The sequence below is a fragment of the Vigna angularis genome, chromosome 8 (assembly GCF_016808095.1).
Source record: "Vigna angularis cultivar LongXiaoDou No.4 chromosome 8, ASM1680809v1, whole genome shotgun sequence".
NCBI lineage: Eukaryota > Viridiplantae > Streptophyta > Magnoliopsida > Fabales > Fabaceae > Vigna > Vigna angularis.
In genome coordinates this window covers 16,884,685-16,951,613 of record NC_068977.1, presented here as the reverse complement: position 1 = coordinate 16,951,613, position 66,929 = coordinate 16,884,685, and the positions used below count along the sequence as shown (strand labels likewise).

General features: G+C 33.4%; 2 protein-coding genes across 4 annotated transcripts; both read left to right on the top strand.

Moving 5' to 3' along the window:
- Positions 1-31,181: 31,181 nt before the first annotated feature.
- LOC128193343 (uncharacterized) lies at positions 31,182-32,134 on the top strand. Of its 2 annotated transcripts, XR_001833773.2 has the most exons (4): positions 31,182-31,490; positions 31,586-31,685; positions 31,878-32,008; positions 32,105-32,134. XR_001833773.2 is itself a non-coding variant. In XM_052867444.1 (3 exons), the coding sequence occupies exons 1-3, from the start codon at positions 31,304-31,306 to the stop codon at positions 31,918-31,920; spliced, it is 330 nt and encodes a 109-aa protein (XP_052723404.1). In that variant the 5' UTR covers positions 31,182-31,303; the 3' UTR covers positions 31,921-32,078. The 2 variants fall into 2 exon arrangements, 1 of the variants encoding a protein (XP_052723404.1); XM_052867444.1 differs by lacking the exon at positions 32,105-32,134 and having other exon boundaries at positions 31,878-32,078.
- Positions 32,135-35,402: 3,268 nt separating this feature from the next.
- On the top strand, positions 35,403-44,022 carry LOC108346104 (uncharacterized). 2 transcript variants are annotated; one of them, XM_052867513.1, is made up of 16 exons: positions 35,403-35,638; positions 37,780-37,863; positions 38,400-38,483; positions 39,587-39,783; positions 39,947-40,044; positions 40,790-40,876; positions 40,965-41,103; positions 41,294-41,539; positions 41,913-42,052; positions 42,152-42,349; positions 42,497-42,587; positions 42,680-42,818; positions 43,087-43,197; positions 43,293-43,392; positions 43,585-43,715; positions 43,813-44,022. In XM_052867513.1, the coding sequence occupies exons 4-15, from the start codon at positions 39,685-39,687 to the stop codon at positions 43,625-43,627; spliced, it is 1,491 nt and encodes a 496-aa protein (XP_052723473.1). In that variant the 5' UTR covers positions 35,403-35,638; positions 37,780-37,863; positions 38,400-38,483; positions 39,587-39,684; the 3' UTR covers positions 43,628-43,715; positions 43,813-44,022. The 2 variants fall into 2 exon arrangements, with proteins under 2 accessions (XP_052723473.1, XP_052723472.1); XM_052867512.1 differs by having other exon boundaries at positions 35,404-35,638; positions 42,680-42,827.
- The last annotated feature ends 22,907 nt before the right edge of the window (positions 44,023-66,929 follow it).

The following is a 66,929-nucleotide window of genomic DNA, read 5'->3' as shown; positions in this document are numbered from 1 at the left end:
TTAAGAATATGAAAAGAAAATTAAAAAGACAAGAAAAGAAAAGAAAAAGCAAAGCTCAATGCAAAAGAAAGTTGGGAAAAATAAGAATAATTGTGTTGTTATGATTCTCTTAACTCAAGGATTTTGTGATCCAGAAAAACCAATTTTCTTGTTAGCCCAGCCACGTTATAAGCCATTGAAAAGTCCTTGTGATGATGCATGCTTGTTAATGTTTTTGATTGTGGTTAAATGAAAGGCAAAGTCAATTCATGTGACACTGTGATAGTAGAATGAATGAGTGATTACCTCTTATACACTTGAGTGTGAGTGAAACACGTTACCTGGTGAGGAAGTATTCCATGAGCACATGAACATCCATGCTTAATTGATTGATCATTAATGAAAAATAGCATTTGTTGGATATTAAATAACTTTGTGAACACTAAAGCATGTGCACATCTTGATTGAAATATTGATCATAATTTTGATTGAAGTCTTTACTTATCTTGAAAAGTAGATTTTTGAATGAGTGAACCATCATATGAATTGGTAGAAGATTGAGTTACATCTTGTTTGCTTGAGGACAAGCAAAGTTCTAAGTTTGGGGTTGTGATAACAGTTGAAAAACTGTTATTTTTATGCTTGAAATTGATACTAAAAGCAACCTTTAACCCTTAGAAACTAGCTTGGAATCATGCTTTTGTTCATATTTTCCGAAATAAGAGAGCTGGACAAGTTTATGCTTGATTTCAGTGTTTTTGTGTAGGTTTTAAGGTGAATTTGGTGAAAGAAGTGAAGAAGGAGAGAGATGGAATCAGAAAAGACATCAAAAAGTGCAAAAAGAGAAGCCGCAACTGTCGCTCAACGACAGTTTACCGCTGAGCGGCACTCAGGAGGTCACGGGGGATCCGCTGAGGGGCAAAATGGCCGTTGAGGGGAAGAAACCAACTCACGCACTTACCGCTGAGCGGTACTTTACCGCTGAGCAGCACACTTATGGGCTTGGGTCTAAATTTTCTGTAATTTTAGAATAGTATATAAGCTTTAGGACGTCCTAGGGTTAGTATCTTTGGCATAAACGAAGCAAACACTCTCTCTTCCACCCCTTTGAAGGAGGATCTTGGATGCTCAGGCTACCTCTTCACCTTTCTAGGGTTTTATCTTTCATTCTTTCATTATTATTCATCTAGTTTCACCATGAATACGGTGAACTAAACCTTGTATTATTGTTGGGAGATCAATGTAGTCTTGCGAAACTCTCATATATGGAATTTGTTTTTACATCTTATATTTAAGACCTATGCTTTCTTTCATCATTAGTTAGGGTTTTTCCTCTTTGCTCAATGCTTGCTTTGTTTAACTCATTCAATGCATGATTATTGATTTTGTCGATACGGGAACGTACGGGGAAGTCTAGATCCGGGGAATTTCTCCCAATAGTATATTGGTTGCCGTTAAGCTCCTGCACTAAAAGAACTAATTATTAGGAATGCTAGGAATCGTATGAACTCGTAATTAGGGATAAACCTTCTTGCAAGGTAATTTAGAGAGTGGCATTAACAATGATGAAAAGAATGTTGAATTCCTAAAGTATATGAGAGTGGATAAGATGAAATTGATAACCCCAACAACATACTCATCCATATATTCCATTGAAGTGTTTGTATTTTGTTTTAGCCATTGATCAAATTCATGCATACATGTTTATTTTCTGTTTTGCATATTAAACTCCACTTATTTCGTTCTTAAGTCTTAAATAATCAACGAATCACATAACTAAACTAGGCCGTGAGTCCTTTGGGAGAACAATACTTGGTCTTACCGAGTTTATTACTTGAAATGATTCGGTCACACTTGCCGATTGTAAAACAAGTTTGTGGCGCCGTATTTCGGTGTTCATAAATTTGTCATCACCCGTTGTGAGACACTACGAGGAAAGGAACTACGAGTATGCTTCCCTAACTGACAAGACTCACACGACAAACTTGATAATGCGGACAACTACGGGACAAGTTGTTGTAGTTTGGCAAGACTAGGATGACCGAACTGAGCATGAAGAAAGGATGGTGACTCCATGACTACGCCAACATATGGAGAAGGGCGGAGATGATAAAGGCCATGAGACTCACATCCTGTGCCAATCATGTGTTTTAAACTCCGGTCCTGCAACCAAACAGAATCTTTAGTAAAGGAAATAACACAATTAAGAGTACGAGTTAAACGACTAATGGACAATAAGTTGAAGGGAGACCTAGGGACATAAAGTACATGATCAATGGATATGGATGGAAAAATATTAACAGTACCAATACCATGAGATGAGACTCTAGACCCATCAGCCATTGTTACTGAGGGTAAACTATCCGGACATGACAAGGAAGAAAACAAGGACTTGTTACTAGTGATATGATCGGTGGCGCCTGAGTCAAGGACCCAAGGTCCAAGGGAGTGACTTAGACCAACAAAAGGTGTACCTGTACGTGCAACAGATGCAGATGTAGTGGAACCAGAATGCTGATGATCCTCATACCATCTGAGAAATTCGTTAAAGATTGTAGGTTTGTCTACGATATTAGATGAAGTAGGATGGTCTGCAGACGGTGATCGGAGAGGTGGATCAGAATTTGCCATTGCTACAGGTCGAGGAGGACGTCCATGGAGAGCATAACATCTATCAATCTTGTGGCCTAACTTGCCACAATGGTCACATTTCGGACGTCCTTTACTCGGCTTGCGAGACCGACTTCGATCATCACGTTGAGCAGCCATAACAGAGGAATCATCAGGACGAGGGGATGTCTCAATGACGGGTTTGCTCGGTATACGTAAAAGAGCAGAACAAGTAGAAGTAAAGTTGGGTATGACAGGAGAACCCAAAATCTGATCACGGACATGAGAAACATCATCAGAGAGTCCGTATAATGCCAACAACATGAAGAACTTTGATCGTTGTTCCAATTCTTCAGCAAGAGTGGAAGCAGGAGGTAATATATCATTAAAGTCATGAAGAAGGGCATGAATTTTACCCAAATATTCTGCTCTGGGACCAGGATTGCGCGAACCAATAACAGTTAATAGGTCCTGACAAACACCATAAAGACGCTGAGTGTCATTTGTGTATAACAACTTCGCTTGTGCCCATACTTCTGAACATGTCTCATAGGATCGAAACATTTGTTTCAGTGAGGAGTGAATGGTGGACTTTATAACAATGCATAACTGAGCATCAATTTTCATCCAGCGGGAAGTGTCATCTATGAGAGCAGTAGTCACATTTTGAGTAAGATGATCTAAGTACCCCTGACTCTTCAACCAAAGTTTGATGTCGGACGCCCAGGTTGCATAATTTGTGCCATCTAACTTGTCAATGGACAAGTGTATATTCACATAATTAGTATATATTGAGGGATCAGAAGATGAGCCACCAATATAGGTGTTTGTAGACGAGGAAGACGCCATGGAGAGGGAGAAACCCTAAAAAAATCAAAGTGCTCCAATTGACGCAACGACCACAGATCCAAAAAGAGGGCGAGGAGGCGATCACGGCGGTGTTGATCGGCGGCGGACAGCTCCGGCGACGCGCCGACACGCGCGGCGGCAGCGGTGACTCGTGCGGTGGCGCGTGGGTGGTCCGTTCGCCGCGATCTTCGTACCACGGTGGTCGCCCGGTCGAGACGATTCCGATGGTGTAGTCGACGGTCGATTCTGGAACTCCGGTGGTGGTAGCGATGGCGGCGACAGCGGCAGCGACTAACAGCGGCAACGACTAACAGCGGCAGTGATAGGTGCCGGACACCGTGGAGTTGACTGGAACTATTCCTGTGCTCTAGATACCATATGAGAAATAGAGAAGATTGGGAGAAAATATCCCTTGTGTATTTAGACTACACATAGGGTAGTTTATTTATATTGTAAGATATGGGCCAATGCCCTTAATACATAATAGACTAAGCCCAAATAACAGAAACACACATCTTAACATCTAACATGCTTCATCAGCTGTTATTTCTTTGATTGTCTTAGAATGTTCTCTTCACAATGACTTTTTGTGCATATAAGTAAGAGATCACCTCATATGTGTTGTTTAGTACGTATAGATGTGCTTGCAACAATTCATCGCGATCTTTGGTTACCACATTTACACCTCAAAAGCACTTACTTATAGAACACCTTTCAACCATGATCTAGAAGGAACTCCTATCATATTTACTTTTGCATGTAATTTGAACAAAACTCAATACTTGTATTAGCAATAAAACTCTCAATTATCGAAGCTTTTGAGTGATATTGATTTTTCAAGTACCATTTCAAAATCTTCATATAAAGTTCAATATGATACATCCATCTTGGGTGACAAAGGAATTTGAGTAGATGAAGGGGTATTGTAGGGTTCTATGTGATGAAAGGTAAAGAAAAATGAGAGTGATTTTTATGTGATTGATAATGTGGGAGCAGATGATGAAACATCCTGATTACACAAGAAGAAAATTGTAAATATGAAAAAATGGTGTATGTTTTTGTTGAAGTTGAATGAATAAAAAAGGGGAAATCCAAAAATTAGAGAAGAGGATGGAGTGGTTGTGTCTTCTATGTTGTATGAAAATTGAAGGGGTTGATAATGGAGTTGAAAAATAGAGGAGTTGTGATGATTGTTTCTAGGTGATTAATGAGAAAAGATATCAATGACAATAGAAGTGGGAAATCTTGGAGTTGAGACATGGAGGAAAAAGAATAATACTTTTATCATTTTTTTAATTTAATTAAAAAAATTAGCATGTAGCAAACTCATGTAATCAGACGTGGAACAAAATTTATCACAAAGCATAAAACTTAATGTCGTTTGAAATTAGGGACCAAAACCATTGTTTCTCAAAGTAAAGGAACCAAACAATATCAAAACTTTTAGCATGAACTATTTATAACTTTTTGGCTTAATACCTATTTTGATCCCTATATTAGTTAGTTTTGTTCAAAATGGTCTCACCTTTTTGAGATGTTCAAAGTAGTTCTTTCTTTTGTAAAAATTGTTCAATATTGTCCTTTTTGCTAACGATGTTTAAATCGATAATGTTGTAATGTCTACGTTAGCCAATATTCAATGAGTTGTTCAGTTTTAAAATACATGGTAATATCAGCCCAAGTGTTGTGACAATGTTAAAAGTGAAATAGTTTTTATAAAAGGAAATTACAATTAGTTCCAAAGGGATTTGCGATTAGAGTGAAATTGGGTTGAAGAAACTAGTGAAATTGGTGTTCAATTTGGGTTAATGGTTCATTGAAATTGCAATTGGAAGAGCTTAGGTCAGGGAAGTGTTTGTAACCTCATGTTGTGTTTGTTGGATTTTGGTGTTAGGGTTTAATTGTGCGTTGAATCTGTTAATTTGGTTAAATGTAATTTTTGTTTGATTGGGCATGGGTATCGTGGTTAAAATTTTGTAATTATTTGTAATTGTGTAGTGAAAGCTTGTTGGTTTGGGTGTAATTATGTTGAATGTAATTCGTTGTGGGTTTGTGTTTAATTATGGTTAAAATTGTCACGTTTTGGGGGTTTTTTATTGGTCCTATAGGTGTTACTTTAAGATTATTTAATGGTCCTGGTTTCCATTTGTAGGGTTGGATTTGGGATGTCTAACCAAAGGTTTGAAGTAGTGGTTCACTATGGTGCGATCTTGATAAAAGAGATGCCCTTTAAGTATATAGATAAGGGGATAACTTATTGGGACGTTGACCCCAACAAATGAAGTTATTTTGAAATACTAGGTGCCCTTAAGGATTTTGGGTACGTTGAAATAAATGAGTTATTTTATAGTATACAAACTATGTTATATAAGTTATATGATGATAGAGGTGAAATAAATAAGATCAACGTGACAAAATATTTTGGGCAAGTTAACTTGTTTGTTGTACATGGAATGGACAAGCCAAAGGTTGTGGAAAATGATGTGAATGAAGATCTTTATCTTTGTGGAAGACCTTTAGAGAATGGTTAGGGTAGTGATGTTGGTCATTTAGCAAATGTTGAGGATGGTGATAAAGGATTTGTGGAGGGTGAAGTTGAAGTAGAAAATGAGGATGAAGAAGTATTAATTTAGTGTGCTCAAGTGGGGGTGCACACATAGGCTGAGGTAGAGGTGCAAAATGAGGCTAAGTTGTTGATTGAGGCTGATATTTAGCTGCACACAAAAGTTGGAGTGGAGGTAGACAATGAGGATGAAGTGCAGGTGCATATAGAGGCTGGAGTAGAGGTAGACAGTAAGGATGAAGTGCAGGTGCACGGACATGCTGAAGTGAAGGTGTATAGTGAGGATGAAGTACAAGTGAACAATGAGGATGAAGTATATATGGAACATCTTAGTTCAAGTGAGATTAATGAGGACGTGGAGGAGGCAGAAGATGTTTGTATTGGTTTGAAGGTACAAGGTGATGAAAATGCAGAAGATAGTGATGAAGAAGATAAAGGTGAAGAAAGTGATATTAAACGAAAAGCACATGCTAAGGGGTTGTCGGATGATGAATGAGATACCATGTTGCAATTTCTAAAGCACATAGGGCAAAGTTAATGGCATCAAGTCAACTTGAAGGTGATTTTAAAGAACATTTTAGAAGGATTTATGACTATGCGCATAGGTTGTTAAGGTGTAACCCATGATCAATAAATAAAGTTAAAGTACACACTGATAATAGTGACCCAATGTTCCACAGATTTTATGTTTGTCTGAAAGCTTGTAAGGATAGTTTTGTGTTGTAGACCCATTACCGGTTTAGATGAGTATTTTTTGAAAGGTCAATTTAAAGGAGAGTTGCTTACTACTGTTGCTAGGGATCCAAATGACTAGATGTTACCACTAGTGTATGCAGTAGTTGAAGTGAAGAACAAAGACACATGAATGTGGTTTTTAGAGTTATTTGTAGAAGACCTTGGAGTTAATGAAGTTTGTGAGTCATGCATGCGGATGTTTGACTAGCAAAACGTATGTGTATTACTTAGATTAATTTTACTTTATTTTTTGTAATTGATGTAGGACTGATTAGGAAATTGATGTGGACAGGAATTGTTACCAACTATCCAAAAACTTTTTCTTGGAGTAGAACAAAGATTATGCATGAGACACTTGTGTGCAAACTTCAAAAAAAGGTGTTTTGGAAAAATATTGAAGAATCTAATGTGAAGGGCTGCCACAAGCACGTACCCCCAAGCTTGTGAGAGAAAAATGCTAAATATTAAAGAAGTGAATGTAGAAGCATATAAATACCTTATAGCTATTTTCCCGAAGTACACTTTTTTCCTTACATGCATATTAACAAAGCTTTCAAATACCTTATAAATACCTTTTATTATTTTTGTGCAATACGTATTGGTAAAGTCTCGGTTCACAAGTAAAGCAATGTCTGAGATAACAACATGAGTGAAGCTTTCAAAGTGTTATTGTTCATGCTAGAGGAAAACCAATTATCACCATGCTAGAAGAGCTTAGACTTTATCTCATGAAACGATAGGCCCCCAACATCTATGGAATTTTCTATCTGCCCAAAGATTAAAAAAGACTTGTCAAGGAATTTAATTTATCAAGATATTAGATCCCAAGGTAATAATCTATTGATACTCTTCATTTATGTTCGTGTTCATTTATGTATGTTCATATTTAGATTATTTTTCATTTATTTCTTAAAATCGGTCTGCACAAAAGATGTTTGAAATTAAACATGTTTGTGTCGTTAGGAATAAGTTCACAGTGGACCTGGACAACGAAGAATGTAGCTACAGGAAGTGGTTGATAAGTGGGATCCCTTGTTGTCATGCTATTGTAGCAATGAACTTCTAAAATGTAGACCTAGAAAAATATATTCCAAGTTGGTTCAGAAGATCCACGTGTGAAGAGACATATGCCTCCATCATTTATCTTGTGAATGGGCACCTACTATGGGAAACAACAAGCTTCCCATATGTACTCCCACCAATTAACAGAAAGTTTCCTGGGAGGCTAAAGAAAAAACGAAGGTTGGAGCAATGGGAGCTAACGAGATATGAGACCCAAATGAGTCAAGGTGGCCATAGACAAAAAATGTAGCATCTGTCGTAAAGTTGGGCACAACAAAAATCATTGACCCTTACGTCCTAACGTAACAAAACCATCACAACCACCAATAACAGTAAGTCTTCAATCCCCTCTACCATCATACCCACCAATAAAGACAAGTCCCCATCCCCATTACCAACACAAGCACTACAACCAACTCCCCATCCCCTCTACCATCACAGCTACTAATAGCACCAACTCTTCCATCCCCTCAACCATCACATGAAGCACCCCATCCAATGTAAGAATCCATACCATAGTTAACTCAACCAATGAAAAAGGAAAATTAGATGTTAGGATAAAAGTTGTTTAGTAGTAATTTCATGTACTTTGATTGGGAACATTATTAGGAAAATTTTGATGTAATTTAATTTTGTACTTTGATTTTGTACTTTAATTTTGTACTTTGATTATGTAATTTGTAACATTTGACTGAGAATTAACTCATTAATGTTATTATATTATAATGTTATTAAGTGAATTATATTACTACTTCTGTTACTATATTCTCTCAAGTATCCTTGGTATGTATCATGTTGATATACATTAAGGAGCACATTGCGATTTTTTTAAATAAAAGGGGGTAAATTGAACAATCCATAACCCAAATCAAATTTCTTTGATTCTTCATTTCTACTTATTAAAACAGACACTGATACATCATGCACTACATCAACCTAAAAACATCACTCTAAACACATGAACCTAAACATTAATCTTAACATTACATCAACAAAAAAATACAACCAAATTGCCCACCTAAACCCATCAACCTAAGCACAACCACAATATTAAAATGTTCAGCATACTACCAACACACACAACTCCAACTAAAAATTTTATCCTTTTATTCAAAACTTGCACTAAATTTTTCAGATCATAAATCCCTTTCCTTTGCCTGGTAATTGTAGCATCTCTTTCATCAACGTTTTCTTTATAACACCACTTGAAAAAGTTACAAGACATTCCATTTGAAGATCCACCTTGTTACTCACCAAAATAACTTCAATATTAATTATCAACACATAAATCCAATAGATATAACGTGAAAAGGGGTATTCATAAAACGTTGTAGTGACGACATCTCCAAAATTGTCTCTCAGCATTCTTTGCAGTTTTGGCCATTTTTGTTACATCAATATCACCACACTTACAAATAGGGATTATCCCACCTCTCCTCCAACCACCACCATGTGAAGAATGAGAAACTCCTTGCCCCATGTATTGGAACAAGAAGAAGAACATCGAGAAGAAGTCATACGTCTTTCGACACAAGGACTTTGCTCAATTGAGGACAAAAATACAATGAACTCTAACCCTCTTCATATACGAACCCTAACAGTCCTCAGCTAAACTTTAACTTTTAACATTGTCACGTTACTTGGGTTGATCTTGCCACGTATTTTACAACTAGACAATTTATTGAATATTGGTGAAGGTGGACATTACGCTGTTAGCGATTTAAACGTCGTCAGCGAAAAGGATCAAATTGAATAATTTTACAAAATAAGAGACCACTTTGAACATCTAAAAAAAGGTGAGGACCATCTTGAACAAAACTAACTAATACAGAGACCAAAATAGATATTAAGTCTAATTTTTTTTGATAAATTATGGACCAAAAACATATTCAACTCATTCTAATTTCATATATAAGCTAAGGAATTAAAAATATATTTAACAAAAACAAAATTACAAACTTTTTCTTATTTTCATGACGATAGATTGAATTTTCTAAATTCACCTACATATAAAGGGAACACTTTCTCCACCTGCAATATTGTCTATCTTGCTCACCTAAGATTCGGCGACACTTGTCGTCAAACAACGTAGTCCTTGCTACATCAACTATTTCATGATATTTTTACGAGGATGAAGATTGTAAGTATGGAAAAATGGTCTATGTTTTTGTTGAAGTTGAATGAAAAAAGAAGGAAAAATCCAAAAAAATAGAGAAGATGATGGAGTGGTTGTGTATTCTCTATTGTATGAAAAATTGATAGGTTGATAATTGAGTTGAAAACTAAGGAGTTGTGATGATTGTGCCTAAGTGATTGATGAGAAAAAATATCAATGATAATAGAATATGGAGGAAGAAGAATAATACTTTTTTATATATATTTAATTTAATTCTAAGTTCAACATCATCTATTCAAAAATTGAAATTTTATAAATGACCCATAATTTCCATTATTTTTTATATCTATCATCAACCAAATTGAGATGGGCCATTTCTTCTTGTACCTCCCTTGTTTTTCTTCATGGAGACCTATAAAACTCATAAATTTCTAAAATATCTTTCATTACATTGAGTTTCTATTGTTCCCCGCGCACCTCCACATTCCAGTTTTTTCTTTCCCATCTCACATTCAAGTTTTCTTATTCCCTTCTCACTAGAAATGCAACACTCCAACTTCTCATCCTTTCACCTGTTGAGGGATGCTTTTATTGTTTAACCTCAGAGAAGGTTTTGTGCAGATTTTTATTAATTTAAATTATACATTTCTAAATATATACTCAGATTCAAAAATATATTTTAGATGGTATAATATTACTCAATATATATTATTTACAACTTTCTGAATTTCATAATTTAAAATATATTTTTAAATTTGGAAATTTATCCTAAATTGTATAATTCGGTATTATTATTATTATTATTATTATTATTATTATTATTATATTACGATGATTTTTATTATTAGTATTCATATTATTATATTATTGTTAATGACAATAATATAATATCTTTACTAATACATATTAATATTTTTTGTTTGTTGTCTAAGTTTATTATATTTATTAATAAAAATTATTTAAAATAATTTAAATATCTTAATGACAATATCATAATTCACTTATTAAACATACATCAATGTCAATTTTTTATTTATTATCTAGATTCATCGAATTATATTTATTAGTGAAGATACTTCTTTAATGTTATTAAGAGTAATTTAAATATAATGTATTTTATATAATACCTTCCGGACTAGATGATCAAGAATGTGTTTTCGGATTCAAAAATATATTCCGAATTATAAAGTCCAAAACACAATAAGAAAAACATACTGTAAATTATATAATCTGTAGTATCTTTCTAAATCTATATAAATATATGTTAGGTTGTATAATCTTAAATATATATTTATTACTATTTTTAAATTGTATAATCTGAAATATATTTTCTTGATCTTAAAATAGATTTTAGACTGTGAAATATAGAAAGAATCACTTTTAGTGAGAGTAATTTTGGATTATAATGTTTTGAGGTTGTAAGTAGAAAAAAAAGGAGGTGCAAGAAAGAAAACATTGTCTTGAAAATGATATAACGACTTGGGCGAATAAAGTCCTTATTTACTTTTATGAATAAATTTATCAAAATTTCAATATAAATTTTTGAATTTTAAATATTTAATTTTAATAGTAGAGAAACATAGAAAGTATTTTAGTTTCTATAAAAATATCTACAACAAGAAATCAATATCAAGGTTAATAAAACCCAAATCTCGAAAATCACAAAAAAACACTCACAAATTCTACCTTACACTTTTCATCCTTATAGGCTAAAAAAGTAACCTTTATTATAAATATTTCATTAATTTTTATTTTTAGGTTTAATATTCTATTTTGTCCCCAGTTTCGCTCGAAAATATCAAATTAGTCTATCCTTTAAAAAGTGCGTCAATTACGTCCTTACTTAATTTTCGTTGCGTTGATTTGAACCGATTAAAAATCGTTTTCGTTGCGTTTTGGTGCAGTTTCTTAAGTGTTCTTGGGCGACGTTTTTGACTGTTTTTGGCCAACGTTTTTGGCCAACGTTTTAGGCCGTGCCCTCCTCGATTTCCCTCCCTTTCATTTGGAATCTGCTTTTCAAGTTAGCTTGTTCGTTGATAAGGTTTTTTGTATGCATGTTATTGGGTTTTGCGTATGCATGTTTTTGACTCTAAGGTATGCATGTGTTATTGGCTTTTGAATATGCATGTATTAGTTGTGTTATTATAATTGTGATGTTAGAATATAAGTATCAAATCATTGAGTGACACTTAGTTCCCGTTTGAAATTTAACACAAACGATTAATCTTTTAATCGTTTGTGTTAAATTTTGAATTGTCCGATTTGGACAGTTTGAGAAAATTAATTTTCATAATTTGCAATAACATGTCAATTGGAGTTTATGGATAAGATTGATAAAATTTTGGTTCAGTATTTGTGTTGTTCTCCGGATGCATATTTGATTGTGGTCATCGTTGACTACTCTAATTTCATGTATTTCGGAGACCAATGCGAAATGCTACCGAAATCTTATCAATTTTATGATGTAGACTTCTTTGCACGTGTCTTAACAAATTATGAAAATTAATTTTTTTGAATGGGTAGGGCCTAACCTTGTGAGAGTTAAAAAACTTATACTGATGATTTTACGAACATAGTATGGATCGAAGCTGGATGAATGAACGTCGCATCAATGAAGAATATGATAAGGGTGTTTCATAGTTCTTACAATACGTTGAACAAAATGCTAAGTCTGTGAACGAGACATATTTTTGTCCTTGTGTTCGTTGTCTTAATCAAATACGGCAAGACTTAGGCAATGTGCGAGACCATCTATTCATGTACGACATAATGAGGAACGAATTATGTGGAAGAATGGATGAGTGACCATTTAGAGGACATGATACGTGATGTCAGTAAAGATAATTTTGGAAGAGCTAATTTGTATGATTCTCTTATCAATGATTCAGAGCAACCGTTGTTCCCAGGATGCTCAAACTTTACACGTCTGTCTGCAACTTTAAAGTTGTTTAGTTTAAAAGCAAGGAATGGATGGACCGATAAAAGTTTCACCGAGTTGTTGGAGTTGTTGATGGAGATGCTTCCAGAAAATAATACTCTACCTATTCGTAATTATGTGGCAAAATTTTTTTTATGTCCAATGGGTCTTGAATATCAAAAGATACATGCTTGTCCTAATGATTGTGTTTTGTACACAAAGGAGTTTGTTTCGCTAAAGTATTGTCCAACATGTGGTTTATCCCGTTTTAAAAAGAAATCTGACAGAATCACTGCTAATGAAGGTAATGATGGTGCACCTGCTAAGGTGATGTGGTATTTGCCTATAATACCTAGGTTCAAACGTATGTTCTCTGTTAAAGAAGATGCAAAGAACCTTAAATGGCACTCTGACGAAAGAAAGTGCGATAATCTTCTTCGACACCTTGTTGATTCACCACAATGGAAAAATATTGATGACAAATTCCCAGAATTTGGTGCAGATCCAAGAAACTTAAGGCTTGCACTTGCAACTAATGGTATGAATCCTTATGGAAGCTTAAGTAGCAAACACAGTTTGTGGCCAGTTATGTTAATGATTTACAATCTTTCTCCTTTGTTGTGCATGAAGAGAAAATATGTGATGTTGTCCATGATGATATCAGGTCCTAGACAACCTGGAAATGACCTTGATGTTTACTTAAAACTTTTAATTGATGATTTGAAATTGTTGTGGGAAGAAGGGGTCGACGTGTTTGATTCACATGTTGAGAAACAGTTCCGTTTGCATGCAATGTTGTTTTGCACTATAAATGATTTCCCAGCGTATGGAAACTTGAGCGGTTATAGTGTTAAAGGTCATTTTGCATGTCCCATATGTGAAGAAAACACTAGTTACCTTCAATTGAAGCATGGTCAGAAGACGGTATATACAAGACATCGAAAATTCCTTCCTCGTAGTCATCCTTATCGTAGATTGAAAAAAGCATTTAATGGAAGTGCTGAGGATGAGGTTGTGTGCAGACCCCGGAATGGTGAAGAGGTGTACAACGAAGTCAAAAACATTGACATTGTGTTTGGAAAACATCATAAAAGTACCTCTGCAAAAAACATTTGGAAGAAACGATTAATATTTTTTAAGCTTCCATATTGGTGTGAACTTGATGTTAGACATTGTATTGATGTGATGCACGTTGAAAAAAATGTTTGTAACTGTTTAAGAAGTGTGAAGGTTCCACAAGGTTATTCTTCAAATATTAGTAACCTTGTGTTTATGCAAGACTTAAAGTTAGTTGGTTTAAAGTCTTACGATTGTCATGTATTGATGTAACAATTGTTACCTGTTGTTATTCGAGGCATATTACCTCCTTTTGTTAGGGGTATTCTGACACGTCTGAGTTTGTTCTTTAATGCCATTTGCGAGAAAGTTGTTGACCCTCGAGGTTTAGATGAATTGGAAAATGAAGGAATAAGACTACTATGTCAATTGGAGATGTATTTTCCACCATCCTTTTTTGACATCATGGTACATTTGATTGTTCATCTAGTCAGAGAAATTCGAATCTGTGGGCCGGTCTTCTTAAGGTGGATGTACCCAGTTGAAAGATACATGAAGATCTTAAAGGGATATGTCAAGAATCAGTATAGATCAGAAGCTTCAATCATAGAGCGATACGTTGCAGAAGAAGCCATTGAATTTTGTTCAAGTTATATGCCATCTTGTGAACCCGTGGGTCTTCTCAAGAGCAGACATGAAGGAAAATGTGAAGGTAAGGGTGTTCGAGGTGTGAGAATTCAAAGTGTTAGCAGAAAAGAAATTGACCAAGCTCATTTGTACGTCTTAAACAACATTGTTGATGTGATTCCTTACATTTCTGACTACATTAATGAAATAAAGGCAGCAAACCCAAGAATGAGTGAAAAATGGCATCTTAATGAACATGTGAAAACCTTCTTACAATGGTTTAAGAAAAAGATTTATGCGACTCCAGATGTTTCTGAAACTTTATTAAGGTTATCTCGTGGGCCGAACACAGATGTCATTACATATGGTGGGTACTATATAAATAATATTTCTTTTCAGACAAAGGTAGAAGATGACAAAAGTAGAGTTCAAAATAGTGGCATCACACTACAAGCTGAGGCTATGCACTTTGCTAGTTCTAAAGACAAAAATCCAATCACAGCATCCATGAGTGTTGAGACTTTGGCAAGTGTACCAAATCGTTCAAGTAATAAAACCGGTAAGACCGGATATCGTTTCCCAAGAGACTCGTGTCCTAGACAATCGTATAATAACTAACTAATTTAGATTAAAGAATGATTCCATGTTTTTGTGGTTTTCATGCAATTAAATTAAAGATAAAACATAAAGTCTAAAAGTGATCTTTGATAATGCAAACACTTAAGAAATGAAAGATTAGAAATGATATGGAATGGTGTTGTTGGGGGTATGATTTCACCTACTTCACTCTTATGCATAGATAAACACTTCCTCTTTATTAAAATACCAATGTCAATCTACTAGATTACTCAAACCCAATCCCTTGGTAGAAAGAGCCTAGACTTACTTCTTAAACTCCAATCTCTTGGAAAATCTAACAAGTTCATCCGCTTTAAGAATTGAGATTCAAGACAACCAAAGGTCCATGTTCTATCCCTAGATACACTTTTCTTTAGGTGTTTAATCCAGTTCTAGATTCACCCAATATTTCTCAATATCAAGCAAACCCTAAAATCATGAAATGGTTGAATCAATCATACAAGCATTAAGCAAAAGAATTAAACACTAACAATTAATCAAAGAGGCATATAATCATTCAAAACAACTGTAATTTACATAAGAGATCCGTGATTACATCAATCCCCAACAATAATGAAACTAGCTCTCCATGAATGGAGAGCTTGATCTTACAACAAAGGTGGAAATGGAAGAAGGAAGAAGACCCAAGGTTGAAGAAGGACTGTTTCCACAGCTCCTAGCTTGCCTCCAAGAGCTCCAATTGAGAGAAAACGTGTTTGGTCAGCCAAAGATGCAAAGCCCTTCGAGTTTCATCCCTAAATAGACCAACTTTGCCACATCAGCATTGCCACCGCTCAGCTGCACCCCAGCTGTACCCCAGCGGCAACATTCCAGAGAGCTGGCGCTCAGCTGCATGCCAGCTGCACCCCAGCGACAGCATTCCAGAGAGTTGGCGCTCAGCTACACAAAATCTGTGCCGCTCAGCGGCAGCAATTCGGATCAGGTGGCGCTCAGCTGAACAGAGCTGTACCGCTCAGCTACAGCAAGTCTGGTCAGGTGGCGCTCAGCTGCACGCCAGCTGCACCCCAGCTTCAGCATTTATCTTTTCTCTCAAAACTTCCTCTTTTACCTTCATTCTTGCTTATATGGTTCTTCGGTTCTTCAGTTCTTCAGTTTGGCATACAAGCTTGATGTAAATTACCAAAACATACTAAAAAAATGGGGATTAGTGATGAAATTGAATCATTAAAGTTTAAGATGTAACCACTTAAGAAACTAAATAAAAACTAGGATTTACAAGACAAAAAGCTAAGAAAGAATGGATATTTTCTCTCAATTCAACACTGAAATCATGGTAAAATATGTTGTTATCAATGAGTTATTTTGGAATAATACAAGAAATATGGGAAGTTGATTACGTCACTTTTAGAGTCCCAGTTTTCAAGTGTAAATGAGTTTATATAAATTATGGTGTCATGACAGATGACCTTGGTTTCACATTGGTAGACTTGAACAAGATGAATTACACTGATGAACCATTTATCATGTGTCGCAACTGGAAATGCGACGGGACGACGATCCAAAAAAGAAAACGGGTTTTAGAAAAAGAGATTTGGAGTCGTCACCATAGTTTATTCTGGAAAACTACGGAAAAACCATAAAATGATAAGACACGGTCCGCGAAAACCAGATTCTGGGTTCGGGAGTCGGTTACGCGTAAGGAAGGTGTTAGCACCCTACAACACCTGCCCTAAGGCAGTACCTTTAACTAAATGCACGAATATGATGTGGTTTTCAAAATGTTTAACTATCCCCTAAAATAAAATTCTAAATAAACAAAACATATTTTTTAGTTTTTTTGGGCCCGACAAGGATTGACCTTGCTCCTACATATTCTCATTCAAAATGAGAAATCAGGGTTACGTACTTCTTTTTTGAAAATTTGTTTGAAAATTTGTTTTGACATGATTTTGGATTTTTGGGAAGTGAACCTGACAAGTACTAGCCTTGCTCCTACGTATCTCCACTTTTGATGGAGAATCAAGGATCACGTAGTTCTAGCCAGCAATATGGTTTGTTCGTTTGAAAGTATTAATATTTCTAGTTTTGGTAGATTTTATATTTTTTGGTATTTTTATTTAAGAAAAAGAAAAGGTTTTTAGCACAAGGACGATGCGAGCGATCACACGTGTGCTTAACCTTTAAAACATATTTTTTGTAAATTTTATTTAAGAAAGAGAAAAGGTTTTTAGCACAAGGACGATGCGAGCGATCACACGTGTGCTTAACCTTTAAAACATATTTTTGTAATTTTTATTTAAGAAAAAGAAAAGGTTTTTAGCACAAGGACGATGCAAGCGATCACACGTGTGCTTAACCTTTAAAACATATTTTTGTAATTTTTATTTAAGAAAAAGAAAAGGTTTTTAGTACAAGGACGATGCGAGCGATCACACGTGTGCTTAACCTTTAAAACATATTTTTGTAATTTTTATTTAAGAAAGAGGAAAGGTTTTTAGCACAAGGACGACGCGAGCGGTCACACGTGTGCTTAACCTTTAAAATATTATTTTTGTTATTATTTTTTATATCTATTTTCTCCTTCTTCTTTTTTTTGTTTAGAGTGCAGCAAATAAACCAAGCCCAATAAAAATAAAACACCAGATATAGGAGTGGGGGTTATCATACAAGGGGTTACATACAGTAAAAACTAATAACCAAACAAATAATAAAAATAAAAGAACAAAAACATAAAAATAAAGCAAGAGAACAACCCAATAACAATAGGGGTGCAGAGATAAAAACCAGGAGTGCAACTCAAAATTTCTTATCCAGGCCCCAAGATAGGGGTGCAGCAGCAAAGTTGGAGGTGCATCCCGAAATAGTGTGCTCAGGCCCAATTCTTTTTTTATTTTTGTTTGCAGAAAAAAAATGGGCTTCAGCCCAAATGAAAAGGGGTGCGAATGGAGTTGCGCGTGTGGCAGGAAGAGAAGGGAAGCAAACTGCACCAGGCCCAAGGCCTCTTAACCCTAATCAGAAACCCATTAAGGGTTCCTCCAACTTCATCTCATTTGTGTGAGCAACACCGAGACCCAGGTTTTCTCCTCTGAATGAAAGAACAAAGAGACACTCATCTCTGCCACCCATGGCCATGACTCAGCCTCCACACAAACCGGCCACCGCTAGCCGCGGTTCGCGGCATCGTCAATGGCGACACCCGCCACCAGAGCCATCGCCGGCCATAACACCAAGTTCCCCTTCTTCTTCTTCTCTTCGCGCGTGAGAGAAAAGCGCTCCCATTCATTGCCGAACACCACTTCCACCGAAACCAGCCACTGTGCCACCGAAACCAGCCACTACGCCACCACCTCTTCCAGTCTTGGCGTCGGCGGCAACCCCAAGCGCCACCGGAACCGCCTCCAACCGCGGCGCCATTGCCTCTCTCTCGTCCCTCTTCGAAAACGACGACCCAGGGAGGGGTTCGCCTCCGCCGCACATGCACACGGGCCGCCGCCTCCGATACGACACTGTCGCGTCCCGCGGCTGGACGAGAACATAGCCGACGACAACACCAATGTTGGAAGCGTCGCCACCCTTCACGGCGCGAAATCCTTTCGCGCCTTCTCTTTCACGCGTGAGACAAATACTCCACTATGACGAGACATCATTGTCGTTGCTCGCCACTCCGTCGCCGAAGGCACCTCCGCTGCTACAGGTGCTCGTTGTGACGCTACCTCCGGCAAAAAAGCATCGTGACGGATCAAACTTTGTCTCCTCCAGTGCGGACCTTGCTTCCACCAAACCAGCCACCAGAATTTTCTCCATTGCCAGTGGTGACTAAGAGCGAAAACAGCGGAGTCACCCTCGACCTCTTTTGCACGACACTGACATCAACCCAACTCCTACAGTCGCCCTCCTTCGTTTGAAATTAGAACTTGCTGCCGGAAATTGTTTCTATACCCTTCTGATATCTATTTTCTGTTTTGGGTGCTGGGATGAATTTATGTGATGGGAAACATGGCTGAGGTTAGGAACCAAGTGAGTTACTTGTTCTCTGTTTTTTCAGGTGCTGAACAAATGAAAGATGAGTTGATGATGAGGAAGGTGTTTGTTCAAACTCACGGTTGCTATGGAGGCAAGGATGGTTCGAAGAGGAGGATGAGGATGGTCCGGCCAAATTGAAAAAGGATTGAAGGGTTCACAGTGGTTTAGTCATTTCTGGTTTTGTGATTTTCTTCTTGCAGGTTTGAGTGGATAAACAAAGATGCCTGTGAAGTGATGGCAGGGAGGTATGATTGATCTCGGGTGTTGGAGATGAAAAGGAAGAAGAAAAGGATGAAGATGATAGGTGCTGGCCGTGGGTGAGACAAGGGTTGGAGTGGGCAGAGGCTAGGAAAATGAGGGAATGATTTTTAGCACTGAGGCGTGGTGTCCGTGATGTTATTGGGGTGGCTACGGGTGTGTGAATGATGGTGGTGTTAGAAAACGTGGTGGAGGCAGAGGTGTTTGGTCAGAGGTGAATGATGGATCGTCTTGGAGGTAATGGAGTTGGGAGTGAAAAAGGAAAAGTAGTTGGGGTGGTTACGGGTCTGTGAGGAGCAGAGGGGTGGTGAAGAGCGAAAGGGCAGTGCCTGTGTCAGTGTGCGTGAAGGAGGAACGATTTCCCCTTTTTTTTTCTTTTTTTTTTGAAAAGACTAAATAAAAATACAGTCAAATAAACTAATATAATAATATAAAACGAAATGATATATATAGTAAAATAAAATTAAAATAAGAAGATAAAATGAAGTAAAATAACTTAATAATAGTAAAATAAAATAGAATAACCAAGAAAGACAAAAAGGATAAAATAATAAAATATAATAAAGTAAACTAAAGAAATAAAATAATATAAAATAAAAAATAAAAATAAAGAAAATAGAAATAAGGCAAAATAAAAAGAGACTCATTATTTAGTCAATTCGGACGAAATTGGGTGTTGACATCATGGCTAGTCAAGCAAGACAAATATTCTACGTAAATGATCCAGCGAATAAAAAATGGTCAGTGGTTTTAGAAGGAAAAAACATGCATGGACATGATGATGACGATTCTCTTGATATACTTGAGACAACATCTGTTGCATCTAAACCCACTGAAGACCCAGTTGATGACGTTGCCGATGTCATCTAGGCAATTTGTAGTGATCACAATGAAGGGATTTGGGAAAAAACAATATCTTAATAGGTTGTGCTTTTTTTTTTATTGACTTTATATGTATGTTCATCATAATTGAATTATTACTAACCTTGTATAATTTTTCAGGTATGTCGGCCTCAGACTCAGGATCGGGAAAGACCAGACGTGGTCGAGGCATCACACGATTGGCAGATGTGACAACCGGACGCGTGGATGGGCAGAGGAGACATGTTGACATCGACCCCAGATCAGGTCATCCATCAGGGCCAAATGCTGATAGGTTTAGGAGTTATCTGGGTAAGTTAGCAAAAAGTCATGCCTCTATCCTTCATGCATGTTGCGATGACGTCCCAGAGGTCGACAAGAACCTCTTATGGCAAGATATTCAGGTATGTTTATACTTCATGCAATTTGTGATATACTTATATCTTTCATGTTTTCTTATCAAGAACATGTTTTTTGTTTTAAACAGCAACATTATGATATTCTAAACACAATACAAATTAGAAAGAAAGTGTTATCGCATATAGCGATAAGATGGAGGGATTTCAAGACAAGGCTAACATGACTATATGTCTTTGGAGACAGGCAACATGAAAATCCATGTCAGCAATATACATTCACAGAGGAGGACTGGATGCAGTTTCGTGCATCTAGAGAGTCTGAGGAATGAAAGGTATGTTTCTTAACATTTGAAAAGTCTTTCATTGAGTTTTTATGATTTTACACTTATTTATATACATGGTTTCACAAGGTAAAAGGTTAGCCGCCCAAGAAAGACAAAGGCTAAACGATGCACCATACTTGTTATCACGAGGTGGTTATGCAAAACTGGAAAAGAAACTTAGAAAGTCTAGAGTGGATGCCTTGGGACTTGAGTCGCCGGACCTAGCACCTACACCTGCTAAGTACGAGCTGTGGAAGGCTGCTCGGACTAAATTTGATGGGAACATGACATCTTCCTCAGCTGCCTTGATCTCACAGAGAATTGTAAGTTCAAATTCTAAGCAGTTGTTTGATTGTGTATCTATCACAGCATGTCTTCCAAGTAACTTGGTTTTTTTATGTGCAGGATGAGTTGGTTGAGCAGCAGACTCAGGGAAAATTTGCTAGCTAAGGTAGGGATGACATTCTAACAACGACCATTGGAAGGCCCGAGCACCCAGGACGTGTACGTGGAGTTCCTGGGGCGATTGGTCTTCGTGACTACTTTGGCCCTACACAAAAAACCCCAACATCAATGAGTCAGGAGACACTGAGGCAGATGGAGCTTCAGTGGGAGGAAAGACTCAACCAAAGCATGAGATCAATGGAGCAACGATTCATGGAGCAGTTACAAGAACAAAAAGAAATACAAAGAGCGCTTGAAGAGAAGCTGCATTCCATAACGCAAGGCAACATAGGGACCGCTGAAACTCCCACACCACCTCGTGTCAGCACTAGAGGATCATGCTCTGTTGTAGAACCCACTCAATATAACGGTCAATATGAGTTGTTGGTTGATGGAGATCCCCCACGCATTGTGGCTGTCGGACGAGTGCTTGAGGGAGGGTAGACTATTCATGGTGTTCCCATATTACCCTAGCACGTGCGTGTGACGATTGACGAGGTTCGGGATCCCTAGGCTCAGGTGCCTGTACCCACTCCAGAAATTAACTTTGTGGGGGAGGCCATAGGATCATTTATAGCCTGGCCTAGAGCATTGATCATGTCACACATCGCTACTCCACAGGTATAATGTCTTTTTCCTTAGTATTTCTATGTTTATTCTTCAAATATTTGTTGATAACTCTTTGACGTAAATTCTTATCTTCAGTTCACACGTCCTCAGAAGTAGCCAATTCATGATACAGTCATACATGAAGATGATGACATGGCTGAAGCGGAGGATGATCCTCTATCAAAGCTAATGACAAAATTACCCAGGTTGAAGAAAGCACCATTAGAACTATACTAGGATTTGAGAGTATTTGGTCTTCCCCCACATGTGCCAGTATATATCACATTCTCTGATGCATTGGAAGTGATTGGGGGAGACAGGATGTTGAATATTTCCATCATTCAACTGTGGTGCATGTAAGATAGTAAATTTGGTCTTTCATATTACTTTTATTTAGATTCTTATAGTTTCTAACAACTTAACTTTGTTGTTTTAGGTACATGGACACAATCGTTGTAGACCAAGGTCGGTCTTCCATGTATGAATTTGTTGAACCTCAGACCATTCAACCGTCTGGTAACACACTTCAAAACAGACAACATTATTTGCACACATGGATGGATGAGTCAAAGAGAGACATATACCTTGTGCCATACATTGATGGGTAGGTGTTGTTATATGTGGCCAATTCATTATTATAGTTTCCTTAATTAGTTAAATAACTATTTGTCCTTTGTGATAGGTTGCACTAGCAGCTGATGGTCATCATTCCCAAAGCATGTAAAATTATATGGTTTTGTTCGTTGCATAGGAAGATGAAAAATGACTTGAGAACAATGCTTCAAGGGAAAGTGTTTCTACAAAAATGACTTGAATTTGATGTTCACCTTAACTTTTATGATAAATATAGTCATATTAATTATACTTTATGTTTTCAATCTGTACAGAGTTATTGGTAAATCTCGTGGTCAACTGGTTCAAATTTTGTATCCAAAGGTTGTAAGTCATTTATGGTTCTAATTCATTTTCTATGTTATTGAATGATCTAAATTCTTAACTATTTAGTTTGTCATTTTAGTGTAACCAGCAGCTAGATTCATGAGAATGTGGCTTCTATGTGATGTGTTGGATTAAGACCATCATTCGAGCTGTCATTACAGATGACTGGAATGAGGTAATGATGTATACCTTGAATATATTACAAATCAAATTCATCTTCAAACATATATGAAACCATAATGAATCTTTCTTGAATTTTGCAACGCTTCAAGAGTACATCTCCTATACCAGAGGACACAATTAGGCAGATAAGGCAGGAGTGGACCGCTTATCTTCTGCAAAGATGGAGTTAGGAATAGTTTTATTTGTTGTTGAACATTGCTTAGTTTTAATCTTCATAGTTTTGGTAGTGGATTATTTTTTACATTAAGTAAAACTTTCTTTATATGAAACGCATATATATATTATACTATATTGTTCTGGGACAATTTTCTGCTTTTCAGGTGTGGTTTTATTGCAAAAATAAATTAATTTTTAAAAAAAAAACGCCTAGTAGACGTCTGTTAGTGCACTGTCGGACGTTTGTAGACATCTGACAGTGCACAACCCGACGTCCAACCCTACCCTAGCACAAAAACCCTTCAGGCATTTGGTCGTCGGGGGATACACCTCGGACGTCTGTATAGACGTCGGGGGGGAGGAGGCACCGGATGTTTGTGTGGACGTCCGAAGGGTGCACATTGGACGTCTATGTGGACGTTAGAGATCACATACCGGACATCTAGATAGGTGTCGGGTGATAACAGTTGAAAAACTGTTACTTTCATGCTTAAAATTGACACAAAAAGCAACCTTTACACTTAGAAACTAGCTTGAAATCATGCTTTTATCCATATTTTCATAAATAAGAGAGCTGGACAGGTTTATGCTTGATTTCAGTGTTTTTATGCAGGTTTTAAGGTGAATTTAGTGAAAGAAGTGAAGAAGGAGAGAGATGGAATCAGAAAAGTCAACCAGAAACCAGAAAAGTCAACCAGTCAACCAGAATACGAAAAAAGTCAACCAGACGAGTTTTAGGCCAGTTTTATGCGATTTTATGATCTGTTTGGGCCTGGACCCGTTTTCTATTATTTTTATGTCCTATTTAAAGACCTAGATGTCTTAGGGTTGGTATCTTTGGCAGAAACGAAACAAACACTCTCTCTTCCACCCCTTGGGGGTAGATTGGGAGATGGTGACAGCTCTCCTCTTCTCTTTCTTGGGTTTTTCTATCTCTTTCATTCTTTCAATATTGTTCATCTAGGTTCACCATGAATATGGTGAACTAAACCTTGTATGTTTGTTGGGGAATCAATGTAATCTTTTGAAGCTCTCATATATGGAATTTGTGCTTACATCTTAATCTAAGATTTATGCTTTCTTTCATCATTAGTTAGGGTTTTTCCTCTTTGCCTAATGCTTGCTTTGTTTAACTCATTCAATGCATGATTATTGATTTTGTCGATACGGGAACGTACGGGGAAGTCTAGATCCGGGGAATTTCTCCCAATATTATATTGGTTGTCGTTAAGCTCCTACACTTGATGAACTAATTATTAGGAATGCTAGGAATTGTATGAACTCGTAATTAGGGAGAAGCCTTCTCGAAAGGTACTTTAGAGAGTGGCATTAACAATGATGATTTGAATGTTGAATTCCTAAAATATATGAGAGTGGATAAAATGAAATTGAACCCCAACAACATATTCATATATATATTTCATTGAAAGTGCTTGTCTTTTGCTTTTGCCATTGATCAAAACCTCATGCATACATGTTTATTTTCGTCTTTTGCATAGTAAAATCCAATTATTTTGTTCTTAAGTCTTAGCTAATCAACGAATCACATAACTAAACTAGGTCGTGAGTCCTTTGGGAGAACGATACTTGGTCTTACCGAGTTTATTACTTGAAACGATTCGGTCATACTTGCCGATTGTAAAACAAGTTTGTGACATCATATTTTGGTGATCATAAATTTGTCCATCATCGGGGCTGACACATCGGACGTCTATATACACATCCGATGTGGACCCCCCGACGTCTGAGTAACGTCACCCACAAAGACGTCGAGGGAAGGTCGGACGTCAAAAAACCAACATAACGGACGTCTAAAGCCCTTTCTGCACTAGTGAGGCTTAGTTCCTTTTAGAACTTCAATTCGTTTTAGCTACTTTCTTTTTTTATAAATATTTATAGTAAAATTTATTCACTCAACACCAAAATACTTATTAGATATGCATTTATCATATAAACATTTGTGCATAAGTTAATTATGGTTGTTATCATATGAAGGGTACTCACTGGTTGTTGCCCTCCAATTGAGGTATGGAGGTTTGGGTGGTGGTAAAACCTCCTCCAAGGTCTTCCATTCTCCGTCCAACATTCTGGTCATCACTTTTCCAGAATCATAAGCCCTGAGGAATTGGTCTTAGATGTCTCTCAATACTTCACGTCGCTCTCTCCCTTCTGTTGGTGTATCAGAAAGTGCAAACCCCCTATTCTTTTTGCTGGCCCACCTCCTCACAGAATCCATTGTTTTCTCCAGTGCATTGATTCTTCCATATGCCCTTCCTTCCAAAGTCGTCATTCTTTCTCCCAGTACTAGCTTGTTTGGTTATGATAGTTTTCTCACGTTCGGTTTCAGCCGTCCTCTCCTGTTTGGTTCGATAAGTCCTTTCTCTTTTGGTTCCGCCCGTTCTCTCATGTTTGGATCCAACAGTCTGCTATCGTTTAGTTCCAGCAGTCCCTTCCCGTTCGGAGCATGGACGTATTCTTCCACGTTCCCTAACTGTTTACTAGCCGCCAGTCTTTCGAAGACTGACCCCATGTTTCTTTCTACGAATCGGATCACCATCGCTTCCTTTAAAACCTTCCCAAGAACGATCATTGGCTTTCCCCTTCCAAAATCTGAACCAGTATCCAGCCTTTTCCTCCATACTGATGTAGGTTAGGCACACCTTCTCTTCCTTTGACACCCCTTGTAGTTCAAAAAAATTATCAGCTCTACTGATCCAATTCAACGGATCAACCCCGTAAAAAATGGGTAACTCTACCCTTTTCTTCCAGCTGGGTTGCACTTCATGGACCCAACTCTGCCTTCAACCTCCTTATGGACAGCTCCATGTTCTCCAGTCTCTGCCTCTTGCTCTCTAGTTTCCCTTCAACTACACTCATTCTTCCGTCCATGATGTCTTTCACTCCTCTCTATTAGGATCCGACAGTTTCCTCCCTTGATGATCCGACAATTCCCTCCCTTGACGATCCAACAGTTCCCTCCCTTGAAGATCCGACAGGTTGGACCAATTGTTACGTATCCGAGTCGAAGATGTAACTAACCACAATTGTAAGTAGAAAGAAAACCCTCAACTCTCTCAATCAATCGAAAGAACAGTAACTAAATAAACCTCTTTTATTGGTAGAAATAACTTAATCAAAGGAAACAAACAATAATTGGGAGCACAACCTCTTTCAATTACTTCACAGGACGCATAGCCGCCTGTCAACAAAACTCAATAATCAAAAGCATACCCTTAACTCTAGACTCTAGCTTTATTTATACTAATTGTTTCCCACTCATCTCTTACCAAATATCTCCCTAGAATATATCTATATTCAATATAAATTTCCCTACATTTAATGTAAATATTCCCCCGTATATTTCCCTAGCATATATCATTAATTATAAATATCTTATATTGTATATTTCCCTGGAATATATATTATTTACTCTAATTATCTTATACTGTATATTCTCCTCAAATATAGCTCCCTTTATTGTAATTAGTTCCCACACATCCTAACCGCTGTGACAGTTGGGATGGTAGCTCTTCAACTGTTCGGCTTAAGTCCTTCGCTGCTTCCCACCTTTCGGCCTAGTCGCTCTCCCTTGTCCACCGTTCGGGCTACTCGCTCTCTGCCTTCCACCGTTCGGCCTGTTCGCTCCCTGCTTTCCATCGTTCGGCCTGATCACTCCTTGCCTTCCACCGTTCAGCCTGGTCGCTCCTCGCCTTCCTCCGTTCGACTTGCTTCCCCCTACCTCCTACCTCCTACCGTCGGCTCCAGCTCTTTACCACCTTCCACCGTTTGGCTAGACCTCTCCATGCCTTCGACCGTTCGGCTACCATTCGGCCTTTACGGTTAATACTGTTCGGCCTCACTTCCCTCCTACCTTCCTTCTCCTTCTCATATACTTTCCAAACCTTATTATTACCCCCTACCTTCACTAGTGCAGTCAGGAGAAACGATAACGGTTATTTTCGCCCTTTGGCAGTGGTTCTTGAACCAAGGCATATATAGGTGAGGCAAAAAGTCTAGACTTTTATGCCTCGGTTCTTAACTGAGGCGAAAAGGTGGACGATTTCGCCTCGGTTCAAAGTCAACCAAAGCAGTATGTCTTTTTTCTTTAATTTATTTTTTCGTAGGACTTTATGCCTCGGTTTCTTCTGAACCCAGGCAGTATGTCCACCTCTACTCCCTCGGTTGGGACCTGAACCGAGGTAGTAGGGTCTTTTTTTTTTCGCCAGCCTTTATGTCTCGGTTGGGACCTGAACCGATGTCGTAGGTGGATTTTCTGCCTCGATTATGGCCACAATCGAGGCATATTTCCCTGTTTTTTTTATAAACAGGTCTGTTTCTGCAACATTTCTAACTACAGAAACAGACTTGCATATAATTTTACAGCCAAAACAATCCAGAAGCATATATTTTGAATAAAAATTATATTAAAACATAAATACATTCAATGTAATCATAAATCAACTTCTCAAAGCATAAATCAATCCAATGTAATCATAAATTAACTTTGAAACATAAATCGATCCAATGTACAAAGTTAAACTAATAATAATGTACAAAAGCATAAAACAACTTAGAAGCATAAAGTTAGAATTTACTATATCCTAATATCTACTACATACTATTATATAATTGAATTACATATTTAGTCAGTGTTTTCCTCACGAGTTTAAGTGTCTTCTCTAGACATCATTTCATACACATGCCCTTGGGCAAAAGCTTCTGCACCAACATCGTGGATCATGTCTTCTAAATTGTCTTCTTCGGTCGATCTTTCATATCCATGGTGGAATCATATACATTTCCAGCTTGAAAGTCGGTCAACTATCGAGAATGTCCGCGTATAAAACCTCACCACAAAAATACAATATCTAGACAAAAACAAACAACACATTAATTAGTTTCATGATTTCTAACCTTAAAGTTTATGTGTTGAGATTTGTAATTTTAGATATATAATTAAATTACTTAATTTGTCTTCTATTTAAATATTTTAAATTATTTTAAAATGCTTTACATGATATTTTATACCAGTACATATTTAAATGCTTTAAATTATTTAAAAATGCTTTAAATATTTTAATATCGGGATCTTTGTTCTTATATATATATTAACACATGAAAAGAATTAAAACCACCTAGTTTTGAAAACCACGTCTTGACTTTTATCCTCTTTTGACCCACATTGACTATTTCTCAGGTTTTTCAATCTTTTATAATATTCTTTAAATCTTTAATTATGCTTTAATTTTCTGAAATTTTGGATAACATTGAATTTTGTTCCAAATTAGAAAGGGTTAAATATGTTTTTAGTCCCTAAACTATTGGTCGTTTCTGGTTTTCGTCCCTCTTTCAAAGTAAGGTACGATTTGGTCCTCAATCTTTAAAAAACGTTCGTTTTAGTCGAAAAAACGAACGTTTTGAGGACTAAAACGAGGACTAAAAACAAAATTTTGAGGACTAAAACGAACGTTTTTTAAAGATTGAGGACCAAATCGTACCTTACTTTGAAAGAGGGTCGAAAACCAGAAACGGCCAATAGTTTAGGGACTAAAAACATATTTAACCCAATTAGAAAAGAAGTTTACTTTTCTCTCTCACGTCCCTAGGTTTCGAAGAAGATAAACGAAAAAAAAAACCCTTGCGTTTGGTGAATGAAAACAGGATCTCCCCTTTCCCCTCTCAAATTTCACTTTCGGCTTTGAGTAAGTAAATTTTGTTCAAGCAGCAAGTCTATTTGTATGATTACATAATCAGATTGACGGATATATTTTTTCCCAGTTCTATTTGTATGATCACATAATCAGATCGACGAATATTCTTTCCCTAGAGCTAGAAATGCAAAAGACAGAGCAAAAGTTATCTTTTAATCAATCCAAGGTAATACAAAATCAATAGCTATCCTTGTCATGTTCTCCTTCACAACCCTTTACATTTCCACCATTAACATTGAAAGTCCAAGATCCAACATGGTCAATTTTCTCTAGCTTCAATTTCAATGTCAGAAAAGAACATTAAAAGAATTAAACAACTACAATACAGTAATAGAACAACAAATAAGTCATCCAACATTGTAGATACTCATTTGTTTGGTTAAACCAATAATCACTAGATATCCTTGACATGTTATACTGAAAGTCCAAGATTCAATATACCCAGTTTTAGCTTCAATTCTAATAACAACAAAGAACATATAAAAATAAACAATTAAGATATTGTCATAGAACAGCTAATAACTTTACACTCATCAAACACTAGCGCACTGCAGACACTTATTTCAGTCAAAATGCCAAAGATGCAATTGAGCATGCATATCTACATGGGAATGACTCAAAAAGACTAAAATTTAAATTTGAAAAAAGAATTCACATTTTTAAATGACTGTAAGGCCACACCAAACTTAGAGTATCTGAACACTAATAAGTGGGTTTCAGATACAAAACTAGAAGCATTATACAGAACATAAAATAAACTTAGTTTAGACTAAGTATCAGTTATAGGGACTGCTGAATGAAGACAATGCCCAAGAGAGGAGAAACAAATGAGGTTGTACCAGGGATACTGCATGGTTTCAAAATACTTACCTCGAAGAAGAAGAAGCCGCCGCAAAGAGAAAGATGAACGATGTGGAGGAAGCGACCAAGGCAAGTGGTGCAGCAAGAGCGGAGCAGCGGGGGCGGTGCGACGGGGCTGGTGTAGCAGCGGCGTCGACGAGTCAAATGGAGGCACCAACACGACAGCAACGGAGGCAGAGGCACCAATGCAGGACGCACCTTGGACTACCGGTGAGAGAAAAGCTTCGCCACGACGGAGAATGTTGCGCCAGGGAAGAAGAGCTGCAAAGGTTGCACTTTCGAAACTTGCGAAGAAGAGGAACCCTTTCGAAAACTGTGAGGAAGAAGAAGACTTTCGTATGGTAAAATTTTTAACCTATGTAAGACAATACAACCTCGGTTCATCATCTACCCGAGGCAGTAAAGCTCCTATATGCCTCGCTTCTTACCTTTACCCGATGCCTATTCCCCCTCCCCCCAAAAAAAAAATCTAAAATGACTATAGGCCTCGGTTCCACCAGCATCCGAAGCAGTAACAACTTTCGAAACCGGTTCAGAGCCAACCGAAGCCGTAGCGTTTGAAAAAAAATAATTTGAACGTACAACAATCAAGATCACCCATATGCCTCGGTTCTGAACGAACCGAAACCGTAGATCATGTACAAAATCCTGTCAGGCAAAAAGGTCCGTTTTGGAGGGAAATTTTATGGTGTTAGACATCGATTTATATTTTAATCGCCGCAGAAACGATTTTTCACTTCGGTTATGAGAGAACCGAGACATATAAGTTCGACAAAACTTCTAAAATGACACCGCGTTAATATAAGTTAATATAAGTTTCAGTTTCTCTTAAACTGAAACCTATTGTACGAGTTTAAATATTTTTTTTACTAGTGCTTCTACCGTAACATATAAGAACTAAGATTCACGAAGCACACGCTCAGATGTTCAGGTTAAAGAGCACAAATGAAAAATGTATGTCATGATTAATTGATTATGAATTATGCATCATTCATGTTATCTTGGCTAAAGTTCTCCACTTCTTTAGGTCAAAATATTTTGGTATGATACAAAAATCCACGGTTCAAAGTTATGCAAGTTGTAAACAACTAGTTATTAGCTTAGGATTCTGAAAGCAAAATAAAATGTTAGTTTTGTTTTATGATCATACTAGGACGAAAAAGAACTAATATGAATGGCAAACAACTGTTTAGTCTTAGGTTTCTCTATAATTTCATTTCCATTATATACTGTTCATTTAATATCTTGTTTCTTTTCTTGCACAATAGTATTCGCTTACATAATATCTTGTAAGATGTGTTTCCTTTCTTTGTTTAAATTCTTGGATTTTGTATTTTTCTAAACATCTAGATAGGTCTTGGTTTAATAAAGAAATAAATGTTCTTAATGTGGTAAAAACAGAAAATAGAGTATGTGTAGGTAATTTTGTTTCTTAAATAAATTAACGCTCTTAACTAGGCCAAAATGGAAAGTTTGGATACATATGGTTGTTTTATATGTTACTAGTTTTAATGTTTATGCTATTGTAAGGGTTGACAATTATTTTTCTTATGTTAAAGACAAAAGTGGATGTGATGCTACGAGAATCAATCCAGAGTTTGTGGACAACAATGGGATGACATTTTGGAAGTTACAAAGTTACAATGACGAATCGGTTCTTCTGGTGCAAGGTAATTCTCAAAATTTATGAGCTCAATTTGTCTTATTGATGATACCATTTTGACTAGGGAATTAGCAAGTTTTCTAAAAGAAAGCATGAATGCAGATATGAAGATACAAGATGAAACTGCTACTTTACCTGAAGAAAGCTGGTTTGTTTACGGTCTTCCAGAGAAGGACGAGATTGATAAATATATATCTTCAAGGTGAGTTGTTTTCTTAAACTTGAGTGAATTGTTGTTGTGATTTCAGATACTTTACATCATATTTGAAATTGAATTGCTTATATTTTGTCAATGAACATGATGGTGAATTTTTAATGTCCTATTCGGATGTTTATATTTGTAGACTAAGCCACAGCCATCGAATCACATGTTTCTTTTCTACCTTGGTTGCAGGGCTAAAAGACTTAAGAGTCTCAATTCTCAAAAAAGTTTGTAGGAGTTTATGTTTAATGTTAATTGTTCTTAATAGCATACTGCTGGCAAAAACCCTCATTCCATATGGGTCTTCTTTCAGTGGAGTAATGGTATTGTATTAATGATGAGACTCTTGTAAATTTATCTACTAATAACTATATATTGCTAAGATTCTTTTTAACATGATATCATTTTTTGTTTTTTAGGTTTCGGTGGAAATCTCTATATGGTGGCCATTTTTATCAAAGTTAGAGTAGGTTCCTCCTTTGTTTTTGGATTCAAGGGACCTTCATTATTGTAATAATTGTATATAATTTTTTTGTATTTTATTTTAGTGGAATACGAAATGAAATGATTTTTTTGTAATTTAATTACTATTTACAGTTGTATTTTTTTTTATTTAACTAGTTAGATGTAGGTTTAATAGGTTCGGAGGTCCCTATATTTGTGGGTTCGTTTCAATTGGGTCCTCCAATTTTGAAAGTGATCAATTTGGTCCCTAATTTAACAAAATTGAGTCAATAATACCCTTTCCGTTAAATGTAATGGACGGCGTTAACTTTTTAAACATGTGGCATGTTGAGGCATCCTTTTATTTGCAGGTGGCACAGTTTTATTTGAAGGATGCATCAACATACCACATGTTTAAAAAGTTAATGTCGTCCATTGCATTTAACGGAAAGGGTATTATTGACTCAATTTTATTAAATTAGGGACCAAATTGATCACTTTCAAAATTGGAGGACCCAATTGAAACGAACCCACAAATATAGGGACCTCCGAACTTATTAAACCTTAGATGTACAATGATATATTCATTATAAAGTGATAATGTATTCTGAATATTTCTAATAGTAACAATAAGAAGAATTCTAGATTTTTTGTCTTGATCAAATGTTAGCAATATACTACTTAGTGTTACTATTTTCCATAACCATATAATCCATTATTAGAAGTGTGTAGGATTATTTGTAGAAGTTGTTCATAATAAATAGTTTTATAAATGGTTTTATTAGGTCAATGTGTATGAATTATTTATAAATTTCAAAGGTTAGTTGAATATCTATAATATTGTTATTAGTTTTTTTTTTTATGTTTTTATACACTAATGTTTATAAATCATTAAAAGAAATTAATATATACACTAATGTTCATGCATAGGTAAACAACTAAAATTAAAATATTTGAATTATGCAAGAACACAAATTTTATTTAAGAAGAGAAGCAGAGGACTAGCGAATCTCTCTGCAATATCAGGTGGAAGCACGGTGTCTTCGATCACAGCAGGTTTATTTTTTCAATGAATCTTGTTTTTGTTGAAAACTGTTTTTCTTTACCTCTTTTGTGAACCAATAGGATGAATATGAAAGAAAGGTAGTATGTTTTATTTACATCCGACTCACACTCTACTACATTCAAAAACTCAACAGTGATAAACAATTTACTAAACATTCAATCGTGAGCATAAGTTATTTCAACACACACCTAACTTGAACGTCAGAGTGTCTTTTGCAGGTACCTTCCCCTTCGGTCAAAAGTATAGCCGAGCGAAGCAGGTGATGACCGAACGGAGCAGTCGACAACCGAGCGGTCCAAACGATCCACATATTCAAAAGCAAGAAAAACACGTCAGAAAAGTTATTCTCTCGGTCCTGCCCAAATTCCTACCGAAACAACTTGTAAACAATTCATAAATTATTATTGATCAATTCCACAAATGCTAGTTTATTTTAAAATGAATTTTTTATATGGTTTCAAAACCAAATTTTCATATTGAGTGAATAAATTTTGATATAAATAAATATTATATTTACGAAGTCGAATGTATAGATGATATTTATAGACTTTCTTAATCTTCTATGTATCATGTGAGTTTCCTTCTGTCATTTTCTTGGTACTTTTCTTGATAATGTGTCTCCAAATGATACTTTAATGCCTAAGTTAAGATGATGCATCATATAAGAATTGGTCTTATATAAAAAAAGAGCCTAAATCATTTACTTTGATGGATATACTATTTAGAAGATGATTGTCAATATTATGAGTCCTTACCTATAGGACCCTGATGGACACAATGATCCATTTACTTTTGAAGCATATTATGCTAAGCTAAATAATAACATCTTTTAGAATATGACAAACTAGTTTATGACGAAGTAATAAAAGATTCACTTGTAATTGAGTAATTTAGTTTGTATTTAGAATACAAATCTTCTGGTAACTTGAAGACGTGTGAAGGACTTTTAGTAAAATAATTATAGTTGACCTTTTGTCTATAAAAAAAATCGAAAGTTGATGATCGTCTTATACTGCAAAACAAAATTAAAAAAAAAACAAAAAAGTTTTACATCTTTATTAATAACAGACAAATATTTTCGTGTTAAGTGAATAAATTTCACCATAAATATTTATAGGACAAGAAAATATTTAAAATAAATTAAACCTTTTAGTATATTTTAGTTTGTTAATTGAAGAAACTTCTAAACAAAGTTAATGCGAAGTTATACGAAAAATGTTGTGAAGTCCATATCACCTAATCCAAGTAACAAAGTTCTGTGATACAACTTATATATTTGTTGATCAATTCAGAAATATTAATTTATTTTAAAATGAATTTTTATATGGTTTTAAATCCAACAATGAAATATCCAATTTAAATTCCCACATTGAGTGAATAAATTTTGCTATAAATGTTTATAAGAAAAAAAAGTATTTAGAATGAATTAAGCTCCTCAAAATAAATAAAAATATATTATTTTAGTTATTAGTTGATAACACTTCTATAAAAATTAATTGCACAAGTTATAGGAAAAATACTCAATCCTGTATCACTGGAGTCAATATCAACTTATATATAAGGATCAATTCCATAAATGCTATTTTATTTAGTCACCTATTAATACATTCAAAAATTAATGTATTTTATCATCACACATGATTAAAAAAGATTAATACACATTAATAATGAAACTCAAACGAACAAAATAACTAATAAAATGTATTTGATTTAGAAAGTACACATGAAAAAGAATGTTGAATACTAAAAAAAATATAAACATATATTTTTAATATTTTTTAGTTTTGGGGAAGTATGGGAAACTTAATTTTTAATTTTTCTTCCAATACTATAAATGAATTTAGATTAGATTTTATTTATCTCGGAGAGTTATTTTGGGTTTAAATTTTTTAATGTTTTTAGATAAATCTTTTAAAAAATATGAAATAGATAAATTCTAAATTTATTATAAAATATTAGCAAAAACATAGGTACTGTCAGCAATTATATAGACATATTTTTTAAATATTTATAAATTATTTAAATATTAAAAATAGTAATTAAAAGGATAAAATTGATAACTATAAATTATTTAAATATATATAACAGTTTTCAATTAAAATATTGGTTTATAATTTTCAATTTTAAAAATTTATGTAAAACAATAACATATATCATTTGTATTCATTATGATACTTTCAGTATAACTATGGAAACCTGTTATCAAACATATAATAAAGTTCCGATGACAATTCTATGAAAGAAGAAACAAGGAAAGCTGAAGCTATTAACAGGGCAACATCTCTGCAATGTCCGATAAAGCGACTGTCCCCTTCGGCGGGTTCTTTATTCTTCACCATTCAACTCGCTCCCGACTCAGCGCTGAACTCGGTCACTGCTTGTTCATCTGGGTTTCATATTTGTGCCGCATGGTGGTCGCAATCGGTTTGGCTGGGTCTCTATGGTATTTGTTTTTTCTTATTGGAAACCATATTTCTGTTCCTCTTTTCTCAACATATGAACTGGATCAAACCATACCTAGGATTAGTTTGGAAGAAGTGATTTACTCTTAGGGTTTAGATTAACTCAGTCAAGTTCATAAGATCATGTTGTCTTTCTCAACTCAGAATAGTTCAAAAAATTTGTAAGAAATTGTAGCATTTTTTCTTACATTTTGAGCATGGACATAAAAGTTTTAGTTTAATAATAATGGTATAATAATAGTAATTATGAAAGGTCTATTGGTCTGACCTAATAGGTGTTATTTGTAAGTTATGAAAATAGTTTACAATTTAAATGAGCTAAATTTGATACTGTAAAGACAACTTATACAAGGGTGTTTCCATTTCTGGTAAAAATATTATTTATTTTGGAAATTAGAGTGTTTGCATTTGTGTAAATGTATGAAACAATTTATAAGTAGGTTAATAACCTATTTTCAGTTTATGTACTCATATGAGTCATGAAGACAACTTACACTTAAACTTACATCCAAAGTGCAACACTTTATTTTTAATTTATTTTCAATAATAGAAATAACTTGTTGCAAATGCTTGCATCATAAACACCTATAAGCACTTTGGTGGTGTTTGAATAAAATTCGCTCTTAAATATTTATAATGGAAGAAAGCTGCTAAAAATAATTGAGTTTCTCCAATAAAGTCTAGTTGCAAACTTCACTTGTTGACAAAGTTAAATCTAAAGACTGATGTAAAAGCTAACAGCACAAGTTATAAGAGAAGTGTTTACAAGTCCCACATTGCATACATGAAGTCTTTCAGTGCAACTTATATGTATGTGGGGCAACTTCTTTGGTTAATACGAATCTGTTTTAAGATGGAATATTACTTACTCTAGTAGGATTGCCCAGTTTAGCATAGACATTTCTCTGAGGGGATGTGTGTTGTAAAGTCCCATATTGTCTGCTACCGTGATTAGTTGTCCTTAAATAAAACTTTTTAGGTTTCAAAACCAGCTAAATATTGTTTTTGAAAGTCTGATTCAAAGGAAGCAGTAGTTTAAAAGAATGAGTAACGATCTTTGACACACAAATTTTTTCCATTCATTTGACACTCTCCTTTACTTTTTACTCTTTCTTTTCTTTCTTAAAAGTACAAAAATCCACTCTTTTATGACCATTTTATGCATGTAATGTGTGTCAAATGAATGTAAATGTGTGTCATCCTACCATTATTATAAATGAATTCACACATTTAGGAGAAGCCAATGGAACACCTAATGTGTTGTGTAAATGTGGTTTGGATATGGAAATTTCTTTAATTTTTTTTACCAGATTTTCTTTCTTTAGCTTTATCAGCTAATACTGTTGGCATTACTTTCTTTTGAAGTAGCTAGTGTACTTCTGGGACATTGAAGTAGATAGAATGTGTTCATGGTAAGACATTTGATAATGGCTACTGAAACAAATCTTTGATTGTTAGAAAGTTGAAGAAGATCTTCTTGTAATCCTTCATATTCTTGTAGAAGATTACTCCAAATAGCTTTTATTCTTTCTTGTTAGACTGCTTATGTGTATCTCTGGTTTGTTGATATGTGTTGGACACATCAGAAAAGGAAATTAATGTAAGTGTCTTAGGGATAACATGTAATATTTTTCCTTTTATGTGTTATATTATTGCTATTTACAATTTTAAATTAAAGCACGTAAAAATATTCATCTTCTTTTAATAAAATCTTACCAGAAAGTAAATCCTTCCCATAAACAGAGTGTTGGATGCTGGATAATACTTATTGATAAAAACAAATTATATACATTAGTGACATGCTGTTTTTGTATTATAGAAGGTTAGATAATATAAATTCATTAAGCTTTTTAGTTGATTTAGCAAGTTCCAAAGCATTTGTTCAAACAAGAGGATATGTGGTTTAACTCTGTAGTTACTTCAAAACTTAATCATGAATGTTATTATCAAAATGTAGTGTAAATGTCATCTAGTATGTTTAAACAGTATGAGACTAGACTATTTGAGTCCTAACAGTTGTTTCATGTTTCTCTTGGTGCATTGATGTTTTGATTGAATGATTGTGTGGGTCAAGTACTCTTCGTATTGTTTATTTCCTGTCATTGGGCCATCTTTTTTGCAGTATGCAAAACTCATGCCAGCATGCTTCACATATTCAAATGCTCAAAGCTTGTGGGAAACATGTGCAACTCCAATTCTTAAACAGGTAATCTCATTGTAGATTAATTCTTACCGTCATTGTTGGTTTCAATTTAAATTACTCATAATGTGTTATCTAAAATGGTCAATTTTGGATGTATAGTCTAAACGGCTCAGTGGTTGAATTGTCTGTTACGCACGAGTCAAACCGATATGAAATATCGATTAACCTTAGTTGCAGGATTTTAACAAGATTAAACATATTTGTTAATTGTTTCTGCCACATTATCTTTTTTATTGTGGACTAATATATTGGTTAAACAAAACTTGTAGTACAGAGTTCATTTTTGTGTAGTGTCCATGGATCATGCCAAAATTGTCAACGACATATAGGTGTACATACCAAGCAAATCGTTCATCCCTATAAATGGTCATTTTATGCATTCAATATCAAGTTCATCCATACTTTTCAATTTGTTTTGTTTCCTATTAACATTAGTTCAAGTTTTCCCTCTAATCATTCCATTCTATCCACTGCTTGTGTGTCGAGCCTAGGTGGCTTTGAACATTAAATCTATCATGTGTTGTCCTGTGCTTTTACAGGTGAAGAGTGATTTTACCAGATATTGCAATGGAGATGAGCAGCATTTGGATGAGACATGAAAACAAATATTCTTATATGACCATGTATGTTATTTGAATTAGTGAATAGTCAATTAGGTGCTTTTATTTTTTGTATATTATTACTCCATTTTCATACTTTTAGGAAGTACATAAAACATACAAGTAACATTTATTTTTCTCTGTTCTCTGCTTGTGTTTGAAATGAAACACAACACAGTACTTGAACCAATTTCCTACTTAAATTTGGGGTGATTTGGTTCTGAACATGGTCAAAACTGAATCCTTCTTAATACATAATGATATATTTGTCATTAACGAACCATAAAATAAACTTAAACTATTAGGGGATTGCATGTGAATCTTTTTTCATACTACAGACTCTTAACAATCTTCATCCGCACTGGCAGCTTTAGCTAGACAATTAGATTGCCACTGCATGAACTTGTTGATAATGAAATTTAAACATTCTTTTAAAGTAGCCTGTGATATGTTCTTCAGTTTTGAGACATCATTTTATCTGTCTTGCTTCAATGTTGAGGAATACGAATAGAAGTTCTCCTGTTCTACAATTGATTCTTGTAGAAGTATGCTTGTCAAATTTGCATTAGTTAACCAATCAATAGTACTATTACTCATGTCGCATAACTGACTATTTTTTTCATTACTTATTTTATGATCTGGAGATTAGGAAAATGAAAATAGTGTAATTTTTCTAATTTTAAAATAAACAAAAAATTAGAAAATTAGTAGAATAGGATGCATAACTTATGTTGCTGGTTCATCTCTTGCCTTGTGCACACACCATCATCTCTCTCTGTATTGTGAGCTCTTTTAACTGACTTTTTACTCATTTATTACTATTTATTTAATTTAAAAGTCCATTTATGTTCATTTGTATTGTCTCAGGCTCTTTTGGGTATGTGGTATGTCTTGGTTTTGGAATCTAAAGCTACCTAATTCTTTGTTTGATTATTTCCAGTTGCATTTAGATTGGCCTTTAAATTTCCATTGTAATCCACTTGGCATTTAGTAGACTACTTTTAGTATATTAGAATAACATCTTCAGAAATTTGTTCAGATTTAGCTTTAATACATTTATAGATTGATAAAAAAAAAGTAATACATTTATTACTGCAATTAATAAAGTTTTTTTTAACTATATATAGAGAGAGACGGAAGGACACTCTCAAAATTGCAAACCAGCCGTCTTTGCTACTCCCTTCTACTCAGCATTCAAAGAGAGAATTCCTTTCTCCTACTCAAAATGGACGTGATATTATCTTCTGCTCAGACTAAGAACTCCGAGGATGTTGTGGCCAGTCCTCCAATTCAAATTGGGGGAACTGGAAAATCTTGTCATCAAGTATTTTATTAAATTTTTTTTTTTACTTTTGTGATGTCCACTTTTTCATTTTGCATGTTGGAGTTTGGTGATTTTTTTTACTAGACTTTGTTCAGTTTGTTTCTTGATTTTGTGGTACATTTGGATGATAACACATTTGTTTTGTTGGTTTTCCACTGTGAAGTGCCGGCAAAAAAAGGAGAATTTTGCTGCAACCTGCAAGAATATAAAGAAATCGAAGAATTGTCCGATTAAGTACTGCCACAAGTGCCTCTTGACTAGGTCAGTTCAGCATTATAAATCTCGGGTTTTTTTATTTATTTTAGATGTTTGTATTTTTCATAGAAGTGTGATATGCTTAGCACTGCCGTTGAGGAAGAAATCTGAACTAGGTTACTGCTATATTCCTTCCTATCATATGCAGCATAGCAAAGATATATATGAAGCTATGGGAACAGTACAAGGGCATAGAGGAGCTCAAGGCCTTGTTTTTGGCCATTTTTATGGGAAAGCGTTTTTTAATTTGCAACACCATCATCCAAAGATCCATTGTTTTGCAAGAGTATACAAAGAAATCACAAAAATGTCTTTTCTTGTACCAGGTCACCGGTATCCCTCATGAGATACTATATCTTGTGAGAACAGGGTAGGACCATGAATAACACAGTTGTTGTCTATAGTGGTTCTGCGTAGCATGAGTAAGATTGTTTATTATGCTCGATACCTGTGGCCTTGTACAGATAAAAGACAAAACATTTTGGTGTGTTTTGTGTGTTTCAACTATAGTTGCAAAGCAATGGAATTTTGGACACGTCCAATGCAAGGAAGAACTTAAAATTTTCTAAAAACTATGACTAATATTGTTTTTGTAAATGTGAAATGTTCCAAATGTGGGGTCCAAACATGCTATACATTTAGAAGGAATTAGGCTCTGATTGTCAGCTGAGATATCCTTGGTACAAAATGAAAAAATCGGAGAGTATAACAATATGTTTTCTCCAATGACAATTTTCTTGTGGTGAATTAGGTATGGGGAGAATGCTGAAGAGGTCGCGCAGTTGGCATATTGGACATGTCCGAAGTGTCGAGGCATTTGCAACTGTAGTCTTTGCCAGTGGGTTTCTTTTTTTATTTTTTCTATTTGCTTTTTGAGTTGGTAGTGTATCCATGAGTTCATTCTGATAAAGGAGTTATGTTTGTAGAAAGCGACGAGGTGAACAGCCTACTGGTCCCCTATATCATAGTGCCAAGGAATCTGGCTTTAAGTCAGTTGCAGAAATGCTAGCAATGAAGAAGAATTTAGAAACATCAAATCCATTAAATGAGGGTAATCTGAAAAAGGTATGCTATTTTTCTACCTGTCCCCTTTGCTAAATCTCTTGTGGTTGACAGATTTGGTTGAGAAGGATCTCTTGTTTAACTGTGCAAATTCATGATAAGTTACTGATGATATGAGTGAATGTGTTTATATTTCAATTTATGATAAACTTTTCATGAGATGGTTCGTGTTCTTTTTTGTTATTTCTTGCAGGAGCCTGAAGTATTTCTCTCAGGGGAACTTGGAAATGAATATTTTTCAGATGCAAATGTCACTGAAGTTTGCACCAAAGACGATAGTGGTGAGAATTTTGGAATGAACTTAGAGAGAGAAACAATTGCAGAGGAAATTCTTTTGCCACCTGGCATGGAGTTAAAAGAAATATTTGGCATCGAGTTACCACCCAAAGATGTTGGGAATGCATTGCAAATTTTAGAGTTTTGCAGAGTGTTTGGAAAGGTATGGTTTCATGTTAACAAATTTTCCTGATGTTTTTTCTAATTAATTGCATTTAATAGTTCACTGATTGAATAACCACAATCGGCAAATTCCTTTAATGCTATAGAGGGATGTTACCAAATTGGAACTAATTATTTCTATCAATATCATGCAACTTGAAAGTCAAATTTTAGATGATTTTGCAGTTGGTCATTTAATTGAACGTTTTGACCATGAATGATATTCCCTTCTGTTACGTTAAATTATATACCCTAGAAAAAGTGGTATTATGTTTCAAGCTTAATTCTTGCTTTATAGTTATGGTGTTGCAACTATTCATAATATATTAATCAAGTGTTTCTTCACTGTTATTCCTGTGTGTAATTTTAATCAGGCTCTTGATCTCAAGGAAGGAGAAGCTGAAGCCATTTTTAAAGAATTGATCAATGAAGAAATTATGGATGAACATAACTCTTCACTGATTCAATTTCACATTAAATTGTTGGGATTGATTGTAAGCAATTCGAAAAAAGAGTGAGTTATCCCTTACAACTCTTGTTTGAAGTTTTCTCAGTGATTAAATTTTTTTGAGATGCTTGAATTAAAGTTTCCATATGGATTATTTTGGTGTAGGTCTCCATCCTTCTCAACCAAGAATGAAACTAATTCATGGTTGAAACATTTAGAGGATTTGATTATGCAATCATATCACCTTCTAAATGATTTCCCTTTGGATTGGTTTCAAGAAGGCATCAGTGGATACTATAAATTGGATTTGTCTAAAAAGTTTAAACTGATGACTCTTCTTTGTGACGAAGTTTTGAACACTCAGTAAGTACTGTTAAAAAATATTCCTTTTTTTGTATTCCTCTTTTGTTTTACTACTTTCACCACTTCATCTTTCTTTTGTTTTTTTTTTCTTACTTTTGTTGTCTTAATATCAATTAAAGTGGTGGGAAACTTGCTTAATATGTCCAGAAAACTAAGGAGTTATATTCAGGACGAAAATTCAAGGCATGCAAAAGTAGTGAAAGAAACAAAACTTAAGATTGCTGCAGCTAAGGAAAAGGTAATAGAAAACAAGGTCTTATGATGCTCTTTGTATATGAATTATCCTTGCTGTTACAGTTCATAATAATTCTGTGTGTATGATATGTACAGATAAAGTGTCTTGCACAAAAGTTGCAGAATGAGAATGCCAAAGTGTCCTCCATTCCAGGGGAGGAGCATGATGCTCATATAAAGATAAGAACTGAGGTTGACGAAGCACACATTGAGATGTTAAGGTTAAAGAGCACAGGTGAAAAATGTATGTCATGATTAATTGTTTCTTAATAGATGTTAAGGTTAAACATCTAGGTAGGTCTTGGTTTAATAAAGAAATAAATGTTCTTAATGTGGTAAAAACAGAAAATAGAGTATGTGTAGGTAATTTTGTTTCTTAAATAAATTAACGCTCTTAACTAGGCCAAAATGGAAAGTTTGGATACATATAGTTGTTTTATATGTTACTAGTTTTAATGTTTATGTTATTGTAAGTGTTGACAATTGTTTTTCTTATGTTAAAGACAAAAGTGGATGTGATGCCACGAGAATCAATCCAGAGTTTGTGGACAACAATGGGATGACATTTTGGAAGTTACAAAGTTACAATGACGAATCGGTTCTTCTGCTGCAAGGTAATTCTCAAAATTTATGAGCTCAATTTGTCTGATTGATGATACCATTTTGATTAGGGAATTAGCAAGTTTTCTAAAAGAAAGCATGAATGCAGATATGAAGATACAAGATGAAACTGCTACTTTACCTGAAGAAAGCTGGTTTGTTTACGGTCTTCCAAAGAAGGACGAGATTGATAAATATATATCTTCAAGGTGAGTTGTTTTCTTAAACTTGAGTGAATTGTTGTTGTGATTTCAGATACTTTACATCATATTTGAAATTGAATTGCTTATATTTTGTCAATGAACATGATGGTGAATTTTTAATGTCCTATTCGGATATTTATATTTGTAGACTAAGCCACAGCTATTGAATCACATGTTTCTTTTCTACCTTGGTTGCAGGGCTAAAAGACTTAAGAGTCTCAATTCTCAAAAAAGTTTGTAGGAGTTTATGTTTAATGTTAATTGTTCTTAATAGCACAATGCTGGCAAAAACCCTCATTCCATATGGGTCTTCTTTCTGTGGAGTAATGGTATTGTATTAATGATGAGACTCTTGTAAATTTATCTACTAATAACAATATGTTGCTAACATTCTTTTTAACATGATATCATTTTTTATTTTTGTAGGTTTCGGTGGAAATCTCCTTTGTTTTTGGACTCAAGGGACCTTCATTATTGTAATCATTGTATATAACTTTTTTGTATTTTACTTTAGTGGTATACGAAATGAAATTATTTTTTTTTGTAATTTAATTACTATTTATAGTTGTATTTTTTTTATTTAACTAGTTAGATGTACAATAATATATTCATTGAAATGTGATAATGTATTCTTAATATTTTTAATAGTTACAATAAGAAGAAGTCTAAATTTTTTGTCTTGATGAAATGTTAGCAATATACGACTTAGTGTTACTATTTTCCATAATCATATAATCTATTATTTTCCATAATCAGTTAATCTATTATTAGAGATACGTGGGATTATTTGTAGAAGTTGTTCCTAATAAATAGTTTTATTAGGTCAATGTGTATGAATTATCTATAAATTTCAAAGGTAAGTTGAATATCAATAATAATGTTATTAGCTTTAATTTGTTTTGTTCTTATATATATATATATATATATATATATATATATATATATATATATATATATATATATATATCATTTTATGATTTTTCATTTTTCTTGACTGTTCTACATATCATCGCAAATCATTAAAAGAAATTAATAGATACACTAAAGTTCATTAGGTAAAAAACCAAAAATAAAATACTGATTTTATAAGTTACCGTCTCGAAAAAATATTAATGGAACTAAAAAGGTAAATGATATATATCAAGAAAATAAAAGTTATGTAAATCTATCTTTTAACTAAAGTTGTTACTGAAAAAAAGAAAAAGTAGTTGATACGGCCTTTAAAAGTTTATAATATAATGTGGTTTCTAAAAACAGATATTGAATGATAAATGTAATATTTCATTTTAATCATATATATTTATTAAAAGAGACATTCACTAAAAAATGAATGAAAGAAGAAATAACTCAAATAAATAAATATATATATATATATATATATATATATATATATAAAGTCTTATATTATTAAGAGTAATATAATACTGAATATAATATTGATTTTCAAATAATTTATTTCAAAATTTGAGCATCACTCTCCCGTAGTACTGAATTCATATGATCATCCTAATCTCCTAACATCATTAAAATATCATTGTAAGTAAGAAAAGCAACAAACAAATATACGTGTATGAAAGAAAAAAAAAGATTCACTCTAAAGCAAGTCTCTCTTTCATGAAAAAAATAATATACCTTTTTTATGATTTTTATTTAAATAAGTGAGTTCAAATATAAGCAAATTTAATAAAATAGATCTCTTCTGTTAGAAATTTATCATATACTTCAATTTTTAATATATTTATAGCCTTATAAACTTCCGGGAGATAAAAAATTTTGTTTAGTGCTCTACCTAATAATTATTTGTATTTTATCTAGTGTCATTTTTTTAATCAATATTTGAAATATATTTAAATTTATCAGTAACTTATTATTTTGTTATAGAAAAAAAATAGTGGATACATAATTTAAAAGAAATTGAAATGTTCATATTTATGTTTTATTACATCTTTGGACAGTTATGAGCAAAGCTGTCTGCAATATCAGGTGGAAGCACTGTGTCTCCGATCACAGCAGGTTTATCTTTTCAATGAATCTTGTTTTTGTTGAAACGTTTTCTTTTTGCCTCTTTTTTGAACCAATGAACTGAGCTAAGCAATTTTGTGGCTGTTGCTTCACTTGATATTTGTATTTCTGCATAATGTTTAGCTTTTCAATGAGTATTGATTTCTTTGAAAAACGTATTTTTTTGCCTCTTTTCTACACCAATGAGCTGAACTGGGACCATAGGATGAATACGAAAAGAGGTAACATCTTTCTGCAATTTTTATAGGGTTCTCTGTTGGCAGCGGTATTCATCTTTTCAATAACATCTTTTTCTTTAATTGAAAACTGTATTTTTTCTGAACCAATAAAAGAACAACCAATTTACTGCTCTGTTTCTACCTTTATGATAAAAAATTGAATATGCAGATTGAAATTGCTTCCTTCTATAGAGTAATATTGATTCTCGTTAATGTAATAATGGAAGAGGATCAATAATTTATTATCCTCTCATTAATGAACAGAAAAGAAAACGATGACCAAGTAAGATAAATGACTATTGTATCCTTTAATCTATTACAAAAATGCCATTAATAAAAAACATTTTTTACCTAAGTTCTATGGTGACAAATTATCATAAAATTAATATGAAAACTAAATATAATACATATAAATAAAGTTTATAGCGAAGTTTGTCATTAATTTTGTTTTAGAAAATTCCTTGAACCAATTTATCTTTTCCTATTACATTTAAATATAAAGTTACATATGATAAAAATGTGTTTTAGAAAATATAAAATATTGTACACCTTCGACTATGCATGTAGAAAATATAAAATATTAAATTTAATTAATACCACTGAAACAAAAATATTAACCGGACGCGTACAGGGCGAGAGGAGAGAAAAACAATGATTTATGAATGATTTATGAACGCATTACTGACTTTCAACCAACAACAATGAAAAAAAATAAAAATTAATATGAAAACTAGATATAATACATATAAATATTTGTTTTTCTGTTTCACAATATTTACATCCACACTAATAGGAAACAACAAATCAAAGATTGTAAGTCTTCTTCTCCTGATCAAACAGAATGCACCTTTTGTTGTGTAGAGACGATCAGTCTTTTCAGTCCAATCATGTTTGCTTCTCAAGAATGCTTCAAGATCTATAAAACTACTTCTCGTTCTTGATTCTTGAAGCCTTTGATCAATTTGTAAAACCTCTCAAATATGAAAGTGTAATTCTCAATTGTTCTACAGAAAATCAAACAATGTGCCAATATATAGTTTTTGTCAATTCTAACACAAATCAATCGATTATTATATTAATGTAATCTGTTACATTAAACACATGTAACAGACTTACAGCAGTCAAAGCACATAATTGAATATTCAATTAATGTAATCGATTCTCATTAAATGCTTAGTCAAACACATTTAAAAGTATGATCGTTATAGTAGTTATGACAAGCATAAGTCAGTTTTAAAATCTTAACAGACTTAATTGAATACATAAACTATGTAATCGATTAAGCTTTAACACTTACAAGATTTTTTAAAACTTTTCTTTCTAAAATCTCGTCACAACACATTTGAAAAAGATATGTGCAAACACACGAGTTTTAATCGATTCACCGGCTAATGTAATCGATTCAAAACTAGTTGTTTTGCCATAGTTTAAAAACTCAAGCTGTCTGATGACCTTAATTGATTATCACACCACTGTGATCGATTAAGTCATGCAGACATGCTTTTTGAATGTGGTGTTTATATCACCAAAACGTATATTGTGCATACACAGATATAGTCACTTCATAAACACAATAGTATGCATTAATCAATACAATATGTCAATCAAATGTGACAAACACAATATTTGCATATTTCACACTAAGCATGAACACATATAACTCATAACACAATACCCATACATGTGTTTTTATTAACAATGTGTTGTCATCATCAAAAACAACATCACTGGGATTGGGTTTAGCTAACACTGTGCTCCCCCTATCAACACCTTTCAACCATGATCTAGAAGGAACTCCTATCATATTTGCTTTTGTCATGTAATTTGAACAAAACTCAATACTTATTTTAGCAATAAAACTCTCAATTATCGAAGCTTTTGAGTGATATTGATTTTTCATGTACCATTTCAAAATCTTCATATAAAGTTCAATATGATATTTCCATCTTGGGTGACAAAGGAATTTGAGTAGAGGAAGGGGTATTGTAGGGTTCTATGAGATGAAGGGTGAAGAAAAATGAGAGTCATTTTTGCGTGATTGATAATGTGGGAGCAGATGATGAAACATCCTGGTTACACAAGAAGAAAATTGTAAATATGAAAAAATGGTGTATGTTTTTGTTGAAGTTGAATGAATAAAAAAGGGGAAATTCAAAAATTAGAGAAGAGGATGGAGTGGTTGTGTCTTCTATGTTGTATGAAAATTGAAAGGGTTGATAATGGAGTTTAAAAATAGAGAAGTTGTGATGATTGTTTCTAGGTGATTGATGAGAAAAGATATTAATGACAATAGAAGTAGGAAATCTTGAAGTTGAGACATGGAGGAAGAAGAATAATACTTTTATAATTTAATTAAAGAAATGAGTATGTTGCAGACTCATGTAATCAGACGTGGAACAAAATTTATCACAAAGCATAAAACTTAATGTCGTTTGAAATTAGGGACCAAAACCATTGTTTTTCAAAGTAAAGGAACCAAACAATATCAAAATTTTTAGCATGAACTATTTATAACTTTTTGGCTTAATACCTATTTTTGTCCCTATATTAGTTAGTTTTGTTCAAAATGGTCCTCACTTTTTTGAGATATCCAAAGTATCTCATTCTTTTGTAAAAATTGTTCAATTTTGTCTTTTTTACTAACGATGTTTAAATCGATAATGGCATAATGCCCACCTTAGCCAATATCCAATGAAATGTTCAGTTTTAAAATACGTGGTAATATCAACCCAAGTGTTGTGACAATGTTAAAATTGAAATGGTTTTTCTAAAAGGAAATTACAATTAGTTTCAAAGGGATTTGCGATTGTGGTTAAATTGGGGTTGAGGAAACTAGTGAAATTGGTGTTCAATTTGGGTTAGTGGTTCATTGAAATTGCAATTGGAAGAGCTTAGGTCAGGTAAGTGTTCGTAACCTCATGTTGTGTTTGTTGGATTTTGGTAAAATTCTCCAGGGTTAGCTCTGGTCATGCACTACGCAATCTGCTTGAAGTTGTTTCTTTGTTACTTCTCTTTTTCTTTTGTTCTGGCTTTAGAGAAAGATTTCAAATAAGAGATAAGAGAGACTTGTTGGGTCCACTCCTAGGAAAGAGAGGTACGTCACAATGGACAACTTAAGTACCAAGTTTTTCCTAGGCAGAGTGTATTCAAACTAGTCTTTAGTATTTCTCAAGAGAAATTCTTAATTAAAACAAGAACAAAGATTTTATGCTAAAACAATAATGACTAAAGACTACAAAATAACTCAAATTAAATTAAATGTATGTGCGTTAAAAAAAAAATAAAAATCAAAATCAAAATATTCAAAATACTAACTGTACTCCCCAGCAATGGCGCCAAATTTGATAGGTTGTCGTTGAAGCTATCAAATTAATACTACTTTTCAAGGCAACTTCAGTATTGCCAAGTAGTATTCAAGAAAGTAGATATGGTTAAAGTAACCCTGAGTCGTCTCCCAACGAATACGAAATTGCCTCTTAATATTTGAATCTTATGAATGCAATGCAATGTTCAAGAATAAAAATGATGTTTGGAGAAGGTTTAAAGAACAAATAAGAAACTTAAAAACGATTATAATGAAATAGGCTAATTTCACTGCTTTTCCAAGATAGATTCATCATCGGTTATTCAGAGATAATTCTTCAATTGATTATTATTTAAGTTTCAAATTAATTAAAGTACATTCTTAATTAATTTGAGGGTGATCATGCACTTAACCAAAGTAAATTCTCAATCAAATGCAAAACCTTTCTAGATTATTCACAATGAATTCAACCAAAGTACATTCTCAATCAAATCCTATTGTGTTTAATCATGTATATTCTTAAATCGCCTAACCAAATTAAAAACTAATCAATCAAAGTAAATTCTCAATTAATTATAGTTGAAATTATTACTACCAATCAAAGTACATTCTCAATTGATAGTAAAAACCATTTAATCATATGAAAGTTCCTAAATTAAATCAAAGTAGATTCTCAATTAAACCTAGAAACCCTAGAACTCATATAATCAATATGCATGTAGATTCAAACACATTATGATGCAAAAATCTTTGCTTTTAATTTGATAGAGAGATGAAAGACATAGAGAGAGAACAACTTAAATCAATAATCAAAATAAACAATTGCATTAACATAATTTAACCTCAGAATCCATAATGGAATTACATCAGAATAGTCCTAGATGCTTAACTCTCCATGAATGGAGTTGAATACAAGATGAAATAAGAGAGAGAAGTCGTGAATGAATGAAGGAAGTCAAGTTTGTCTGTTTGGTCCATTTGTATATTATTTTCCAAATAAAATCTGATTTTGGGCCTTGAATTGCCATTTGGACCAATAAAACTTATATTATCAGCTGTACAAATAAACGTAAGAATTTCCAAGAATAATTTATGCAACTAAAAATCTCCTTTTAAGTCCCTTTTTATTTCCAAACCCAACAATTCCAATCATCACAAATTCACTTAAAATCAACCATTTAAGCACAATTATCCCATCAAAAAATTGAATTTGAAAGTGTAAATGTGGGCATAAATATGCATTCATCAGAGGGCACTCAAGTTTGTGAAAAATTATAAACGTAGGGTAAGGGTCAGATGCATGGGTGGCCAACGTAGGTGTACATGAATAACTTATTATGCCTTTTTGCCTTCACGTAAAACTTGGCAATTAAGGAAAATTGTTGATACTCATACTTGTAGGAGATAATTTAACATTAAAATGATGAATAATAAATGGTTGAGTGAGAAATTGGATAGGTCTTTACAAGAAAATCCTAATTTAAGGGTGAATCAAATAGGTTCAAAAGCATTGAGAAAATGGAATACCAATGTTGCAATTTCTAAAGCACGTAGGATAAAGTTAATGCCATCAAGTCAACTTGAGGTGATTTTAAAGAACAGTTTAGAAGGATTTATGACTATGCACATAGGTTGTTGAGGTGTAACACATGATCAACAGTTAAGGTTAAAGTACACACTAATAATGGTGACCTAATGTTCCAGAGATTTTATGTTTGTCTGAATCCATACTACAATTAACTCAACCAATGAAAAGGGAAAATTAGATATTAGGATAAAAGTTGTTTAGTAGTAATTTCATGTACTTTGATTGAGAAAATTATTAGGAAAATTTTGATGTAATTTGATTTTGTACTTTGATTATGTACTTTAATTCTGTACTTTGATTATGTACTTTGATTATGTAATTTGCAACATTTGACTGAGAATTAACTCATTAATGTTATTATATTATAATGTTATTAAGTGAATTATATTACTACCTTGGTATGTATCATGTTGATATAAATCAGGGAGCACATTGCGATTTTTTTAAATAAATGGGGGACTAAATTGAACATAAGTAAATCAAATTTCTTTGATTCTTCATTTCTACTTATTAAAACAGACACTAATACATCATGCATTACGTCAACCTACAAACACCACCCTAAACATTAACCTTAACATTACATCAACAAAAAATACAACCAAATTGCCCACCTAAACCCATCAACCTAAACACAACCACAATATTAAAATGTTTAGCATACCACTAACACACACAACTCCAACTAAAAATTTTATCCTTTTATTCAAAACTTTCACTAAATTTTTCAGATCATAAACCCCCTTCCTTTGCCTCACAATTGTAACATCTCTTTCATCAATGTTTTCTTCATAACACCACTTGAAAAAGTTATAGTACATTCCATTTGAACATCCACCTTGTTACTCACCAAAATAACTTCACAGTCAATACTAACTATCAACACATAAATCCAATAGACATAACGTGAAAAGGGATATTCATAAAACGTTGTAGTGACGACATCCCCAAAATTATCTACCAACACTCTTTGCAACTCTAGCCATTTTTGTTATAGCAATATCACCACACTTGCAAATGGGGATTATCCCACCTCCCCTTCAACCACCACCATGTGATGAATGAGAAACTACTTTCCCAATGTATTGGAACAAGAAGAAGAACATCGGGAAGAAGTCATACCTCTTTCGACACAAGGACTTTGCTCAATTGAGGGAAAAAATTCAATGAACCCCAACCCTCTTCATATACGAACCCTAACCGTCCTCGCTAAACTTTAACTTTAACTTTTAACATTTTCATGTCACTTGGGTTGATCTTGCCACGTATTTTAAAACTAGATAATTCATTGAATATTGGTGAAGGTGGACATTACGCTGTTAGTGATTTAAATATCGTCAGCAAAAATGGTCCAATTGAATAATTTTTACAAAATAACAGATCACTTTGAACATTTAAAAAAGGTGAGAATCATCTTGAACAAAACTAACTAATACAGATAACAAAATAGATATTAAGTCTAATTTTTTATGATAAATTATGGACCAAAAACATATTCCACTCATTTTAATTTCATATATAAGTTGAGGAATTAAAAATATATTTAACAAAAACAAAAATACAAACTTTTTCTTATTTTCACGAGGATAGATTGAATTTTCCAAATCCACCTGCAAAGGCAACACCTTCTCCACCTGCGATATTATCTATCTTGCCCACTTAAGACTCGACGACACCTATCGTCGAACAACATAGTCTTTGCCGCATCAACCATCACCAATGTCACACAACCTCCGTGTGTTCCTTTTATTCCAACTTTTGCTTATCGCAACCCGTCAAGACACAAACAACCTCTTTTTATGTTTTATTAATTCTTATTATTTTGGGATGTTTTATATTTTCTGATTTGGATTACTCACCACTGTTGATCCCTTTGATTTTTTTCTTTGAAAGAAATTTTTGTTGGTACTATTTGGCTTTTTTATTCTCATATGTTTATTCAAATTGGGGAACAAAGGAATTTGAGTAGAGGAAGGGGTATTATAGGGTTCTGTGTGGTGAAGGTGAAGAAAAATGAGAGTGATTTTTGTGTGATTGATAATGTAGGAGTAGATGATGGACATCTTGGTTAGAGAGAATGAAGATTGTAAATCTAGAAAAATGGTCTATGTTTTTGTTAAAGTTGAATGAATTAAGAAGGAGAAATAAAATAAAATAAAAAAGATGATGGAGTGGTTATGTATTCTCTGTTGTATGAAAAATGGAGAGGTTGTTAATTGAGTTGAAAACTGAAGGAGTTGTGATGATTGGGTCTAGGTGATTGATGAATAAACATATCAATAATAATAGTATCAATAATAATAGAAGTGAGAAATATTAGAATTGAAATATGGAATTCATCCTTATAGGCTAAAAAAGTAACCTTTATTATAAATATTTCATTAACTTTTATTTTTACTTATAAACAAAACCCATAATTTATTAAACAAATACAATCGATTAAAACTAAATAAAATACAATAAAAGATTTAATTTTTTTTAATCTAACAAAATAAATAATTAAAATATAAAATTATAAATAATAATTGAATATTTTAAAATATATTTTATTATCATCATAAAATTAAAATAATTAATAACATAAAATAAATTTGATATTTTGCTAATACATGTTTTATATTAAAATAAAATAAAATAAATTTATTTACATTCTTACAATTTATTACAATATATTTTTATACTCAAATATAATATTTTATTCACTGAAATTTTATAATAATTATTTATCTTAACTTAAAATTTATAATTTTGAGAATTTATATTTTACATTAAATTTTTTTAAAAAACTATTTATAAATAATTTTCTAAATATATTAACATATAACCAAATTTTTTTATTACATCATTCTTGATACTTTCAACTCATTTCTCTTCGACAATTAATTAATTTCCACATAGATTAAATATCATATTAACTATATTATAATGTAAAAATTATTATTTTTATTTGATTAAAAGAAAATAAATAAATAAATAAAAATCGCAACATTGATCAAAAGAAAAAACAAACTTATTCCACTTAACCTCAAAATTAAATTAAGAAAATACAACAAAATCAAGTTAAAAGATTACAACAAAAACAATCCTAAAGATTTAACACTTTATGATACCTAAAAATAACATAAAAAAATAATAGACGGATGAAGTGAAAGATAATGGAAATGACATAATAAGGTTATTAGAAAGTTCCTAAGATCTCCTAACGTATTTCTCTCAGATTTATTATATAGAAATTGAATTATGCTTTATTTTAGACTTTTTAGTTGTTATTTTCTTCTTGTAATATCCTCCAACTTCAATTATTTTCTAAATAAATCCAATATCTTTATTATATATTTGATTTTTATGAAGACTTAAAAATATTCAAAAAGATTTTGTCATATTCCAAAAGATTTCAAATTTATTATGTTTTTGATGATTTTTATAATTAAATAAGATATTTATTTCAAAATATCAAAAAAAATCTAAAGTATTTGTCTCAAACTATCTTTTATCATAAAGATTATTGAATTATCAAAGTTCTTTTTGTGCAAAAAAATAAATAAACTATTGTTACCCATTCCTTCTTCATGGCTTACTCAAATTCAGTTTGGCTCAGCCAATTAGTTTTTCAATAGTCATCATTTTTCTTCACTTTTTGATGTTTCTCTTGCCTTTTTCATTTTGACTTAATTTCTTGTAGTCTAGATAATTTATGACCTTAAACCTATCTTCAATTGCATTAATACACCTCAAAATAATAAAAGAACATTTATTCAACTAAAAAATTATTTTTAACCTCTCAAGTTCATTTAGATATCTTAGAATAAATCATGATTAAAACAAAATTTTAAGCACAAAAGTCAATTAAGAAATCAATATTAAAAGTTAAATGAAGTTATAAATATGCATTCATTAGTTGACCTTTGGTCATAGCCGACTCAACCAACATTTGACCCAGACAGCTTAGTTGAAGCCCGTTGGATTGAATTTCACTCAGTGTCGACTCAATTTTATTTTTAATTTTGACCACGACTGACTCATCCTTGATCGATCAGGTCAAATTCAGCCTAGACTGACTCGGTCGAATTTCCATTGACGTCATCTCAGCTAATTTCGATCGAGACGAACTCGATCGAATTTTGATTGAGCTCTACTTGACTAAGTTTCAGTCCGAATCGACTTGATCAAATTCTTGCCAAGGTCAACACTGTCGAATTTCAGTCTGGACCAACATGGTCTAATTTCGGTCTGAGTCGACTTCTTTGAATTTCGAGTAGGGCTAACTCGGTTGAATTTAGGTCGGGGCTGGCTTGACCAAATTTTTGTTGGGGTCGACTCGATCAAATTTCGATCGGGGTCGACTCGTTCGAATTTTGGTTGGGGCTAACGAGATAGACTTTCAATCAGGCTTGACTCCCCAACATATTTGTCGGACTCGACTTCGCCAAATTTTGGTTGGACATTGTTAGCAACAAGGGAAGAAATGAAGATAGAATTTCTTAATGATGACAAAAAGAAGGTCCAAGAATCCAAAACACTGCAAATGATGTTAGAAGATTGGTTGTTTACTTTTAAGCTTTTATAATAAGTCATTTACGGTTATGCATTGGACTTAGAAGAATACACAGCTAATTGCATAAGATTACACAAGTAAGAGTTTTATTTCAAAAATGCTCTAGAATAAACAATTATCATAATTGATAATCGATTACACCAGTTAATCACACTTGGTAATCGATTATCATAAAGAGAAAATAATTTTTGAAATAGCTTAAGAAATAATTGATTACCACTTATGATAATCAATCTTCAATGAAAATTGTGAAAAGACTCTTAAGCTTTTTAACCTAATTTTCAAATATTGTGTCTATATACATTTTGCTTAAGCGAAATTTCGAACAAATGATTCATTTTAGAGGTTTAATGTGGTGTTGTAAAGAAACTCTTTGTGCTTTTGAAAATTGAAGTGTTGGTAGAAGTGAGAGCTTTCACTTAATGTGTCTAAGTGATTGTGTACATCTATTGTGACTAGGAAAAGTTGTACATTCTTTGTGTGTCAAAGAAAGAGTTGTTTGTGCCTTCAAAAGAGATGCTTTCTAAGATTTACTATACTATTTGTTATTGTAAGTTCTTGTTATTTTTAGTGATTAGTTAATCCCTCTTCAGAGAGATTAAGAACTGGATGTAGGGTCTTTTAATTTGAACCAATATAAAACTATCTATGCAACTTCCTCTTTCCCTATATTATTTATCCTTATTGTTCTTTTTTAAACGAATAAATTTGTTATGAAATCAATCCATAAAAAGAGAAAATTTTAAAAAGGCACAATTTTTATTAAGTAAATTAGTTCACCCCTCTCTTGGTTAACCTCATGTGAACATTCTGCTGTGTGATTCTAATACTTGTCTTGATGGAGTTTCGGTCAAGGCTGATTCGGTGGAATTTCAGTCGAGGTCAAATTTTTATTAGGATATTTTCAGATGAATTTCAATTGATGATGACTCGAGCCAACCTTTAGGAAAGGAAGACCAAGATTGACCTTCGATTGGGGATGACTAGGTTGGCCCTCAACTGGAAACCTTAGACAAATTTTAATTTTGAAGTTATAAAATAAAAAATATCCAATCTAAATCAAATTAAATAGATTGAGATTTAGAATTTCAAAATCCAAATCCAATTAAATGAATTGGATTTAAAATCCAAAAATATAGATTTGAATTTGAAATAATACAGACTTAAAACAACATCGATTCATGTTATTATGAATTAGATCTCAAAATTGGGATCATTTGTCCATCTTACCACAATCTAATCAACTTTGTCTTAAGATTATCGGAAGAAGAGATGTTGGATATGATCATTTTAAAAGTTACACACCAAAAAAAATAATATTGAGCAAAAACACAATCAAAACAAGAAGACTAGTTGGAATAAAATTTGTAACGTTACTCCCATTTTTCATTTTCTTAACTCTCCCTAAAACCTTTTCCTTCTTTCTCTATAATTTTCTTTCTTTAAGTTTTTATTTGATTAAATTTTCGAATAAAATAAGTTTCTATTTACTCTAAAAATTTCTTCTATCTTTTCAAATAAAAGATTTCACCGTAGGTTTTGATATTGTATAAATTTTGAAACAAATTAGTATTTGTGAAATTGTCCAACAAGTATATATGTTATACTTTAATACTTGTATAAATTTTGAAACAAATTATTCCTATTACTTGTGTGATTAAGTCTTACCAAAGTCTTTTCATCTAATTCTATTAGAAAACTGAAATATAGCAGTAGGCTTAGTTCCTTTCAGAACTTCAATTCGTTTTAGCTACTTTCTTTTCTCATAAATATTATAGTAAAAATTATTCACTCAACACCAAAATACTTATTAGGTATGCATTTATCATATAAACATTTGTGCATAAGTTAACTATGTTATTAACATAAAACAAGATTAAAGTGTTTTATTTGCAATATAAATTTATGTTATCGTATGGCGAACTATAAATAGTTTATGAGCTTATTTATAAATTATTTCAAACATTTACGTTACATTAAGTTATCAAGAAAAGATAAATTACTATCAGGCCAATGTTCTAAAAATATACCTCAAAAGAAAGTAATGTCAAGTCTAACTATGTATCTGATATAATGTATGATTTCGTCTTAAAACTAATTAATATTTATGGCATTAACCAACATATGTATAGATTGTACTCTAAAACTTCATTATATATATTACATTGACCTAATAGTAATTTATCTTTGAAATAACTTGTAAACAATTCATAAACTATTATTGGTCAATTCCACAAATGTTAATTTATTTTAAAATGAATTTTTTTATGTGATTTCAAAACCAAATTTTCATATTGAGTGAATAAATTTCAATGTAAATAAATATTATATTTACGGAGTCGAATGTAGTATAAGAAAATGATTTTCATGGACTTTCTTAGTCTTCTGTGCATTATGTGAGTTTCCTTCTGTTATATTTTTGATGTTCGTCCTCCATAAATGAATGATAGTGTATTTGTAAAAGATACTTTGACACCCAAATTAAAAGATGGTGCTTCACATAGTAATTGATGTTGTATAAAAAAAGAACTTAAATCATTTAGCTTGATGTGTATACTACTTATAAGATGGTTATAAATACTATGAATTCTTACCTATAGGGTTATGATGCACACAGTGACCCATTTACCTTTGATGTGTATTATGCTAAGTTAAATAATAACATCTAGTAAAATATGACAAACAAATTTATGACCGAGTGGTAAAAGATTGGCTTGTGATTAGGTAGCTTAAATCGTGTGTAGTACATAAATCCTCTAGTCTTCTCATGATTTAAAGACGTGTAAAAAACTTTTAGTAAAATAATTATAATTAAAATAATTATAGTTGACCTTACTGACAACCGATATTTGGTGATTGTCTTGTACCACAAAACAAATGCAGAAAAAAATTACATATTTATTAATAACCTTACTGACAACCTTACTGGTACAAATATTTTTATGTTGAGTGAATAAATTTCAGTGTAAATAAGTATTTAGAATGAATTCAAGAAATCAAATCTACTAGTATATTTTATTGTTAACAAAGTTAGTTGAAATGACTTCTAAACAAAGTTAATTAGGAAGTTATTGGAAAAAGTTGTGAAGTCCCATATCACCTAATCCAAGTAACAAATTCATGTAATACAACTTATATATTTGTTGACCAGTTTCACAAATGTAAATTTATTTAAAATGAAGTTTTATATGGTTTTAAAACAAATGAAAATATCTAATCTAAATTTCCATATTGAGTGAATAAATTTCACAATAAATGTTTATAAGAAAAAAAGTATTTAGAATGAATTAGGCTTCTCAAATAAATAAAAATATACTATTTTAGTTGTTAGTTAAGAAGACTTCTATGAAAATTAATTGCACAAGTCATAAAAAAAATACTCAGAAAATCTGGTATCACCTTACTCAAGTATCAACTTATACATAAGGATATGCTAATTTATTTTAAATTAAATATTTATATGGTTTCAGATCCAACAAAATATCTACAAATCTCACATCACCTATTAATACATTCAAAAATTAATGTATTACATGATTAAAAAAAGATCAATACACACATTAGTAAATGAAACTCAAATGAACAAAATAACTAATAAAATGTATTTGATTTCCAGAGTACACATGAAAAAGAAGGTTGAATACTAAAAAAAATATAAACATATATTTTAAAGAAATTATTTAAATATACCTTTAAATCAAAAGTATTTTTAACATACAAGATATTTGTTTCGGCCTTTAATATTTTAATATTTTTTAGTTATGGGAGATGTATGGAAAATTTGATTTTTAATTTTTCTTCCATATGAATTTAAATTATGTAATATCCCAATTACATAGTATTAATATTACAAAGGAACTGTCACATGTAGATTAGTTAACAAACAGGAATATAAAATTAATTTACAGTCATTTAACATAATTATAAAAATAAATTTTATATACAAGATAGTTTTGAGAAAGTTAAATATATGTTGTCCTTCTATCCAGAGCTTGCTCTATAAAAATCTCATCACCCTCTGTTCATACTTACCAGATAATCATAGCCGAAACACATGAGCAATAAGTAGGGTTGGGCAGAATTAACTTAAAATACTTAAACTATAGTTAATCCATATTTTTTTAAACTTAAAAAACTAATAATACAGTTAACTAAAAACTAATTAAACTAATTAATAGTACAATTTAAAAATATGAACTATTTTATATTAAGTACAGTTAACTGCAGTTTAGGTTTATACATGCTTTTCCAATCACGGCTTCATTTTGCTTTCTGCCTTACATCCTGTTCATCCTACTCACTCGATGCTGCTGTTGAAGGTTGTCGCTGTATAATTCAGTTTAAAATTAGTATAGTTAGTAGTTCAGTTCAGTTTATTTTGTAGTTTAGTACAGTTTAGTATAATTCAGTTCAGTACAGTTTAATAAAACAAAAAATAGTTCAGTTCAGTTTTTCTGAACTATTTTTTAGTGCAGTTCAGTTTTTCTGAACTAATTTTTAGTTCAATGCAGTTTTTAGTAGTGCAGTGCAGTTTAGTTTGATTTGTCCACCCCTAGCAATAAGAACACCTAAATACATAAGAAAACAAAACAAGGTAAGCTAATGTAAACATAATTATCATATAATAATTAAGATTCCAACCTAGATCACATTCCAAGCCAAATAATCAAACACCCTATAAGAATGCAATAAACTTAGATTCGACTCATTCAGATATCGTATGAATATCGAACTATGGTAGTTCATGCACTTGTAGTGGTGAAACAGCTAGCCCACCCCAAACTACCACATAAGGTTAGTTCGTTAACAAATGTTCCCCTCGACTAGGATCTCCTGCTATCATCTTTCTCTACTTGAGAATGAATGACCATTAGAGTGTGATGAACCAATATTTTATTCACTTCACTTAGCTTATTGTACCGAATTTAATCAGGGAATTGTGCTTAAATGTTCGGTATTTTTCCGTTTTCGTTAATTGTGCTTAATTTGATCAGAAATTCTTATTTTGACTAATTTGAATTATCTGAGCTTATTATTTTCATTATTGATTGTAAGGAAAAAATTTGGGACATTTGGAAAAACATTCACACACTCTGTTTGAAAGAAACTACACTGCGTTGATTTAATTTGTGTGGAAAATTGAGCAGAATTGGCTTAGAAGCAAGACACATCACACGACTCCATAGAGAAGAAATGCATTAACTTTGGATGTGCAGATTTGTTTTGACCATATTCTTCCACTCCACATAAGCATTTGGTCTTGGACCTTAATTGCAAAAGAATCTCACGGACCAAATTCATTTGCTGAAATATGAATAAAATTATGAAGACATAGACACATGGGAAGATATTCCCTTGTCACGGATGCTGCAGAGAATGTTGGAAACACAATTTTCTTGTCTTCATTTTAGTTTTTTTTAAAAAAACATTGTTACATGTGAAAAGAAGTGCAGCGTTTGGTTTTGTTTTCTCGACTTAAAACACATATGGACAATTGTTTGGAAAGCATTAACCGGTAGTGGAATAAACGTGGGACCCTCCATTAGGAAAGGAAATATTGTTCATGAAGAGGGGTCACGTTGAAGGAAGCAACTCACGGCAACCATCAATCTTCTTTCTCTTTTGGAAAAGAAAGACACCCACAAAATGAGAGAGTTTTATTGGATGCAAGTAGGAATGTCTGGAAGTATTCCTAGAAGTGCAACCATCCAAATATTGCATTCATTTGGGCTCCACATCTACCCTTCACAAACTCCAACTTCCAACATAATTGAAGAAGCAGCTGGTCCAGCAGAGATGACACACGGTCCTCCACATCCAGAAGCTTTGGAGCTTCATTATGAAGGAAGCTGCACCATCCAGCAAAGAGGAGATTCTCGGTCCAGCAGTGGAGAAGGAGCACGTCCAAGCGGCCCAGAGTTGGTGTGTACGATGCTGCAAAGGAGAGCATGGTGATTGAGTAGAAGCGGTCTGCACGTCCTGGAAGAAAGCTTCCACGCTGGAGTTGCTGTTTTTATTTTTAGAGAAGCTTGTAGGTGCACGGTGATGGCTGGAAATTAGGAGGAGAAGCAGTTGGTCCAGTGGAGAGGATGCTCACGGTCTTAGTCTAATCCAGCAGCTTGGAGGAAGATGGACACAATCCAGCAGAGAAATCAACATTCCAGCAGAGTGGAAAGCAACCTCCACGGTCCAGTAGCAGCTGCACGCACATGGAAGGCCTGTTTTCAGGCAGAGAATGGAAGCACACAGCAAGAAGGGAAGCGGCTTCTGGTCTGCAGCAGAAAGGAGTTGGTGATGAAGCATGCATATTCCAGTAACCAAAAGCAACAATACATGGTTCACGTGAAATCCAGCACTTGGAATGTGGGCACCACGCTTCAAATGAATTTGTCATCAAGCAGAGAAGCACATAACAATGAAGGGCCTTTGCTTGTTTTAATTGGCACGCACAAGGTAATATGATGGAAAAATTGGCTGGAAAGAAGGAGTGAACAGGACCGAATTTTGGCTATAAGAGAAAGGGGAGTTCCAGAGATTGATATACGGCCTTGAGGCCTGGAAGGGGTCTCGGTTCTTCTCTTCCAGATCGCTCTCTGATTTTCTTTTCCATTCCAAACAGTGTAATAGTGTAGAATTTTAATTCTGAAGCAATGTAATGCGTTGCAGTGTTTGCAAGTTTGATCATTTCTTTGATATTTCCACAGGATTTTGTTTCAGCTTGATGAATTTGATTTTCAGTGAAGAGATTTTAATTTTACCGTTTCTTTTATTTTATCGTTTATTGTTTTCCTACACCGTTAAATTCTATCGTTTCTGAATATTTACTGTTCCTTTTTTTTTTTAACGTTTTTCACTGTTTAGTTTTTATTGTCTTTTAAATTTATTTTAGTATTTTTAATTCAATGTTTAAATCCCAGTTTTAATTTATTTTAATTTTTCAGCTGTTTTATTTAATTTCCAATCTCCAATTTAATCTTACCGCCGCATTCAACCATAGCACCAAAAACACCCCCCCTTCGTGTTAGATCTGAGACTGAACCCAATTTGGTCCTCGAGAGACGACCTAGGAGTCACTTCCTAGTCTATACTGCATTATTCTTAATTGCACATCAAATTTGATCGGCCGCGACAGCTGTATCAGAGTGTCAAGATAAACTACTAGTACTTAGTTTCTTACATTCATACTAACAACACATTGATAACCATCATTAAGAATTATCCTTAAAACACTTATAAACCTCACATCCATTTAACCACATATTCCAAAACATATCACTAAGTATCATATACATTACATCATATAAATCCAAGCACAAATAAGAAATAGAAAACAAATCAATCAAACAACTTCAACTCATTTGTCCAGCTAACAACCTTTGCCCTACAAGAATCTAAACAACAAGCCTCTCAAACTAAGCAAGCTGGCTCGCTTAGCCTCTGCAACTCTATGCCAAAAACCCCAAATACTCGCCCAACGAGATTCTTCACTTGTCCAACAAGTTCCAAACAGCAAGCTCTCCAAGCTAAGCGAGCTGGCTCGCCCAACCCCTAAAACCCAATTAGTGCCAGAACTTCCCTAAACTCGCCCAACGAGCCCTTGTTGCTCGCCTAGCCTCACTACACAATTTTACAGCACCAAAACTGCCTAAACAACAGACTACACATGACCTATTATAACCATTTTTACCAACTTCTAACACTCCTAAATTGAATTATAAACTACCATACCCAAACAAATGTGTATAACCTATCTTATACTAGTTTAACACTATTATGCAACAAGATTTCAACTTAAAACAACTAAATCCTCAACTTATAGATCAAAATCGAATTCCACAAGTTCTAGCTAACTTTTAACCAATTTAAGGACCCCAACAAGTAAAAAATGACTCGATAACATACCACAAACCCTCCTCTTTGACACATAACTCCTAGTTCAAACCCCCACCCAAAACACACTGAAGCCACTTTGAAAACATGCTAAAACAACTACCACTCCACTCTAACAAACATATAAGCTACTTCTCATCCCAAACAAGTTACAAATGATCAAAATAACTGTCCTAAACCACACATAATATTTTAGAAAATCACCTCTCAAACCTCCATTTTAGACCAAAATTGACCTATAACTCTACTCACACCATTACTCCTAGCATTTAAACCCAAATTGTACCAACATAAACATATCAACTGCATTCACAAGGTTACTCCAAGTTCACACAAATATCCAAGCATGATATCATTCATTGTTCTCAATCAAACACAATTAACACTAAAACAATCATTTTAGACATAGCCAACAAATTACAATAACATACATACTAGTAATCACAATTTCATACATTATAATCCAATTTAAAGGCAAACACTAGCTTTTCTTACCTTACACTAAAGCTACTGAGCTCTATAAATGTCGAAATCCTTGCTTAGAATTCAAGAAATTCTAGAGACGCCTATAGAACACAGAAAAGTGATCAAAGAGAGTCCTTAGAACTCTTGATCAACAAGAAACTAAGAAACAGAGGTACATAACACATGTGACCAAAAAGTCCTAGACATGATCTCAAATTAAGAGCAAAAAGGAAAAAAAGAGTCAAAACTTACTTGCTCTAAATTAGAAATTGATTGGTAGATGTTGGAGAACGCACTACAATGATCTTCTAGGCACTTCTTGATCGTTAAATAAGTGATTTAGGGGTTATAGTTCTTAGAGAGAAGGTAGAAAAACTCAAGAAACGAATTTTACAGGGATGATTTGTTTTAAGTAATGAGACGAGTTTAAAAAATTCTATTTATATTATTGAATTATTTTAAAACTAAAAATACTTAATCTCATTATTTTAAAACACCAATCAACTCTAATACTGTAATTTCTAGGTTCTTGCAAATTATATTTTATTTATCTTGGAGAGTTATTTTGGGTTTAAATTTTTTGGATAAATCTTTTAAAAAAAATATGAAATATATAAATTCTAAATTTATTATAAAATATTAGCATAGGTACTGTCAGCACTTATATATACATATTTTTTAAATATTTATAAATTTTTTAAATATTAAAAATAGTAATTAAAGGGATAAAATTGATAAAATAAAATTTGTATATAATTATAGGATTTTCAGTGTGAGAAAGGTCACCCATCCCAGAATTACTCCAAGCTAAGCACGCTTAAATATGGAGTTCTTATGAGTCAGGCTACCGAAAAGCAAATGCATTTAGTGATATAAGTAGTCAAATCAATCCCTTTAAGCTATCCTTCAATTGTATAGTCTCATACCTATACAGTCTCCAGATCCCTCTCATTCCGGTGTATGCTCGATTCGTCCATGTGCCCTTTCCACTGGAAGCCTGCCAGGAGCCGCTCATTGTCAGTGCTCCCTGCACCGACGTCACTCCCCGCCCTCGTCAGTGCCCGGATGTCACATGCTAATATAACATCCCAAAAATACAGTAAAAAACCATATAATAGAATTAATTACATTTAATAATAAATAAGTTCAGTTTTATACTAAACAGATGAGCGATTTTGGCCGAACGGCCTTACATAGGTTTGCCAAAAGTAAACTGTACAAAACTTTAAGGAAACAAGACCGAACGGCTTACAAAAGTCAAATTACCGATCGGTCAAATAACAAAAAGGGAAAGGAAGTGACCGAACGGTCACTTCATGATAAACTACTAACTACAAACCGAACGTCCTACGGTTCGGCCTTTACTTCAACTTCCACTAGGTTCGCCTCTTCCAAATTTTCTTCTTCCAGCGCCTCTTCAAGTAGCGCGCTTCCATCTGCTCACATCCACACGGATGATCACTGCAATAACAAGACGGACGTACAACAAGACAACACAAGGAAAACGCAGGGTAAGCTTATGTAATTTAATTCAAGAAATAACATACTTTTATCCAATTCAAACACATCAAGTACATTTCAACATACTTATACAAACAAGGCCTATTACTAGACTGACCGTCCGAACTGTATGAATTCTGTGTAGCTACGACGTTAGTGCACCCGGGTGATGTAGTAACTGGAATGCTCATCAGCTGCCACCCGAGGTTAGTCCGTTCCATCCAAAGTACCCCTAAGGACTAGGACCTCCTGCCGTTCCCACACATGATCTACCCTCCTCTACGTGAGGACGAGTACTCACGGAACATCAGGATGAACCGCCAGCTAAGAATATGTTACTGAAAATTTGGACGAACGCTATTTCATCAAGATTGATTATACAAGAAAGGGGTATGAGCGCTTGGTATAAGACCGAGCAATACTCCTTACGAGCGCTAGGTGTGAGACCGAGCATTAATAAACTTATAATAAAAGGGTTGATAATTATATTAAGTTACTATTGAAGTGGTGTTTACGAACAACAAGAATATACAAGTACATATACATATATTAGGTTTATCTCATTAGATTCAGGCCCCACTATGCTTGGCCGAACGCTTAAGCATAGTATTACCACACGAAGGTGCTCGTCCTACACTAGGATTCTCTCCAAATGAAAGAATCCCGTTTCAACTAGGTTTACTAGGGAAACCGAACGGTCAATGACCATTCAGTAACGAACGTACTTTATCATAGTGAAATCTCATATACAGAATCTTTTGCATTCGAACTCATTTTTCTTAACTTATAACTTCAGAACTTTTATAAAATTCGTATCATAATCAATTTTCATATCTCATACAATACATATCATATAAGTTTCATATATTTCATACATTATAACCTAACTCATTCATATTTCATTTCATCTCATCTAATAAACGAACGTTCATTCCATACAATCATATAAATCATCATGCATCAAAATCATTCAATCAACTAAACGAACGTTCAGACAATTCAACAGCAACCAAATCAAATTAAATTAAATAAGCTTCCCTTACCTCTAGTGTGAATGTACGTCCTTCAGACTAAAACTCAGTTCGCAGAAATAAGATTTCTTCTACCCACAACGTTCAACCAAACGCTTCAAACTAAACAAATTACAGAAAACCAAGATTGGTTCATATAAGGTGACCGCATGAAACCAGAGCTTGGCTTGCATGTTCATACGAACGAACAGCTAAAGATGAGGGACTTATCAGTTTCAGAATCCAAAACTGTTCGGTTCAAGTAGAAGCTTGGGACGCCGGAAATGCTCCTACGGTGCCTGAATGATGATCGGAGAAGAAGAAGGGTGAGTTTTCTTAGAGAGAAGATAGGGTTTCTAGTGAGAAGGGGGAGAAAATGAAAGATCAGAGTTTGGGAGGGAGGGTGCATGCAGAGGAGAGTGAGACAGAAGTTTTAGAAACAATCATTTTCTTCCCACGTCCAAACAAGCGTCCGCTCTCCTGCCGACACCTGCCTTCCACTATCTGATTTCAGAAACTTCGGTGATGACACCTGGCGTCCGCGTAGAGGGTTTTGGGTGCGTTTTTAATGAATTTGAGCAGGATTTTGGGTGAAATTTATGAGGTCTGACAAAATAAAAATATTATATGTAATATTGTGTAAATATTTTTTAAATTTTAAAAAAATAATTACTAAAATAATAAAAGAGTAAATAAATAATTCTTTTATAATGAATAGTTATTTGAATTAAAAAAAATAGTTACAATAGATTTATTTATTATAATTGCTTATTTAAATTTTAAAAATAATAATTAAGAGAATAAAATTAGAAAAGGAATCACCAGAAAATATATCCTATTTATATAGATATAAAGTTATTGATAATCAATATTTTTTTAAGACATTGTTTTTTAGTTTTTTAAAATATTAGAGATAATTTTAGTATGATGGTAAATGCACACCCGAGAAATAGAAAATAAAAAAATCATCACTTGAAGGTATTATAATATT

What these genes read in the sequence shown, in the direction of transcription:
- LOC128193343 (XM_052867444.1), top strand. Translation starts at nt 31,304, where the DNA reads ATGGTTGTTTTATATGTTACTAGTTTTAATGTTTATGCTATTGTAAGG. An exon ending in ATCGGTTCTTCTGGTGCAAG is followed by an intron (nt 31,491 to 31,585) that starts GTAATTCTCAAA and finishes GCATGAATGCAG; the next exon opens with ATATGAAGATACAAGATGAA. An exon ending in GATAAATATATATCTTCAAG is followed by an intron (nt 31,686 to 31,877) that starts GTGAGTTGTTTT and finishes CCTTGGTTGCAG; the next exon opens with GGCTAAAAGACTTAAGAGTC.
- LOC108346104 (XM_052867512.1), top strand. Translation starts at nt 39,685, where the DNA reads ATGGACGTGATATTATCTTCTGCTCAGACTAAGAACTCCGAGGATGTT. An exon ending in ATGAGGGTAATCTGAAAAAG is followed by an intron (nt 41,104 to 41,293) that starts GTATGCTATTTT and finishes TATTTCTTGCAG; the next exon opens with GAGCCTGAAGTATTTCTCTC. An exon ending in GACGAAGTTTTGAACACTCA is followed by an intron (nt 42,350 to 42,496) that starts GTAAGTACTGTT and finishes TAATATGTCCAG; the next exon opens with AAAACTAAGGAGTTATATTC.